The sequence below is a fragment of the Citrus sinensis genome, chromosome 6, assembly GCF_022201045.2.
Source record: "Citrus sinensis cultivar Valencia sweet orange chromosome 6, DVS_A1.0, whole genome shotgun sequence".
In the NCBI taxonomy this organism is placed as follows: Eukaryota; Viridiplantae; Streptophyta; class Magnoliopsida; order Sapindales; family Rutaceae; genus Citrus; species Citrus sinensis.
Genome location: NC_068561.1, coordinates 1,319,836 through 1,391,924, shown reverse-complemented (window position 1 = coordinate 1,391,924; position 72,089 = coordinate 1,319,836). Strand labels below are relative to the sequence as shown.

At 36.2% G+C, this 72,089-nt stretch overlaps 2 protein-coding genes and 1 non-coding gene across 3 annotated transcripts; 2 read left to right on the top strand and 1 right to left on the bottom strand.

Moving 5' to 3' along the window:
- Positions 1 to 28,235: 28,235 nt before the first annotated feature.
- LOC107175052 (uncharacterized) lies at positions 28,236 to 29,713 on the bottom strand. Its single transcript, XM_015526370.2, has 3 exons — positions 29,638 to 29,713; positions 29,085 to 29,194; positions 28,236 to 28,910 (listed from the first exon to the last, which is right to left on the bottom strand). Exons 1-3 carry the CDS (start codon positions 29,711 to 29,713, stop codon positions 28,236 to 28,238), a joined length of 861 nt encoding a protein of 286 aa, XP_015381856.2.
- Positions 29,714 to 36,198: 6,485 nt separating this feature from the next.
- Positions 36,199 to 41,290, top strand: LOC102629865 (probable LRR receptor-like serine/threonine-protein kinase At3g47570). The gene is made up of 2 exons (XM_052443282.1): positions 36,199 to 36,472; positions 38,664 to 41,290. The coding sequence occupies exons 1-2, from the start codon at positions 36,199 to 36,201 to the stop codon at positions 41,288 to 41,290; spliced, it is 2,901 nt and encodes a 966-aa protein (XP_052299242.1).
- Positions 41,291 to 51,319: 10,029 nt separating this feature from the next.
- On the top strand, positions 51,320 to 51,428 carry LOC127903591 (small nucleolar RNA R71). The gene has a single exon (XR_008056299.1). It is a non-coding gene; the product is annotated as a small nucleolar RNA R71 (small nucleolar RNA).
- Positions 51,429 to 72,089: the final 20,661 nt, after the last annotated feature.

Genomic DNA, 72,089 nt, shown 5'->3' with positions numbered 1-72,089 from the left:
TTGTGTGAAGCTCTGTTATCTAATATTTGTGTATGGATTTGAAAACCTAATGAAGATAAATTGAGTTTTATTCAGTATTTATAAGAATGCCAAGTAGAGATAGTTATAGAAGGAGGTTGAAATTTTGTCCCGACACTTAGACTTTGGTTGAGTTTTATGAGAATGCTATAGCAGAGCCAGGAAAACGAAAAAAAAAGAGTAGAAAATATCTCAAATTTGGGGGAAAAATTTTGTTGGATTGTGCCTATTATGAAATAAATTCTGCTCCAATGGTTTAAGTTACTGAGTAACCAAGGTTGAGTATGCACCCCATATGCAAACTTGAGTCCAAAGGCGACACGAGCTACGAGCAGTGCTGCAGCAATTATAAAAAAAAGAGAAAAAAAAAGAAGAAGAAAAAAAATGGTGATAAAGAGGTCCGCTGCCTAGGATATTGAGTAACCTGGTCTGTTCATGAGCCCCATGTTCAGCCTTGAGTCAAAGGCGTCCAAAGATATGACCTAGATATAACATCCTGGATGTATTGCTGTAGCAACTCTGACATGTACTTTGAGTGAGTAATTGGGTGTCGTCATTACAAGTGATAGGCATTCACATGAAAGCTCAATATTGCATTGAAGGGTTTAACAGAAAAAAAAAATTGTAGCACAGTTTGAATATAATTGTGAGTTCTGCTCCCCCATATGTGAATATATTTGTGTTCTACCTCTGAATTGTATACAAAGTTTGTGCAATGTTGTAGCACCTCTGGAATTATCAAAGTGGCACACACACACTCTAGACAAAATGAAGCCTAAGTCTAGAACTAAACTACTATGGCTATTTTGTGTGATTAAGAATGTGATCTGAGGGTTGAAGAATCCTTACAAATTTGATGACAGAGCTAAGTTATTTGTTGAATGATTGTGTGATTGAAGTGTTAGTGTTATTGTCATTACTTGAGGACAAGTAATAGTTTAAGTTTGGGGGTGTGATAACTCTATGAAATGAGAGTTATCATGGCACTTTTAGACTTAAATCAATACTACTTAGAGAGTAAATTATGTGTTTCTATTGCATTTTTGTTACATTTTGCATAAATAATCATTTTAGTCAATCTTAATAAGTTTTGGTCGATTTAAAGTAATTCGTGCTCAAATTGTGTGCATAATTGTAGGTTTCCAGAAGCTTATAATTCATGGAAGGAATGCTATGCAATAGGCTTGCAAAAATAAGGAAAGAACATGGCTACAAAAGAGTTGAAACAAATCTGGAACAGTGTAGTTGCTGTAGATATTGCTGTAGCAACCATTGATGTAGTCGTTGCTGTAGCAACCATTGTTGTAGTTGTTGCTGTAGCAATCCTGGAACAACGACAGAGAAAATTCCACGTGGGATACTTGCAGAATTGCAATCTGCAGTTTCTTAATTAACTTATGCACGCCCTAGGCTTCCGTTTACCCTAATTTTCAACTATAAAAGAAGCATACATCATAAGGAAAAGGAGGGAGCCGTCACCCAAGGAGAAAAACACAAAGAAAGAAAAGAAAAACACGATTCAAGAGAGAGATTGAGGGCTGCACAAGAGGAGAATTTGCAGAAATAAATCAAGAACTCAGTCCTTCTTATTCTTCTCTTGTTTTCTTGTTTACTATTTATTCATGGGGATGGGTTTCATAGCCAGAACTTTGTTCTTTATTTTTCTTTTACAAACCATGAACTAAATTTATTTGTGGTTGAGTGATAAACAATCTTGATGGTTTATTGACTGAATATATGTGTTGCTGAATGTTTGCTGTAGCAGTTTATTTTGATAGTATTTATTTTTATTCATTATTTCGGTTGATCACCCATTTAATGATACAAGTTAGGAAGAGCCACAAAAGAGCCTATCTTAATGGAACATATCAGAACAATACTTGATCTTAAATCGAGTTTCCCAGATTGAGTTTTACTTGAGTCCCAAAGGGCCATGCTTGATTTAAGATTAGTGATGAACTAGACATAAGGATTCACCTTGTAGGGTAAATAGAACCTAAGCGTGTAATGCTATATCTTATGTTGGCATAGCAACTGATCACTGTTAGGTTGCATATAGATATAAGATATCCAACATGCGACGGCTGAGGATACATAAGGATTTTGCCCAATGCTGTAGCAAATACTGCAGCAACTGAGCCAACCATTAGAAAATAGTCAAGACCATTAAGAGAGTTTATTCACTCAACTACTATATACTCCCATTAGTTTTATCCTTAAGCTTGACGTGATAGTTTACTTTGTTGCATTTATTTATTGCGTTTTTATTTTAATTAGTACATTAGTTTCATTAATTGTTTATTTTATTTTAGCACAAAATCTACACTGTTAAGATTGTTGTAGCAAATCTGATAACATCAATCCCTGTGGAGACGATCTTGAATACTCATCACTTTATTACTTGTTGTGTACACTTGCACATTGACACCAATAGCATTAGTATTTATACACCAACACATATGCCCCCAAAAGGCAAAAGCACCCAAACACACGGCCCACAACCTCTACGTGTGTTCAGAGGGGCCCCAAAGGCCTCTCATCTCATATCATCGGTATCACTGTATCTGGAGGGAAAAGGTACTGTCTAATGATTTCAAAAACAATAAACTTGGTGTTTCTCTTCCAGTATCTCCATTGGTTCCTCTTCGTACGTCAAATCTTCCTTCAACTGAATTGGTTGCTTCGATAACACATGACTCGGGTCATATATGTACTTCCGGAGCATTGAGATGTGAAACACATCGTGGATTCTGGATAACTCAGGTGGTAGAGTTAATCGATAAGCTAACGGACCGATGCGCTCAATGATCTCATATGGCCCAATGTAACGTGGACTTAACTTCCCATGTTTCCCAAATCGAAGCACCCCTTTCCAAGGAGATATCCGTATGAAAACTCTATCACCAACTTCGAATTCAAGTTCCCGCATACGCTTGTCTGCATAGGTCTTCTGTCTATCTTGGGCCACCTTTAATCTATCCCGAATCAATTGTATCTTCTCGTTCGTATCCTGGACTAGTTCTGGACTAAATAACCTCCGCTCACCAACTTCATCCCAACATACTGGAGTCCTGCATTTTCTACCATACAAAGCCTCATATGGTGCCAACTCGATACTAGCTTGATAACTGTTGTTGTAAGCAAACTCCATCAGAGGTAAATAATTATCCCAATTACCTTTAAACTCCATAACACAAGCTCGCAACATATCCTCCAGAGTTTGAATAGTACGCTCTGATTGTCCATCAGTCTGTGGATGAAAAGCTGTACTGAAGTTCAACTTGGTGCCTAAGGCATGTTGCAAGCTAGTCCAGAACTTAGAAGTAAACCGAGAATCTCTATCTGAGACTATGGACACAGGTACTCTCGTGAAGTTGAACTATTTCAGCCACATAAATACTCCCCAACTTGTCCATCGAGTAGGTGGTCTTGAAAGGTAAGAAATGAGCAGATTTTGTAAGTCGGTCAACAACCACCCAAACACCATCATGTCCTTTCTGAGTACGTGGAAGTCCCGCTACAAAATCCATGGTATTGTGCTCCCACTTCCACTTAGGAATAGGAAGCGGCTGAGAACACCCTGCAGGCCTCTGGTGTTCAGCCTTAATCTGCTGATAGACTAAACATTGAGAAACAAATTCTGCTATCTCTCTCTTCATGCCCTGCCACCAGTAATGATCCCTTAGGGTACGATACATCTTAGTACTACCAGGATGCATCGCATATGCTGAACAATGAGCTTCTTCCATAATCTCTTCTTTCATATCTTTAATACCGGGTACACAGAGTCTATTACCTATGACTAAGACACCATCATCTCTCACTAGAAAATCGGTTCGTAAACTTTTCTGTACATCATCTTTCAACTTTATTAATTGTGGGTCCTGAGCTTGCATCTGGTGAACTTTGTCAATCAAAGTTGGCCTAACTCGAAAATTAGCAATCAAAGCTCCACGATTGTCAGCGTTTAACTCGACTCCCAAAGATCTCAACTCGATCAACAAAGGCACATATTTCACTCGCAAGTGAGCTATAGAGCTGGAAGACTTTCTACTTAGTGCATCAACTACCACATTTGCTTTGCCCGGATGATAATCGATAGTGCAATCGTAGTCCTTAATCAGCTCGATCCATCTCATTTGTCTTAAATCTATCATCCTCTGAGCACTTCATCACATCAAAAATACGCTCTAACTTAACAAACCATGACTCAGCCTCAGGTGGTTCTCCGGAACCATTAAAGCTCCTTGCCCCTAAACTCCTCACTCGCTCAATAGTGTTTCCGTTACCGACATGCGCTTGAGTCTGATTTTGCACAACTGTAGTCATGATCTGAGCCAGCCTATCAAATGACTGCTCAATATTTGGGGCATTCCCCGGTGCCTGTTGTGCAATTCATGGGTAGAGGATTCAATTATCCCCTCATTCGCGGGTTCACTTTCCCCCGCAGGTACACTACCAGAAGTCAACCCAGCTATTGGCCTAGTACGGCCACGGCCACGTCTACTGCTACAATGAAGCATGATGGTGCCTACAAGATATAAATTCTAACTTTCATAAAAATAAAACTTATTCTTATTAAGACAATAAAGTCTACAGAATCTAAAACCATGCTCTGATACCAACTGAAATTACCCGCCCCGAATCCCCCTCAGGCGAGTCTATTTAGTCTCATCAAAACGGACTTAATAAAAATTCTATTAGTAAAGATTCTGCCGAAAATTCGACAAAGTCTCCTTTATATATATAACACTCCCAATCTACAAATATGAATATAACACTCCCAATACAATTCAATATACAACAAACTCCAGTGATCAACATCCTCAACCAAAATGCTGAGTTTTATATCTCCAGAGTCTCAAAAGATAATATTATAACTAATATTAATATCTCAATTCTTAATCCCAAAAGAATAATATAACAAAAATTATACAATCCCAACAGGACGAGATAACCAAGATGTCCTAACAAAAACATTTATATCTTCTAACACCATCACGTGGCCAAGACTCAAAATATATTTACAGTCGCTGGGTCGGTCTGGTGTACCTGCAACCTCTTGGTGAGGGGGGAAAATATAATAAAAACGGGGTGAGTTTAAAACTCAGTGAGATCAGTGAGTGGATAGTAGTTTTTGAAAAATTAATTATTACTTTAAAAGAAATAATCATATCATTTCCAAACACGATTTCATCAAACCATATACAAGAAACTAGTAGTAAATCATTTAACATTTAAATCAGATTTCTAACCATGGAAATCATATCACAATTTCATATAGAATGCACAAATATGAAAATCATCACCAAACAAGTACCTAGGGGAATAATCTCGTCATATCCGGACCTTAACGGACGAGCAATGACGTACTATTTGGGTAACGTCACGCCCTGGAGCTACACGGATAGACAGGGAAATACCATCTCATATCTCATCATATCTGTGCATGCATAATCTAGTCCCCAAAGGACAAAAGCACCCAAGCACACGGCCTAAAGCCTCTGTGTGTACTCAGACGGGCCCCAAAGGCCTGTATCTCATCTGTATCATATGTATCTCAATATCTGTCTGTATCTCATATCTGTATCTCTGTCATCATCATACCGCATGCATATGCCCCCAAAAGGTAAAAGCACCCAAACACACAGCCCACAGCCTCTATGTGTGTTCAGACGGGCCCCAAAGGCCTCTCATCTCATATCATCGGTATCACTGTATCTGGAGGGGAAGGGTATTGTCTAATGATTTCGAAAACAATCATTATACTCATATTCACATACCTCTTAACCATATTTTAAATCATACCACATTTGAATCCACTTTTCTTATCTTTAAAATACTATCATGCTTATTCAAAGTCGATACGCAAAATTATTAACCAAACATTTTAATAAAATATCAATGCGTGAATAAAATCCATTTAAAGGAAATCATTAAATCAGAACATTTAAAATAATTATTTCGCAACATGCTTTACTATCATAATTAACTATGAAAATAAGTTTTGTATATTCCACTCACAGTGACGGTGTTCACGGTCGGCTATTGTCCACGTCCGCGGACCGGTTCTCACTCGCGGATCCTCTTAAATCAAGGAAACGACATAATTATTTTCCGTAAATCGAAATTATGACTAAATTTATGCAATAAACTCGAAACGAACATCTATTCCTAATTTACAACTCCCGTGTCCATAAAATTACCAAAATGCCCTTGTCGGTCAACGGTCACCGGAATTTGGTCAACACTGGCTAGGAAGCTCAAATCTTAAAGTTCCAATCACGCTGAGTTCAATGGTACTGGCGGTGAGCTCCAACGCGCGGCAACGACGCTGGAATCTAGCTCAGCAGCCGTGAATTCCAATAATCGACCGGCGGCAAAACAGTGACTCTTGGTGCCTATGGATGGTCGAAAATGGAAGAGGGAGTCATGAGGAACAAAATCCAACCGGTGGTGTCACCCAAAACCGGCGAAAATCCTGGCGAAGCAAAGTGAAACAGTCGCGGGTTCAAGCTTCGATCGCCGGCGTTCCGGTTGGTTTTCGGCGGCGAGGATGGCAGGGGAACGACGGTCGGCTTCTAAGCTTCAGATTGGTACCAAGCTCGGCCGCAACGGTGGCCGGAAATGGGAGTTATGGCCGGGTCAAGGTCGCGGTTTTCGGGTCGAGTTGACGGCTTCTTTCTCTCACTCTCTTACACACGTGTGGCTTCTGTTTTTGCTCTGTTTTTTCCAACTTCTTCTTTTGTTTAATAAAATCCTGAACCGCCAAAATCCTTAACCACCTCATTTTACTTTAAATTCACATATGTTACAGTTTGACTCCTCTTTTCCCAGGGAGAATGGAATCATACAACATCCTGATAAACAATAGACAAACAATGTTAAAGTCCATTAATTGGAACTCCCATAAAAAGTAGACATAAAACTAGAATGATTATAAATCACTTAGGCAATATAGACTTCGATTACGTTTACTACTATAGCATTCATTGACAAAACCGCACTATAGTCACGCTGCCCAATATGAGCTCTAATCCCTTCCATTTGGAAAACACCATCATCTATTAGATATGGAATCCATTCTTGATCTGACATCTTAGCTTCACACATTGTGCCAAACAAGTGCAGCAACGAAATCCTGTTTCACTGTATCCCTCCTGCATGCCTTGTGTTCCTCCTTACTGGCAGAGGCTTCACTGCAACTTTTTTGCCCTCGTCCTTAGTCTGTTTTACAACTGCTATATGTCCTATCTCTATTATATCATTATGTTGTTCTGCTAATTCAAAGTTCAAATGTTTTTTTGTGCCTTGATGTTTAGTGTTGCCATTTTTTTCCTTGTAACAAATCATCAAGCATCTCTACTGGGATTTCATTTGGGTTCAAATTGCTCGGGCGAAGAAATCTCAAGGACATTTTTTCCCTTATCCATGATGAATATCACAACTGTAGAACAAAATCAAATAATGAGAATATATTAACATATAAAAACTGCCAAAAAATTAAAAATAAAATAATAACAGATAGCATAAAATACTTTTTATATTAACCTTTACATATATCATTTTCTCCTACTCAACAAACTCTACTTGCAAACAAACACAGAAACAATATTCAAGGTCAAATCAATTTCCCTCATTGCTGTCACATGCGTACATTGCAGCATCATCGTCAATAGAGTTTATGTTATCAGCACTTGGAAATTCAGTGATCAACGAAGGGTATTCCATTGCATCTTCACTTCTTTCTGTGGGTTTACCTCTTCTAGGCATTTGGCATACAACTGACCACTTCTTATCAAGTTGATTAGGCACATAAAACACTTGGTTGGCTTGAGAAGCTAAAATAAATGAATCAGATTTATAACCCAATCCATGCAAGTCTACCAAAGTAAATCTGAAAAATAATTTAGATCCCAAATCTCTCTAATCACTCCATAATATGTGATGTTAGAAGTGACAAGATTTTTATCTTTTGAACTTGTGACTAAAATTGTTTGTGCAACCAATGACACTCCACTCTTTTGAGTAACTCTATTTAAGTCTCGATCTCTTGTAACAAAGTGAAAACCATTTATGTCATAACCAGGATGTTGGAAAACATAACGACGAGGCCCTTGGAATAACCAACGGATTGTTTGTGAAACATCCTAACCGTTCTCTATTAACACATTTACCTATTATTAATCGACAGAAATATAATGTTAAACAAGAACAAACAGAAACGGAAAGGACAAACTAAATTAATTATACTTTAGTTCCTTCAAAACCTTATATGTTAGCCAATCCGCAAATGTTCGGTTGTGTTTGTCTTGCAACCACTTCTCCTTTTTTCATGGATGGCAAAGTTGTAACCAATCCATATGCTCTCTAAAAATCAGTTAAAAAGAAAAAAATTTCAGGTTCCTAAACTACCAAAACTTGATATTAATAAAGTTAAAATAACACAAGTTAGATAACTTCACTTTATATAAGGCTGAACTTCTTCAATGTTATGCGAAATATACAAGTGTGCCTAATCTAATGAAGTTCGATCAACTTCCACCATTTGTCCACCACTCATGGGCTTGTCAATTTCTAAATTCTGCACATGTCCAAGTGGAACCCAATTGTGGGCATGTTTTCCACGTATTCTGCACAAAATTCTAATGCTTCCTCGACAATATAACTCTCCGCTATGTAACCCTCAGGACAGTTACGATTTCGAACATAACCTTTTAGAGTTTTCATGTATCGCTCAAAAGGATACATCCACCAAAGATACACAGGACTACATTGTCTAACTTCACTCACTAAGTGAATAGTAAGATGGACCATTATGTCAAAAAAAGAAGGGGGAAAACATTTTTCAAGCAAGCACAGAGTCTCTACAAGGCTTTTCTCCAATTCATCTAGTGTTGTCACAATAATCACAGTCGTACATGATGAATTAAAGAAGAAACAGAACCTGATGATAGCTTCTTTGACATATATGGGCAGCACATACTTTACGAAAATTGGCAAAAGTTGTTGCATAAGAGCATGACAATCATGGGACTTAAGACCCTGGAGTTTAAAATCCTTTTTTGACACAAGATTCCTAATATTTGAAGAGTATCCAGTAGGAACTTTGATACTTTTTAAAGCTGCAAAGAATCTTGCTTTTTCCTCCTTCATTAAGGTGTGACAAGCAGGAGGAAGCCATGTAGGATTATTGTTTCCTTTAACATGTGGTGCTAATTTGGGCCTAATTTTCATTTCTAAGTGATTCATCCTAGACTTCAATCCATCTTTGGACTTTCCAGGAATATGCAGCAGTGTACCATAGATGTTCTCACACACATTCTTTTCAATGTGCATAACATCTAATTGATGTTGCACAAGCAAGTGCTTCCAATACTCTAAATTATAAAATATGGATTTCTTCTTCCACCACACGGGATCATCATTGTTCTCACTTTTGCGCTTTTTATTATTGCTTTTGCCCCATCTATTATCAATGTAGTCAACCAGCTCGAAACTTTTCTCCCCGTTTAACAGTTTCAGAGGGGTTTCACACACACCATTGTCAAAGGCTTTTGCTTGGAACCGAAATTCATGACCATGAGGAAGCCAAAGTCGATGCCCAATATATGCATTTTTTCCACTGTGTTTAAGTCTACATTTTGGTATTTCTACACCACAATATAGACAGACATAATATCCTTTAACGGTACATCCCGCTAAATTTTTGTATGTCGGGAAGTCATTTATTATCTATAGTAATACAGCCCGCAAATTAAAGTATTCATTTTTCTAAGCATCATATGCCTCAACCCCAACATCCTATAAAGTTTGCAAATCCTCAATAAGAGGTTGCGAATACACTTCAATGTCATTACCCGGTTGTTGAGGACCAGAAATCAAGAGGGACAACATCATGAATTTTCATTTTGTGCACAACTATGGTGGAAGATTATAAGTTATAAGAATTTTTATTGGCCAGCAGTTATATGTACTACTAAGAGAGCTATGTGGATTAGCCAGCAGCTATATGTACTACTAAGAGACCTGATAGAGCTAGGCGAAGGTTTCTAGGATCGGATGCAAAGGTCGCTTACTTCTCATTTACTAACTTTCAAGATGGTGAGTCAGCCGGATATCGGAGTTTACCATCAACCATCTTCTCATTTGCATGCCAAGTCAAGTCCCTAGTAGTTTCTGATAATTCAAACATGCGCTTAAACCTAGGTATAGGAGGAAAATACCATAAAACTTTTGCAGGAACCCCTTTCTTATATTGGTCTACAGTACCATCTTTTTTCTTCCATCTACATAACCCACAAGTAGGACATTCAAAAAGACCTTCATGCTCTTTTATTTAAAGTATGCAATCATTTGGGCAAGTATGAATTTAACATATTCTAAGCCCAAAACTGACATTGTCTTTTTGGCATCATACATAGAGGTTGTAATTTCATTATTTTCAGGGAAAGCATCTGCTAAAACACTCAACAATGCATAAAAGCTACTGTCAGACCACCCAAACCTACCCTACACATTGAACAATTTCACTAAAAAACCTAACTTAGTAAATTTTGTGCATCTTAGGTATAAGGGTTTCTCAGCTTGTTCTACCAACTCTTAAATGCCTTAGGGTCCCCACAACAACCTTTATAAGCATCATTAACCATTTTTAACTCATTACCATTGTCAAACTCTATATTTTCTCGCTGAAAATGGTTTTCCCTTTGAGTAGAAGGACTTTTACAAATCTCTTCCTCGTGCCAAAACCAATTGTCGTATTTCACATCAAAACCATGCATATATAAATGATCTTTTACAATTGTAGGTGTTTCAAATGATAAATTCCCACAATCAAGGCATGGACACGTAATGACACTACTGCCTCCAACATTTTTTATAGCAAAATTTATAAATTTCTCGACACCATCTTCATATTCTGTCGACAGTCGATTACATTGAATCCAAGATTTATCCATTTCTGGCTTAACAATTAATGTTCCTGAAATATATATAAAACAAAGAAAGAACATACATACTTAGAATATTTGTCTAATGTTACAGCACCATGTGAAATAAACAAAGTTAAACCTACATGAAGCCATTCAAATTAAACACAATTTGGCCCATATAGTTTTCTCTTTTATATTAAAGAAACAACATACTTTATAGAAAAATATGGTCATGGTCTAGAAACAAATTTAAAAATTACAAATATAGCAACCAAGAAAACTGATAAATCGAAATTCATACTTTTCAAAACTTTACTCTCCTATTATAATAGAAATATAATAAATAAGACAGGCCCCACAACAAACACATTACATAGTATCATAATTATAATTTAAAGATATGTAAAATTTAAGCAAGTGTATAACTTTAAAAAGTTAAATAATAGAGGATAGGAAATGGAACTTACCAAATTAAACACAACAATCTGCTACTATATCCAATTCCAAGAACAATTCCAGCAACAATATTTATTACTGAATTCCAAAACTTGGATTCAAGAGGGCTAAAAAGGTACCAAGAAATTACATTAATCATATAAGTAAGCCTAGGAAGAAATAATAAACTACAACTTCAAATAATATACATTAGTAGAGCAAAAATGAAAGCAAACACAAAGAAAAGCTTCAAGTACCTTAATATAATGCCTTCAACAAATCAAGAACACTGAACTGTCACATTTATGCAGCAATCACAACTATTTATAGTTGACAAGCAAATGTTATGACTGAAGACAACAACAGTAACAACAACAGTACCAGCAGATGCAAAATAGCTACAACACGACATGCATAGGTAGGAGAGGTGAGAATCCCTCAATTTTACATAACATAATCATTTACTAAAAATCCCACCTCAGGCTTTGTTATAGACAATTCAGGCCAATATTTAAAAAATCAGCTATCAGATCATAAAGATATATAAGTTGCAGATTATCTCTAAAATTCATACACTAACACTCATTTAACTTAACAAAGCTTCAATATCAAAATTAGCTAGAATAAAAAAAAAATCACACACAGACGCATGAATATAAATCAAAATTACCTAGAATAAACAAAATTAAAAACATTATGCAATGCACGAATACAACTCAAAACAGAACTCAATATTTTTAAAGACTATCTTTCTGGGAAATTATTTAATAAATTGATTACCGAAATAAAAGCAATACATGCAAATACATTTCAATTTTTTAAGAAATTATTTACTACTTTACATAAAAGTAGAATGAATAGTCAAAATTAAATACATACAAATGCAGTAATGACTCACCAGTCACCAGTGGGTGTGAAGCTTCAATTCACCGTCAAGGCTAGGGTTTCAACTTCGACAACAATGATTTGGGTCTTCTTTCATAGTAAGCGATTGGGTTTCAATTAGCACTGACTTCGTCGCAGCAAAGAGAGACGGTTCAGTGACAACCGTAGCAAAGAGACGGTTCAGTGACAACCGCAGCAAAGATAGACGATTGAGTGAAACAATCAAAACGGCGCCCAACGATGGGTGTTTGGGTGTCGTTAGTTTGCTATGGCCGGCCTTTGAGGGTTTGCTGCAAATGTGCTAATCGATTTTGAGATTCCACAATGAGGCTTAAAAGTTTTCTTAACACTTAGAAAAATTTTTGCCTCTTTTCTCACAAAAATATTTTCCCCCATTACAAAACGCAACATTTTATTATTATTATTTTGTTATTTACGTTTCTGGTTTTTCTCAAACACTTGCAAAACACAATGTCTTTTAATTTAAATTTGTTACTTTAACAGAAACGACATCGTTTCACTTCTTTTTTAGTAATAAATATTTTTAAAAATTAAGTCAAACCCGCACAATTAAAGTCAATATAAAAAATCAGTCTTTCATTCTTGATAGGCAAATAATCTATCACTAGTCTATCATAATTTCTTAATATATGATATTTATATCACCAATATATCATAATATATTGATAAATGATATTTCTATCACAATTTTGTCATAAGTGTATGACAAAAAATAAATCTATCACGAATCTATTGTTGTAGGCCTCCAGACCAAAAGTCGTCACACATAGGACTGTCATAGTAGGCTCTTTTTCTTGTAGTGAGCTAACATATATATTCTATATGTAGATCCTAAATGGAAACAAAATCCTAATACCAGCCACGTAAAAGTAGAATCCAGATTAGCAAACATTTTATATTCCTGCTACATACAGTCTTGAATCAATAACATTACTTTATCTCTTTCCAACAATCATTCAACAAAAACTTGGCATTCACCCACCAATGCTAACCCCATAACACATTTATACAATCACTAAGTGTTATATAAAAGGCAAAGCAATAGAAATCCAAGTATCAATTACAAACATCCACTACAATAATTATCTAGCACTAAAAAAAAAGGGCAAGAATAAATAGGAACTATAAAATTTAATTAAATATATGAAGATAAACTCTGAACAAGGAAGCCAGAACTTACTTGACAAGCTAACTTCACAATACATAGCATATAATGTAAAATCTATATCAAACTCTTAAACCAAAAAAATAAAAAAATTATTCTTTACTAATTAATAATTTTTCTCAAATCAATCCAGAGCATTGAACTCAAACTAGAAATTATAGATATTTTAAAACAATTACCCCATAAACGCTGAAAATATTGTGCACAATAATCAAGAGCTACACCTAGATCAAATGAGCTGGAAAGTTTTGATAGAAGTAGGTGACTTCCCAATTCAATGAGTAGTATGTCACGGGTTGCTTGATATATGCCGAAATCATAAGCTAATTTTGCGCGCACAGTTGCGCTTAGCAAAAGTCTGCCTCGATGTGGAGTGCACTTGGAAGCAGGATACGCTTAGCACAAAAGGTGGGATGTACTTAGAAATTGGCCGCCAGGACAAATGACCGACAATGGTGCACTTAGCAAATTATCCAAGTGCAGTTCAAATTCTAGACTTTTCCATAATTGTACATAAGTTAGAAGTTTCTAGGCTTCTTTACTTAGTTCCTTAGAGATATTTATGGAAGTTACTTGGAAGTTTCCTCCCCTAGTACTCCCACACCTATAAATAGTGGTGAACCCCCTCATTTACACACCACACCACACCACGCACACCCACCCACCAGTACACACATATTCTCGCACACACTCTTAAGCGCTATTGTAAAAACTCTCTTGTACAATTATTTTTAGTGTGTGCTAAAATACATTTTGGCCATATTGCTCTCTTCTTGCTAGCATTGTCGTAAGTATTTTCTGCTTAGCTACCTTGAGAAGAATCAAAAGGCTTACTTAGCGACTTGTGTGCCAGAAGTCATCTAAGTGTTGTACGGGTTTGCTACGCAAAACTCCCATTACATGACAAGTGGTATCAGAACTAAGGTTTGCACTTATGAAATCTTGCTTAATGAACAATGGTCAACCCTCCTAGCACAACACAAGAGGGCGTAGTCGGTGTGGAGGTACCGGAGCAAGTCCGTGGCCTCTAGGAGGGACGCACATAAGCTAAGTCTTGCGGCAAGTCCAAGGCTGCTTCCATAGACGCCTTGGATCCTCACATAGCCACGCTTGAGACTTCGATGTCCGCTGTTCAGGATACCCTCGATATATTGGAAGTGAGGGTCGTTGGTCTCGAGGGCGAGTACGGTAAGTTCACAGTAGCCACCAAGGCCCTCATGCAAGACTAAGCCGACTCTCTTCGAGGGCAGTTTCGAGCACTACATGATGAGTTACTTAACTTGCGTACCTTTGTGCAAAGTGAGCTACGAGCGATCCGTGCGGAGTTATAGGAAGCCATTCGAAGTGCAAACGGATGCCTCCAACTTCACCATTAGCGGAGTCATTATATGAGAAGGCCACCCACTAGCGTTTGAAAGTTGGAAGCTCAACGACACGGAATGCCGCTACACGGTCCAAGAGAAGGAAATGATCGCCATCATTCATTGCCTACACGTGTGGCAACACTACTTGCTTGGCTCACACTTCGTGATCCTAACGGACAATGTAGCTAGGAGCTACTTCCAAACGTAAAAGAAATTGAGCCCCAAGCAAGTAAGGTGGCAAGACTTCCTCGCAGAATTCGACTATCGGCTCGAGTATAAGCCCGAAAAAGCCGACGGCATCTTAAGTCTCAAAACAGAATTGGCAACACTTTACATGAGCCAACCGAACTTCGACCTTGTCTCACAGTTCAAGAAGGTCTCCACAAGACCCGCTAGCAAAGGAGTTTTTGAAGAAAATTCTTGAGGGCAAGACAAGGCGATTTTGGCAAGACGAAGACACTCTCCTCACCAAAGGAGATCGACTCTTCGTGCTTAAGTGGGGAAATCTACGCAAAGAAGTGATCAAGGAGTGCCACAACTCGAAGTGGGCTGGCCACCTGAAGTAGAGTGCACAACTCCACTCGTCCAAGCCTCGTACTTTTGGCTGCACATGAAAGATGACATTGAGGCATATGTGCGGACTTGCTTTATGTGCCAACAAGACAAGACGGATCACCAACTTCCGGCATGATTGTTGGAGCCCTACCAATAGCATCAAGGCCATGGGAGAGTGTCACCGTGGACTTTATCTTGGCCTTACCCAAGTCTGAAGGGTGCAGAAGCATTATGGTCGTGGTCGACTATTATAGTAAGTATGTGACTTTCATTGACGCACTAACTGATTGCAAAGCGGATGAAGCTGCCTACCTATTCATCAAGCACATCGTAAAGTTGTGGGTAGTTCCGAAGAGTATTGTGAGCAATCGAGACCCATGATTCACCAGACGCTTTTAGATGGAGCTCTTCAAGTTGTTAGGAACCAATCTCAAGTTCTCAATAAGCTTCCATCTGCAAACTGATGGACAAACCGAGTGCATTAACAGCCTCCTCAAGATGTATTTGAGGCACTATGTGATCGATCACCAGCGAGATTGGGCTAAGTTGCTGGATGTTGCCTAATTCTCCTACATTCTTCAACGAAGTGAGGCTACAAGCAAAAGTCCTTTCGAGATCATCATGGGGTTTCAACCTATGACGCTCAAGCCATAGCCTCTACTTATGGTGGAAAAAGCCCAAGGGCTCACAAGCTCGCCCGCAAATGGCACAAGGAAACAGACATCACACGGGCTTGTCTCAACAAAGCCACATGAAGAATGAATAAATGAACTGATTCGAGGAGATGCCACGTCGAGTACAAGGAAGGCGACCAAGTTATGGTGAAACTCCTACACCAACAGTTCAAGACTTTGCGAAAAATCCACCAGGGGTTAGTAAGGTGATACGAGGGGCCTTTCGAAGTTGTACGACATGTCGGCAATGTCTCGTACCAACTCAAATTTCCGCCAAGACGCAAGATTCATCTGATCTTCCACGTGAGCTTGCTCAAGCCATACCATGCAGATGAGGAAGACCCAAGCTGAGGTGTGTCAAGATGTGCCCCAACCGCTGTTGTCACTGCGTATGACAAGGATGTGGAATACAACCTCGCCGATTGAGTCATTCGTAGAAAGGGCATACCAGTGTAAAACGAGTACTTGGTGAAGTGTAGAAACCTCCCCGAGAGCAAAGTAACGTGGGAATATGAAGAAGACCTATGGCAATTTGCAGAGTATGTCCAAAGTTATAAGCACGAGGACATGACAAGGATGCCACGAGCATAGGTGGGGGAGGATTGTCACGAACCGCTTGAATATGCCAAAATCATAAGCTAATTTTATGTGCACGGTTGTGCTTAGCAAAAGTCCGCCTCGATACGGAGTGCGCTTAGAAGTGGGTTACGCTTAGCACAAAAGGCGGGATGCGCTTAAAATTGGGATGTGCTTAGAAATGGGCCAACACAAATGACCAGCCGTGGTGCGCTTAGCAAATTATCCAAGCTTGGCCCAAATTATAGACTTTTGCACAATTGTACATAAGCTAGAAGTTTTTAGGCTTCATCACTTAGGTCCCTAGAGATATTTATGGAAGTTGCTAGGAAGTTTCCTCCTCTAGTACTCCCACACCTATAAATAGGGGTGAGCCCCCTTATTTGCACACCACATCACACCACACACGTACATCGACCAACACACACATTCTCGCACACGCTCTCAAGCACTATTATAAAAGCTCCCTTGTAAATTATTTTTAGTGAGTAATAAAATTCATTTTGGCCATATTGCTCTCTTCTCGCTAGCATTGTTGGAAGCATTTTCCACTTAGGTAGCTTGAGAAGAATCGAAAGGCTTACTTTGCGACTTGTGTGCTAGAAGTCATCTAAGTGCTGCACGGGTTTGTTGTGCAAAACTCTCATCCCGTGACAAGTAGCTCTGCTGAAGAAAAATAGCCTTGTGTTTCCAGAAAATTCAATTAAATTGCACCAAAAATGTTTGTCAAATATCTTTCACTCTATTTAGCTCAAAAGCAATTGAATTTCATAAGAAAAAAACTATGCAATTAATGACATGAGAAACATCTAATCAACAGCCCAACAATAAACGAAAATGAAAAGACAAATGTGGACTTACAAAAGTCTGCCCACTATAAATGTCAATTATGTATCAAATTGTATCAAGCATAAGTAAGGAAATAAGTTATCCTATTAAATCAGAAATAAACTGAATCCATATATAATCGATAGTATTACAATGGAAAATCATCTACATGCATTGAAGGATTTAGGGTTTGGAGAATTACTAAACAATGAAACAATTAAATCTTTTAGAAAGGAAGGACTTTAGTCCCGTGGAGAATTGAAATTTCTTCTTAAATTAGAAAAAGTTTATTAAAACTAAAACTAAATTAATTTTTTTAAATCTACTAATAATTGCTTACTAAAAGAGTTGGATATTATTTTGCGCAGTCTAGTATATATAATTTTCCATTTAAAGCGCTGGAATATGAACTTACTTAATTACGACTTAAACATTATATAAACCTAGAAAGGAAGAAAATTTTCATAAATCTTGAGATTAAATAGAAATAAAACTGAGAATGGGAAAATATCATTCTCAAAATCTAGAAGGTACAAAATCTTTCTTTTAGGAATCCAAAATATTTGTTAAAAAAATTTCACATGTATCATTTTGCATTACTTGGAATATATTAGGAAATTGGAAATCAAAATTAGGCAGTTGGCTTTACCTGTTTACTATATCAAAAAAAATTTCCATATATTTTTGGTAGAAAACAAAAAATTGGGCGCATAGCAGAGGACAACAGCTTCAATGCATTGCAGATAAGAGAGATTGTAGTGCGCAGTAGAGAAGAAAGTCTGCAATGAATGGTGCAGACAGAGCCTGCAGTGAGTGGAATTTTGTGTTCTTCAACAAATTTGACTTAGGGTTTGCTGAAAGTGAGGGTTTGGATTGAGGGTTTGTTAGGAGTGTGGGCTTCGATTTGCTTCCAATTTATTGAATCAATATTTCCTTGGCCCTTGTTTTGTTTGTTGATTTTAGATTTAGGGTTTCAGTAGAAAGAGAGGGGGAATTGATTTTGGAAGGAGAGGGAAGCGAGAAGCTAAAAAGTTCCAACTGTTTAATTTATATTTTATAGTGATAACATTTTAGCAATAAGAATGACGCTGTTTAGATTTAGGGAAATTAAAAAAATTAAAATAAAATTAAAATAACTCTCTAATTAGTATCAATACTTGGTTACAATACTATATAAGAAGCGTTAGAAATTGCTTAGGTTATCAAATGTTGATACTTTTTTATTTAGTATTAGAAACTTAGTATCAGTGTTTCTCATTTTTCTAATAGTGGAATTCATACTTTAGATGATATTATCTCAATATTACCACATAATGGTTACCTTTATATTTTACTCTTGATCTTGAGGGTTTGAATCCCTCTCGTATGTATAGTGAAGATTGATTTTCTTTCACATTACAACATTTGATTTGAATGCAAAATAACTGTAAACAACGGAGTATAAATTTTATGGTGTGTTTTCTTATAAGGAATGAGAATAAAAATTAAGGATGAGAATGTGCTTATTTGTTTAAATAAAAGATGAAATAGGAATCAAAGTGGTGGGTCCCATTTAAAATTGAAAATGATTATTAAAGCTCTTATTCCCATGGGGAGGTGGAAATAGAAATTCCATTTCTTAAAGTGTTCATATTACCTCCTTTAAAATTTTAAAATTCTCATTTTATTCTTCCTTATTATTATTATTATTATTATTATAGTAATTTTATTATTAATATTAATTATAATGATTAATAATTATAATAGTGCTACTATTATAATAATAGTTACTATTATCAAAATAATTATTACTATTTATTATTATTAGGAATAATAATAATAACATTGTTAATATAAAATTATTATTATTATTATTATAAATGATGAAAATAATCAACTAAAGTCAGTCTACTAACTTGTAATTCTAAGATAAAGTAAATACATTAATAGAAATACATTTCATTTCGATTTTGATCCCACAGTTAAAGTAAATTATAAGATGATTTTTGAATATTTTATTCACTATTAAATGTAAGATATTTACGATGATGACTAAAAATATAAAAGCCTCAAATTGATAGACACAAAGAACAAGCTGCAATCTAGTGTTGAAAAATTCATAATTACATATAGTTAATTAGCACGTCAAGTTAGAATTTTGTTTTTGGTTTTTAAATAGTATTATTGCAACCAAATTTTTTTTCCCACATGTGACCGGGTTTGAATATCAAACCCTTATATCATCTAAAAGATTTTTTTTTATTTTTTTTCCAGTGAATCAATTAACTGTAGGTATGAACATTTAAACTAATTTATCTTTGTTTATATTTGTCATTTTGCAAGTCATTTACGCGTGGCAATTTTTTCTTGTAGCACTTTGCAAAGCTGCTGGGTTTCAAGTCACAGCAAGTCAAGATAAGCAGCATTGATGATGCTAGTGGTGTAATAAAACCTGGAGGGTAGAGCATGTAAACTCTATTTAAGTAGAATTTAATTTGCTTATTACACTAAATAAAAATTTTTAAAAAAAAACTAGGGGTGGTCTCTTTAAATCATAATTAAATAAAAATACATAGCCTATTGCCATATGTCCGTTTGGTTTTTGTGGGCCTTTATTTAGAAGCGATTTTTTTTTTCAATTTTCAGTTTTAGGTTCAATAGAATTAAAGCAAAAATCGAACTGAAAAATTTAGTTTTATTAAAAATTGGACTGATCAATTTTTTTTCTATTTTAAAAATGAGACAAAACCGAGCAGAACCAGTAGTTCCATTCGATTTTTTAATTCCCGGAATTTTCGGCCTCCCCTACCCAAAGTAAGACAAAAAATACACTTTAATTTGCTTTTTAGACTTGAACGTATATAATAAATCTTTTTAACAGTTTTGGCCTGAATACTGATGTCAGGTTTTCCAGTAAAATGTTAATTATCGATTATTTTATTTTTTACACCAATAAAATGTTATTTGTCAGAATTTAGAATTGATTGTACACTAGCATTTATATATATTTCTTAATTAAATTTCTTGTAATATGTCTCAATTGTTCTACGACATTCACAAGCTTTCTCTTAGATGCATGCTCAAATCTTTAAGGATACAGAATTGAAATCTATAACCTGATTTTAGAACATTTTTCTATTGCAAATAAATTTTATTGATACTGTATTTGGGGTTAATGCATTATATACAAGAAAATAAAAAGAAAAATTTTGTTGAGCAACTTACAAGATCAATTCAATAACACAAATAGGTTAACAGAGACTTTCAAAACGAGCCAAGAATAAACTAAGAACAGCATGCAAATCAAATCATTGTAAACACACAGAGATACGTGGCTCAGTCTTTTGCAAGACTTACAACTACGGGTGAATCCATCAGGCAAGATTTATTTGCAGAGAAATATGTTAGGCTTGACTGTTAGCAGCAGCAAGTTCTGGGAATTAACTTTCCACTTTAGAGGGTGGAGTCCTCCAGAAATAGAAGGGTAAAGAGTAGAGACTAGAGAAATTAGAGAAATAGAAGATTTTTATTTTGGATTCAGGGAACTCCCTTTTTCTTGTTCATTCATTTCCTTAAATACTCCTCCAAGAGAGCTACAGACAAAACATATTCACAGCACAAACTTTACAGCACAATATTCTCTCTAACAAACTTGACAGCACAATATTCTCTCTAACAAACTTGACAGCACAGCAAAACATAATTGCAATAATAGTAAATAACAAATTCAGCATAATATCTTGAAGAGTATCTAAGTGCTGTAATCGGTTGCACCATCATTCCCGCACAAAATCTTGAAGCTTGAAGGGAACTTTGGGCTGTCTCTTAGGCCTAGCTTGAGCAATCGGCTGTGCTGTGGTTGTATCATTACCACCCTCATGGAAATGAGCCTTGTCCTCAAGGCTAATCTGAGGAAAAGTGGCGTGGAAAGGTTCCCAATTCTCCCATGTAGCTTCATCAGGTGTCGTATTAGACCACTGTACTAAGACTTGCTTGACCTTTTGCTTATTTGTCTTGATAGTTCGCTGGTCCAAAATGCATAGAGGTATGGAATAAGGTTCTACAGTTGGTGGTGGGTGGGCGGGAATAACTTCAGAAGGGTTTGGACATAACTTGAGGATTGAAATGTGGAACACGGGATGGATATGAGATTCGGGTGGTAACAATAAGCGATATGCAACCTTTCCAACTCTTGCCGCTATTTGGTAAGGACCATAATACTTCTTGGCAAGCTTGTTACTTAGACGGTGAGCAAGAGAAGACTGTCGATAACGTTGAAGCTTAACATAAACCCAGTTACCAACCTCAAACTCCTTATCGCGACGATGACGGTTTGCTTGGGTGCGCATTCTTTCCTGTGCTCTCTGAAGGTTCAGCTTGACAGTAGCCAATAGAGCTTCTCTATCCAATAATGCAGAGTTTAAAGAATCAATAGAGGTGTCTTCGCTGGAGTATCCTACAAGAGGTGGTGGGGGCCTGCCATAGACCACTTGGAATGGTGAAAATCCTGTAGAGCTGTGTGTACTGGTATTGTACCAATATTCGGCCCATGGTAAAGCTGCAGACCATCTATTTGGATAGTCTCCAGTAAATGCTCGCAAGTATGTCTCGAGACAACGGTTGACCACTTCCGTTTGCCCGTCAGTTTGCGGGTGATAAGCAGTGCTAGGCCGTAACTCCGTTCCCTGCAATTTAAATAGTTCTCGCCAAAATTCACTAATGAACAGAGGATCATGATCATTAACAATGGATCTAGGGAATCCATGAAGTCGAACGTACTCGCGAACAAAATATTCAGCCAATTTCGGTGCAGTAACTCCCTCCGGCAAGGCACAAAAATGACCATACTTGGACAGTCTATCAACAATTACCCAAATAATTGTCTTACCATTTGATTGTGGTAAAGAAGTAATGAAATCCATTGAAATGTCTTCCCAGACTCTGGATGGTATGGGTAGCGGTTGTAAAAGCCCCTTGGAACAGAAGTTTTCTGGTTTGGTTTGCTGACAAATTGAACATTCTCGGACATGTTGTTGTACCTCTCAGCGCATTTGCGGCCAATAAAAATTAACTGATAATCGAGCATAAGTCTTTTGTTCCCCAGAATGCCCGCCAATCACCGAGCCATGGAATAGGTTTAGAAGGCGTTTTCTGAGCTTCATACTGTTAGGAACAAAAATTCTACCCAGATGGTAAAGTAAGTCTTGTTGAATAGAAAAATTATTATCTGTGCAAACCCCTTTCTCAATTGACTACAGAATTTGTTGGGCCGTGTCATCCAAAGCAAGGGCATCTCGAATTTCAGTTAGGAAAGTGCTAGTAGTGACTGAAATTGACATCATATTACCTTGTGCTTCGCTTGTCCATCGTGAAAGAGAATCGGGTCCACTATTTTCCACTCCAGCCTTATGCTCAATTGTAAATTCAAACCCTAACAGCTTTGTCAACCAAGTTTGTTGCTCTGGTGTCTGTATCGTTTGTAAGGAGTTGCTTAAGGCTTTTATGATCAGTGAATATGGTGAAAGGTCGGCCCAAGAGATATGGTCGCCATCGTCGAACTACTGCTGTGATTGCATACATCTCACGACTATACGCAGATGCAGATTGAAGTCTTGGTGGCAACTTCTTACTGAAATAAGCAATTGGATGTCGATTTTGGGAGAGAATCGCACCCACAGCGAGACCAGAGGCATCCGTTTCCACTGCAAAGACTTTGGAAAAATCTGGTAAGGCTAAGATAGGAACTTCAGTCAGAGCACGTTTGAGACGCTCAAAAGCTAAGTCAGCTGCTTCACCCCAGTCAAATCTGTCCTTCTTAAGCAAATCAGTTAATGGGCTTGTAATTTGGGCATACCCCTTTACAAAACGTCGATAATATCCTGTGAGTCCCAGGAAACCCCTCACAGCAGCAATTGTTTTTGGTTTAGGCCAATTTAAGACAGCTTGAATTTTGGTGGGATCAACACTCACTCCTTGGGTTGAAACAAAATGGCCGAGATACTCTAATTTAGCTTGGCCGAAACTGCACTTGGACAACTTAGCGTACAATTGGTTTTGATGGAGCAGCTGGAGAACAATTTTGAGATGGTAAAGGTGTTCCTCATGGGATTGGCTGTAAACAAGAATGTCGTAAAAAAAAACTAGAATGAACTTACGAAGATAAGGTTTGAAAATAGAGTTCATTGTGGCTTGAAATGTGGAGGGGGCATTGGACAGCCCAAAGGGCATTACAAGAAACTCGTAATGACCTTCATGTGTTCGAAATGCGGTTTTTGGAATGTCGGGTGGGTGGATCCGAATTTGGAAATACCCACTCCGTAAATCAATCTTTGAAAAGATAATGGCCCCATGTAATTCATCTAGTAATTCATCCACTGTAGGTATTGGAAATCGATCCTTGATAGTGATGGCATTTAGAGCTCTATAATCGACACAAAATCGCCATGTCCCATCTTTTTTGCGAACCAAGAGGACGGGTGAGGAGAATGGGCTGGTGGAAGGTTGTATAATTTGATCTTGAAGCATTTCTTGAATTTGCCTCTCGATTTCATTTTTTTGGTAATGGGGGTAGCGGTATGGTTTAACATTCACAGGAGTAGATTGTGGGAGAAGAGTGATTTTGTGGTTGAGGGGTCTATTAGGTGGAAGGCCTTTTGGGATGCTAAAAACAGCTGGATATTGGTTTAGTAGTGTTATGAAATCTTGGTGAAGAGTGGAATCCATGGATTGGTGAATATTTTGGGTTGAAAGTGGATTGTCTGGTTCGAGTTCTAAACGGAAGTACTGAGCTATTGAGGTAGTCTGTTGTAGTCTTTTTAGTTGGTGGAAGGATATAGGAATGGGGTGGGGCCGAATGTTTTGAGCTCCTTCAAGTTTAATAGGCTGCCCTTTATATGTAAATTCCATAGTTAGGGCTTTGTGATCAGTGATAATTTTCCCCAACTTCTCCAGCCATTGTACCCCTAAAACAGCATTAGCTCCACAAAAATCTAGTATATGAAAGTCAGCTTCAAATTCAACACTCTGCATCTCGAATTTAACTTTCGAACAGTGACCTTCGCTACGAATCTGTTCCCCATTGCCGATAGCTACCAAAAACGTCATTGTCTTCTCAATAGCCAAATGAAGGAAGTGAGCCAACCGCGGGTGGAGGTAATTATGTGTACTCCCAGTGTCAATTAATACTGATAAAGGTTGATTGTTAATTTTAGCACTGAGTCTGAAGGTTTGGGGACCAGTTGTTCCAATCAAAGCATGAAAAGAAATTTCGGGGCTTGGATTCGCTATTTCTTCGTTAGGCACCGTATCCTCCACCAATATTTCTTCTTCTTGACAACTTTCTAATGGTTCCTCTGTCAACAATAACAGAAAAGGGCGAGTGCGACAACGATGACCGGGCTTGAATCGTTCATCACAATTGAAGCACAAGCCTTCGGCACGGCGGGTTTGCATTTCGGCGGTCGTGAGACGACGAATAGGAAGGGCTGTCTTTGGTGGGTTTGATGGATTTGGTGGTGGGAGGGGTAAAAGTGGGGGTCGTGGGTCTGGCCGTATATTTGTTTCATTGCGTGTAGGTATGGGTATTGGTGTATTGGTTGATTTCCATGTAATGGATTTTTGGTTATAGGACAGCAATTTATCTTCAATCAATTTGGCTAAAGCAATTGCATCGGGAAGGTTAGAAGGTTTGTGAATAGCTAACTCATTTTGAATGGTTGGTTTTAAACCTGAGATGAAGCAATCTAAAATGGCATCTGGGTGAAGGTTGGTGACTCTATTACAGATGTTTTCAAAGGCTGATTGGTAAGCCTCTACAGAGCTTGTTTGGGTAAGTTTGAATAAAGTGGCTCTGTGATTAATATAGGAGGAAGGGCCAAACCTGCTTTCAATAGCTCGGGTGAGAGCTGCCCAAGAAGATAATTGTTGATTCTTGTGCATCCATTGGAACCAAGAGAGTGCTTGGCCAGTCATATAGAAACTGGCGATGTCAATCCACTGCTCCTCTGGGGTTTCATAGAAAGAAAAGTACTTTTCAGCTTGAAATATCCAATCTAAGGGGTTAGATCCATCAAATGTTGATAGATCACATCGTATAGATCTTGTGCTTTGTGTGGGTTGTAGTTGAGCTTGTATAGGTGGTGTGTTTTGTGGCGTAGGTGGTGCAGAGGCTGGTGGGTTTGTGGAGGACCCAATCTGAGAGGGTGCCATCATGGTAACTCTGGCAGCAAGCTCTGCTATAGAGTTTTGTAGTGCTTGTTGTGCACCTTGTAGGTTTTGTTGTGAACTTTGGTTAATTTGCTGCTGTTGTATTATGATTTGGCGTAGGTCTTCAAGGGATTTTTGGGTCGATTCTTTGAGTTGTGTGACCTGTTCTTCAAGGGCTCGATATCGTGTTTGCATACCCTCGTTTGCCATCTCTCAATGAAAGCACCAAATGTTAGGCTTGACTGTTAGCAGCAGCAAGTTCTGGGAATTAACTTTCCACTTTAGAGGGTGGAGTCCTCCAGAAATAGAAGGGTAAAGAGTAGAGACTAGAGAAATTAGAGAAATAGAAGATTTGTATTTTGGATTCAGGGAACTCCCTTTTTCTTGTTCATTCATTTCCTTAAATACTCCTCCAAGAGAGCTACAAACAAAACATATTCACAGCACAATATTCTCTCTAACAAACTTGACAGCACAATATTCTCTCTAACAAACTTGACAGCACAGCAAAACATAATTGCAATAATAGTAAATAACAAATTCAGCATAATATCTTGAAGAGTATCTAAGTGCTGTAATCGGTTGCACCATCATTCCCGCACAAAATCTTGAAGCTTGAAGGGAACTTTGGGCTGTCTCTTAGGCCTAGCTTGAGCAATCGGCTGTGCAGTGGTTGTATCAAAATATTATTGACATTACAGGGAACAAGATTGTTCTTTCTCTCTCTTCAGTTTCTCTCTATATCTCTCTAGAATTTTTTCTTTCAAACACACTGAAAATTCAGCTTATAAAACAGCTTTAATAACCCGGAAAGCACAGATGCTTGACACGTATCCAATAGGCGGTTATAACGAACTCGGCCTCGCTCAAGTAATCGCGCGCTTGCTCACGTGACTGCTTCGACTCAGTTAAGACCGAAACACTCCCTCACGTGTTTTCGTTAATCCATTACGGAAGCTGAAACACTGGCGTTTCGACTACAAGGGCGTTTGATTCACCTTATAGGCATACAAACTAAATTTGGCTTGACTTTCCTTCGGAACGATACTCTTGCTTGGTCTTCATTTTGAAGGCTCTTCTGGAAAATTTAAACAATCTCTAAAGGTATAAAAAATGTTTTTGCATGAAGATTATGATTTTCACAAGATGAAGTTTTTTTTTTTTTTTTTTTTAGGCCTTTAGAATCAGTAAATGAAGTTGTAAAATCATAAAATAGATAAGTCTACAACATAGTTATAAATTTGTAATGCTATAATTCATCAATTTTTTTTCTTTTGCTACAATCTTAATTTATTTATAAGAAAATTAAAATAAATAAGTTTTTTTATTAAAAAAAAAAAAAACAGAGAAGTTCTAACCACTATTGCAGTTTTGGTCTATCTGGATATGTAAGCCAGGCCAATATGATCTGCACATTGGCCTGAGATGACTGCGAGAGAAACACTTGATTTTTCTGCTCGTTTTCAAGGTGTAGGAAACCGAGTAGGTACATTATTTCATAAACGCTCGGAATCATGATACTTAATTTGATGGTTGCTGATATTTCCTCAATCTTTTACGGTAACAACAAATGAACATTTGTTTTTACCTGTGAAGAAATCACGCCGGAATTGATTAAAAGGGAGAAAGAGACAGGAATTATCCCCGATGAAGCTATAAATACCTACATGATTATACAGTGTCCATTGCTTTTACTTGGCCGCTTCTAATTGATTATATTTCACAACAGTTATAGACTAACAGATTAACGACCACAGTGCCACAATAATCCCAAACAGATTACTAGTAATATGAAGAGCGTATGTTTGTTTTTACAGGAAATTTCTGTCAAAGGACTGAATGAAACTCTTCAAACATATTATATTTTAAAGTTACCTCTCATAATTAAATAGAGTTCATATTGTTTTTCTTTATCACATTCATCAAATTTTTTTTGTAATTTTTTATTAATAGGTCTATTTTTTTTTCTTTTAGTTCAGATGCTTGGACTTGATTTCTGTGCTGACACATTAGTCGGAGATGCCATGAGAAGAGACATTCCTAGAGGCCAGAAAAAAAGATTGATTACAGGTCACAAAAATAATAATGGAGAAATTGTTCTATATTGCAATTTTGTTTATTGCTCGATCAAGTACTGGGGTTGAAACTATTACAAAACTTTAAATTTTGCGGGGTAGATGATATTGTTAATGGCAGAAGGAAAAACTTTGTACCTCGGTCTGTGCCAACGTGTACCTGAATTATTTGAAAGTTATGGATTTAGATGTCCTGAAAGGAAAGCTGTAGCTGATTTTCTTCAGGACGCAAGTAGCTTTGCCTATTTTTTTTTATGTAAAATAGGACGGGAAATAGGGTATGATTTCTTGAAAAGGTCTTTAACGGGGTTTCATTTGATTTTCTTGTATGTCAAATTTTGATTCATTAATACTACTTAAAATAATTCCAAGTAACGTAGCATTTATGAATCGTAGAAATGAATTAATTATTTTTAATGTCAGGTCACTTGATATGATATTGGACTTTTCTTTTTTTCTTTTCTTTTTTGTATGAGGAGTATAACTTTTTTTTTTTGAAAAGAAAGTACACCTTTCATTACTCATAAAGAGAATAAATGTAAAACTTTAACTGGAAATTCATTCAGCCATACAAAAGAATCTAACTTCCTTAAGGCTAATTTCGCCAAAGAATGTGCTGAGACATTACAACTTCTAGATACATGTTGAGCTTTGAAATTTTGAAAACTCTTCTTAGTTTCCAAAATGTCGAAGATCACCCAAACAATTTCTGTCAAGGTACCCATTTTGTTGTTAATCAGCTCTATTACTCCCTTCGAGTCATACTCTACAATCACTTGAGTTGCTTCAGCCATGATAGCTACCTGCAGTCCCCACAAGACAGCCTTTGCTTCAGCCATCTCTACATTTCCAGAATTCTTCTCTGTTTTGACAGCAGCAGCAATGATTTCTCCTTTGAAATTTCTAATTACAACCCCCAGCCCAGCTAGCCTATTTTCCTCATCCATCGCAGCATCCACATTGATTTTAATCCATCCCTCTTCTGGCGGACACCATTGCTGGTGCTTTGTAGTGACTATTTCTGCACAAAATTCTTCTTCTGGTACTTTGATTCTTTTGATCGAATCAGCAACAGAACTTGCTCGAGCTACCAACCTTACTGGATCCTCATTTACCCCCTTAAACAGCCATTTGTTTCTTGCATTCCAGATAGTCCAGAGGAGGGAAGCAACTAGCTCACCATTTAGCTCCTTTTGCTATTGAGGTAACGATTGAATTATGCTGATAACATCTGAAAATTTTTTCCCTTGAACAGGATTTTCTGAGGAGGAGTTTTTCCACACTTTCTTTGCTATCTTGCAGTCTAAAAGAGCATGGGCCAAGGTCTCCATTTGGCTTCTGCATACTGGGCATGTTGCTTCCTACATCACCCTTTTCTTCCACAGATTTTCAGCAGTCGTAAGAAGGTCTTTTGCTGCTCTCCACAAGAAAATCTTCACCTTTTCAGGGACAACCAGCTTCCAAATAGAGTTCCTGTGGACTAAAATGATGAATCCAAAACTTGAGCATGTTAAACGACAGCGTTTAGAATATGTTTAATAGACTCAGGAGTCACGAGCATGACATGTGATTTACTTAAGTTCAAAACGGCAGGAGCTTAAGACGTTTTGGTCAAAGGCTTAAGTGAAACATGTGGAGTGCACGTGGGGTGGAGAATCAAATTAGTTAAGAAGCTGTTAGTCCAGGTGGCGGAAATCTGTGCTTTCTGGGTTCGTTATCAGCTGTTATATAAGCTGGTTAAAGGAGCAGTTTCAGCAATGATCTGAGAGCGTGATAGAGAGAGTTAAGATAGAGAGAAAGCTTAGTCTTGATCCTAGTAGTTAGCTCTAGTAGTACTCTGTAAATATTACTTGAATCATCAATAAAGCTTGCTCTGTGGGCTTCTCCCGTGGATGTAGATTGTGCTCCTTTGCACAATCGAACCACGTAAATCTCTTTCTTTCTTTTGCGTTTGATTAGCTTCTAATTCTTGTTCTGGGTGTGTTCTGATTACAGCCATTTTCGTTAAAGGTTCTGTTAACACTTAAAGCTTGATTGTTTAGGATCTTAGCATCTTATTGGTCTGATTTGTGATCTTGGGCAGTGCTTGGGTAGCTAATCGATTTCTATAGCACCCAAGTCACTACAGTTCCACTTGCTGGAATGGTGATTTGAGCTTGCGGGGACATCTTGATACTTTTGTTTTAGCGCCACTTGATAACCACTCTTGACCAGGTATTGACCTCTTCGATCATAATGCCATATCAATTTATCCTCATTCTGGTTTCTTGGTAACGGGATTTGCACAAGGACATCAGCATCCTCTTTCTCAAAAGAACCATAAATTGAACTCTCTTTCCAATAATTGTTTTCATCAATTAAATCCGCAACAAGAGTTTCACTTGGCAAGACATATTAGAGTTATATTTTCTTTGAGCTTGAGACATAAAACAAAACGAAATCTAGTATCATTTGTGTAATGCGTCAGGTTTTTTGTGGTTGTATATGCTTTTACCTTAACGTTTGAACCCTTTTTTTTCAGGTTATGCCTAGAAAAGATCAAGAACAATAATGGTTCAACACTGAAGTATCTCACAGTTATTTTTCAGTGGATTTGTTCTATAAAATATCCAAGGAATCAACTATTGGTAAGAAGCTTGATGAGTATCTCTCAGAACGGTATGATAAATCTGAAACCCAGGGCTCTTTCCTTTGGCTTGTATTCTCTTTCCAGATTTGAACTGCTTAAAGCTTGCATGTCCAGGGAATTTCTTCTTGCAGAGAGAAATATTTTCTCTACGTATTCAAAATAACTCAGGTTAGGTTTCCTGTATTTTGTGTTCCCCATTCCATAATCAATTTTATTTTTATTTTTTAATATAAATTTCACTTAGGTTAGTTTGAAACATTACATTTTGAAACAATTATATCTATCGAGCAAAGCTCAGAAACTAATCTGTTCTCACTACTAATGTATGAGAGAAATCTAGCCCCATTCCACAACTTAATAAGGATGATAATGGTATTTACTTAATTAAAAAAATGAATAAGTTTGATATGAATTCAGCAAAACAGCAGTTCATAGGAGAGAGTTTATGTATTTTAGAAAACAGAGTCTATTACTTATCTGTCTTTTATCAAACTCAAGGAACTTAGACAAATTGAAATTTACCCCATTTCTTGAATAATTGGTCTATGTTAGGTAAAGATTATTTTGTTTTCGGTTGCAGCTTACTGTTATCGCAATCATGACAATGACTGTTTTCCTGAGGAGAGGGATGGAGACAGATGTATTTGATGCAAATTACTACACGGGTTCTTTGTTCTATGAACTTGTGATACTTCTTGTTGATGGAGTTTCAGAGTTGCCCATGACTGCTGAAAGACTTTAAGTTTCCTGTAAACAGAAGGATTTGCGCTATTACCCAGCTTGGCCATATGCCATTCCAGCCACTATTCTCAAAGTTCCCCTGTCCTTTGTTGAATCTCTCATTTGGACTTGTCTTACTTACTATGTCATTGGATACAGCCCGCAATTCTGAAGGTCAGTTTAATTCACCTCATAAAACAATAATATATAAATTATAATGTTACATCTCACCAATTTTTGTAACATCTCTCAAAGTTTTTTTTGCGTTTGTAGGTTCTTGTACCAGTTCATTCTACTTCTGCTGCTCATTTCACATCATTATATATGTTCCAATTTCTGGCATCCTTCTTTCGGATTGCGGTTGCCTCTTGTTAAGGAAGCTCATAATGTGTACAAGCAGTCAGCTCAAGGTTAGCAACAAGCAGTCAACTCAAGGTTAGCACGTGGGAGAATTTGCTGAGCTGAAGTTAGTTAAGTAAGCAATGCCAGCTCAGCAAAGTTAGTTAAGGCTTGCTGAGATTTTATTCTGATTAGTTTTCCTTTCTGTTAACAAATGTATAAAAGGTGTGCTTTGTACTTATTCGATAATTAATAAAAGAAGAAATAAAAACCAGTATATGCTCTGAAGTTTTCTCAGTAAAACAGAGCAGATTTTCTTAGTAACCAAATAGTATAGATCAGTAGAGTTTACGTTTTCTTTTATGGTATCAGAGCCAAATAGTAACCAGCAAACAATGATGAGAAATTCAGCAATCAATAATACAAATCAACACACTCAAATCAATTTCTCTTTCACGAATCCAATTAAACTAGATCGATCAAACTACCTGCTCTGGTGTTCACAAGTTCTGGCTTCGATTAGAGGTAATCGACTGGAAGACTTCATAACTGGAATCAAATCAGCACCTGAAGAAAATATTTTGTTAACTGGAGTTGATGGATCTACACAACAAATTGAGAATCCTGAGTATCAGATCTGGAGATCACATGATCAAATTCTTCTTGGTTGGCTGCTGTCAACATTAAGTGAAGGTATCCTTAGTCTTGTTATTAACTGTGAAAGTTCATCTGGTGTATGGAAAACGTTAGAAAAGAAGTTTGGAGTTCAATCTGAAGCTCGAGTTCTTCAGCTTAGATATGAACTGAACACTCTTAAAAAGGAATCTCTTAGTATTGAAGATTATTGTGTTAAAATGAAAGCAATAGCTGATAAGCTTGCTAGTGCTGGTAGCTCGATAACAGAAAAGGATCTAATGCTAACCATACTCAATGGATTAGGATCAGGATACCGTGATATTGCTACCTTCATAACTGGTTCACGCATGGAATTTGATGATGCTTATGCGTTATTGCTTACTCATGAAACTAGGTTGGAACAAGATCAGGATGATAAGAGTATGTTCAATGCTAACTATGCATATACTAATGCCTATACTAATGCATTTCATCCTAAGGTTTATTATGCACAGCCTAGAGGAAATTTTAGGAGAGGAGGTTATTATGGTGGTAGGAATGTTTTCTCTGGTAGAGGAAATATGAACCTTTCTCCAAGAATGTTTAATGGAGGTTTTAGAGGTGGTTTTGGTAGAGGATATCCTGTTGGTAATCCTTTTAATGGTAATAATCCTTTAGCACCAAGGAGTTCACCATCTGTTATCAAGAATGGATCACAGGGAGCTTTCAATAACAATCCAGTAGACTCAATATGTCAGATCTATTTCAAATCTGGTCATACTGCTGATATCTGTTGGCATAGATTTGTTGAAGATTATGTGCCAATGCCAAGGGGTTTTGGAAAAGGAAAAGCACCCAGAGCAGCATATATGTCAAATTTTGATGGTCCTGTTCCAAATCCAAACTTTGAAGATTATGAGAACTTCAACTATATGTCTTCAGCTTATAATCTTATGTCTGGCAGTAGCTATTATTCTGGTTTTGATGCTTGTATTCCTGGAGCAGCATTTATGGCTAACTTTGAAGGAGTTGCTGATGATGGATGGTACTTGGATAGTGGGGCAACTCACCATCTGACCAACAACATGGAGAACTTGCAGATCAGTGAGGAGTTTAAAGGTACTGATCAGCTCATAATTGGTAATGGTGAAGGTTTGTCTATCACTCATGTTGGTTTTGCATTTCTATCACAAAGAGCATCAAATTCCTTATCTGCACATTCCAGAACAGCACTTAAGGATATATTACTTGTTCCATCAATTACCAAAAGTCTACTAAGCATTTCTAAACTGACATCTGATAACCCTATAACTGTTGAATTTTGTGGGAATGTTTGTTTTGTGAAGGACATGAAGGGACAAGTTCTGCTGCAGGGACTTGCTGAAAAAGGTCTATACAAGCTGCTGCTGAGTTCTAATCCTTCTTCTTCATTTTCTTCATCCCATCTTTGTCATACTCAACTAAATAAACATATCTCAATGTTGTCTAGTTTTCAAAGCTTTGATAGTCCTTCTAAAGCTTGTTATAATTCTGTTTCCAATAAATGCAAAACCAAATCTGATGTAATGACTTTGTTACATAGAAAATTTGGTCATCCAAGTTCAATGATTCTGATGCATTTAGCTAAGTCTTGTAAGCAATTTAAAATCTCTCATAAAGATATTGTGAATTGTACAAATTCTTTGTGTGAGGCATGTCAGTTAGGCAAAGTTCACAGGCAAAGTTTTCCAGCAACAGAAACAAAAACAAAAGGAGTGTTAGAACTGATTCATACTGATTTGTGGGGACCTTCACCCACTGTATCTAGAAATGGATACAAGTATTACATTAGTTTTGTGGATGATTACACTAAATACACCTGGATCTATCCACTTAAGCTTAAATCACAAGCATTTGAAGTCTTCAAATTGTTCAAGGCACAAGTTGAAAATCAGTTTAATACCAAGATTAAGGAATTGCAATCTGATCTGGGGGGAGAGTTTAGAGTATTCAGTAATTTTCTCAATCAAAATGGGATCAAGTTTAGACATTCATGCCCTTATACTCATCACCAGAATGGTCTTGTTGAGAGGAAACACAGACACATAATTGAATTAGCATTGACACTCTTAGCTCAAGCTAGTCTCCCTTTTCAGTTTTGGTGGGAAGCTGTTCACACAGCAGCATATCATATTAATAGGTTACCAACACCTGTTCTTAAGCTTTTATCTCCTTATGAAAAGCTTTATAAACACAAACCAGATTATTCATTTCTTAAGTGTTTTGGTTGCCTATGTTATCCATATATGAGAGATTTTAATAAACACAAGTTTGATTTTCACACCACCAAATGCATCTTCATTGGCTATAATCCTTCTTACAAGGGTTACAAGTGTTTAACAAGTTCAGGAAAAATTCATATCCTAAGGCATGTTGTCTTTGATGAAAATACATTTCCTTACTCAACCAACAAAGTCTTTCATTCATCTGAGAACAGTTCAAATTCTAAATTATCAGTGTCAAACTTTTCCCAGCAACAAATTTATAATCTCTCCATTTATTCATCCACATATATAAGCACAAGTATTATTGAGCCTTGAATCTCTTTGAAGAAAAGAGAAGTATCAGCTCTGGAATTTTGAAAACCCCAATTACTGATCAGACAATTTTTCAGCTTGTCATACCAAGCTCTAAGAGCTTGTTTTAAGCCATACAAAGCCTTTTTCAACTTGTATACAAAGCTGGATTTTTGATCATCAATGAAACCTGCTGGCTGATGCATATAAACATCTTCTGTCAACTCTCCATTTAAAAAGGCATTATTAACATCCACTTGCCTTATTTTCCACTTATTCATCACAGCCAAACTAAAAATAAGTCTTACTGTGCAGGCCTTTACCACAGGACTAAAAGTCTCAAAGTAGTCAATACCCTCAGTTTGCTGGAAACCCTTTGCAACTAACCTAGCTTTGTATTTAGCTACACTCCCATCTGTGTTTTGTTTGATTCTGAACACCCATTTACTGTCAACAACCTTGTATGCCTCTGAAAATGGTACCAGTGACCATGTTTCATTCCTAAGCAAAGCTTCATATTCATCTCTCATGGCTTGATGCCAATTCTAATCACTTAGAGCTTCTTGAACAGTACTAGGTTCTTTGTTGGTGAAGGTGGTTATGTAAACTTTTGGCTTGAAGATTCCAGATTTTGATCTGGTTACCATTGAATGTGATGGTTGCGAAGAAAGGTTTCTGGTTTGAGTTTGATTTATGTGCTGGGAAGTAGATATCTGTGGTTCATTTGGTGCTTGTGATTCAGTTTGTTGTTGTGTTGGTGACAATGGTATGGTTGATGAGGAATGTTCTGATATTGTAGTTTGAGAATGCTCTTGTTGATGCAGATTATTTGTGTGTGCAGAAACAGAAGGTACCTGTTCACTGCTCTCTGAACTTGCTGATGGAAGATCTTCCCAGCTGCTGTCAGTTAAGGATAATGTGGAGAGATTAGAGAAATTTATCTTAGAATTCAGTAAGACATTTGCTTTAAAGGATCTAGGAATACTATCATACTTTCTTGGGATAGAAGTCTCTTATGCTGATGGTTGTATGTACCTATCTCAGAGAAAGTATATTAATGATCTTTTGTCTAAGGCTGATATGTTGGACTGTAAAGGGTGTGATACTCCTATAGTGACTGGATTGAAACTTCAAAAAGAGGTTAAAGGTTATTTAGGTCAGTATGTTGAGGATGCAACCAGTTATAGAAGTTTGGTTGGAGACTTGCAATATTTGGTGTTAACTAGACCAGAGATAGCCTTTGCTGTGCACAAACTCAGTCAATATGTGACAGCTCCAACTTTGCAGCACATAATGGCCTGTAAACGAGTTCTAAGGTACTTAAAGGAAACCATGGATTATGGTTTAAAGTTTTCAGCTGGTGGGAAAATGGAAATCACAGGTTTTACAGATGCAGATTGGGCATGCGATATTGATGACAGAAAATCTATAGGTGCCTACTGAATCTATTTTGGAAATAATCTGGTGTCATGGTCATCCAAGAAGAAGTCTGTAGTGACAAGGTCTAGTGCCGAAAGCGAATACAGAGCTTTGGCTTCTGCAAGTGCAGAGATAGCATGGATTCAATCTTTGTTCAGTGAGTTGAATATAAGATGCATCTCAGTACCTATCATCTGGTGTGACAACATGAGTGCAACAAAGTTAGCTAAAAATCCAGTCTACCATTCACGTACCAAACACATTGAACTGGATATGCATTTTGTCAGAGATAAGGTTTTAGCAGAGGAGCTGGAAATTCACTTCATTCCAAGTGAAGAACAAATAGCTGATGTCTTAACAAATCCTCTCACATTCATTCATTTTAATTACTTTCGAAACAAACTCAATGTGCAGCCATGCCCTTTGAGTTTGAGGGGGGCTGTTAAGGAAGCTCATAATGTGTACAAGCAGTCAGCTCAAGGTTAGCAACAAGCAGTCAACTCAAGGTTAGCACGTGGGAGAATTTGCTGAGCTGAAGTTAGTTAAGTAAGCAATGCCAGCTCAGCAAAGTTAGTTAAGGCTTGCTGAGATTTTATTCTGATTAGTTTTCCTTTCTGTTAACAAATGTATAAAAGGTGTGCTTTGTACTTATTCGATAATTAATAAAAGAAGAAATAAAAACCAGTATATGCTCTGAAGTTTTCTCAGTAAAACAGAGCAGATTTTCTTAGTAACCAAACAGTATAAATCAGTAGAGTTTACGTTTTCTTTCACCTCTATCACGACCCGTAGTTTCGCAGTATTACTACTCTTATTGTTTTCAAACTGTGTCCCTTGCATTATTTTATATTTTATTTCAGATTAATAAGGTAATAGAAAAGGCTTATGTGGTATTATTATTATTAATTTCTCCTGCTGCAGCCTCCTTGCTAGTGTGGTTGAAATAGGGTTTCTGGGCTTGCCCTGTGGCATATGAGAAATAGGCATTTCTAGTAATGAATTTCTTGCTTCTCGGCGCAAACGGTGAGTATTTATAGAAAAATGTTGTTTGATATTCTTTGATATCTAGGTGGTTTAGAATAAAGACCCTTTTGTATGTATGAAGTCCCCTTATGTGGATTATGGGTGGGCAATATTTCTCGAACAAAACCACGTAGCTTAGTTCGGTTTGGTTCATTGAACTGATCGGTTTTATTTGGATCACTTTGATTTGGCTCTTCAAAAATAAATCAAACCTCTAAAACTAAGTTTTCGGTTTACCATATATGCTAGTGGTCAAGAGTGGTTCAGAAAACCGATCAAGCTAAAATCCTGAACCAAACTTGATTTTGTCCATCCATAGCAGAGTTAATATAGACTACATTGTGTCACGGGACAAGTTTTGTTGTGTAGCAACCCGTGCGACACTTAGACGATTTCTAGTACAAAAGTCGCTAAATAAGTCTAGAATACTTTTCAAACTAGCCAAGCGAAGATGCTTGCGACAATACTAGAGAAAAGCAAGAGATAACTGCAGATGGTTGAACGTTAAAAAATTGTACTAGTTAGACCCTCTCTTCTCAATGTCAAACAAACAACAATCTTTCTTCCAATCTCAGGAAAACTCTCATTGCTTCCTTTGGAGAGGCAAAACCTGTCTTTCTTACGATACGTTCAGCTAAGATACATGGACTCCTATATCAGTGCTGAATTTGGCACCGAATTTGACACAATTACTATAAAGACATACACATTTTCCAGCGAAATGGCGTGCAGAATTGCAGTAGCGGGCATACTAACATCAACTAGAGAAAAATCCACACAGCTTACACATACTCAAGCATATATGTGGGCATGCATGAATTTATGTCTCCATGCCATGAGATACATATCAAACGCAAACTAATCAATTAAACAACTTATTCTTAGAGCATCATTTGAAAAAAACATAAACAACCAACCAAGCCGAAATTATTACTTTTAAATTTTTACAAAGAAAGAGAAAATATATGTAGCATTCCCAAGCTGACTTGGTCGTATATTCATATTGATTATTTTCTAATGTGCTTTGGAATATTAAATTTTGAAAACCAATTAATGAAAGAGTTATGATATGATATTAAATTTTAGAATCATGAAATGAGTCCATATGGAAATGTTAGGTGTTTTTACTTTTTGTTTGGCAGTTAAATATGTTGCATAGGACAAACGGCTCAGGGAAAGGAACCTTCTGTGGAATAGAATATGTTGCATAAGACAAACAGATCAGGCCAAGGAACCTTCTGTGGAATAGACTTGCATTTGTCCACAAAGAAGGAAAACTGGAGAAGGAACAACCTTGAAATTAGTTCATAAAGGTCCAAAATTTGAATAAAATCACGCCTGTCAATATCAAAGCTCAAACAAGAAAATATGGACAACATCAAAAGTATAATATGCTCACATTTCTCTTGTCATTTGATTAAACATTTATATTTGGCAATGACCGAGGCCGGTCAAGTTTCAAATTAAGAAGAAAAAGAAGAAAGAAAAAGATGTCGTTGAATTTACAACTCTCAAAGCTAGGTGAAGCTCACATACAAAGGCAAGCCAAGGAAAATAGGAAATTGCCTTCTCACTTGTACAAATGAGTACCCGTTCTCTTTATTTTCCATCCATGTTTCTTTTTTTCATCACATTGTTGCAAGTTGCAGCCTTTGAAGAGGGAGATCTTGCTGCCCTGCAGGCCTTTAAGTCAATGATTTCTCATGACCCTCAAGGGATCCTGAACTCATGGAATGATTCTCGCCATTTCTGCGAATGGGAGGGCATTACATGTGGTCGCAGGCACAGAAGAGTCACAGCCCTAGACCTGAGGTCAAAAGCCTTAAGTGGCTTACTGTCACCTCGAATTGGCAACCTCAGCTTCCTAAAAGAGATCAATCTTATGAATAACACTATCCAAGGTGAAATCCCTCTTGAATTTGGGCGTCTGCACAGGTTAGAAACTCTGCTTCTCTCATATAACTCCCTCGTCGGGAAAATTCCAGCCAACTTGTCTTATTGTTCCAGGCTCACAGTACTATTCTTAGGAAACAACAAGCTAGTAGGAAGTATTCCATTTGAGTTTGTCTCTCTATACAGACTCAAACAACTAGCTTTACCCATGAATAATTTGACCGGAGGCATCCCACCTTTTCTCGGGAATCTAACATCCCTGGAAGTTGTGTCTCTAGATGGGAATCCTTTTGGAGGAAATATTCCAGATTCATTAGGTCAATTGAAAGAGTTGAAAACTCTTGGAATTGGCGGAAACAACCTCCCCGGTACAATCCCTCCTTCCATTTACAATCTTTCCTTCCTTGTCATTTTCTCGGTATCTGAAAATCAAATGCATGGAAGTCTTCCACCAAGTTTAGGTCTTTATTTTCCTAATCTCAAACTCTTTCAAATGAACGAAAACTTCTTCAGCGGATCCATTCCAATATCACTATCCAATGCTTCAAAACTCGAATATGTTGAAATTGCGAGTAACAGTTTTTTCGGAAAACTTTCGGTCAATTTTGGAGGCATGAAGAATCTTTCAGACCTAATTTTAGAACATAATAATTTAGGAAGCGGGGAAAGTGATGAGATGGGGTTTATGAATTCTTTGGCCAACTGTAGCAAATTGCAAGTTCTCAGTTTAGGCGGAAATCAATTTAGAGGAGCATTACCACATTCAATCGCTAATCTATCAAGTCAACTTCAAATTTTGGTCCTTGGGACTAATCAGTTATATGGAAGCATCCCTTCAGGAATAGGTAACCTTGTTAACTTATATTCATTGCAGATTGAGGAAAACCAATTTACAGGCTCAATTCCTAAAGAAATGGGTAAGCTTCTGAACTTACAGGGCTTGGATTTTGGTGGCAACCATTTTTTAGGGGAAATTCCTTTCACTCTAGGAAATCTGTCATCATTATATGAAATTTTCTTAAGCGATAACAATTTATCAGGAGTCATCCCTTCTAGTCTAGGAAATTTGGAACGATTGGCATTTTTAGAAATGTTCGCAAATGAACTCAGTGGAACTATCCCAGAAGACATTTTCAATATATCCTCTCTTTCAGTTTCACTGAATTTAGCCGAAAACCACTTCGTTGGATCTATACCTCCAAGGATCGGTAATCTGAAAGCTTTGAGGAGTTTTGATGTGTCTAATAATGACTTATCAGGTGAAATTCCAGGTGAACTTGGTCTTTGCTCTAGTCTTGAAGAGATTTATTTGGCAGGAAACTTCTTCTGCGGATTCATTCCTTCCTTTTTTAGAGCTTCAAGAGGTATTCGAAAGGTTGATCTTTCGCGAAATAATTTTTTTGGTCAAATTCCAATATTCCTCGAGGCTCTATCTTTGGAATATCTTAACTTATCCTTCAATGATTTTGAGGGGAAGCTACCAACAAGGGAAATTTTTGCAAATGCAAGTGCAATATCAGTTGTAGGTTGTAATAGACTTTGTGGGGGCATACATGAATTGAAATTACCCAAATGCACCGAGCACGAATCAAGCAGTCAGAAGATTTCCCAAAGACTAAAGATAATAATCTCAACTGCAAGTGCCTTTTTAGGATTAGTCATAGTGTCATTTTTCATTTTCTATTGGCACAAAAGGAGGAGGGGACCTTCCAGGCAGCCTTCAAGACTATTGACAAGAAAAACACTACTAAGGATCTCTTACAAAAGCCTCCTCAAAGCAACTGATGGGTTTTCTTCAACACAATTAATTGGAGTGGGTAGCTTTGGCTCTGTGTATAAGGGAGTATTTGATGAAGATAGAACTGTTGTTGCAATCAAAGTGATTAACCTTCAACGCCAAGGAGCTTCTCAGAGTTTCAAGGCTGAATGCAAAGCCTTGAAAAATATTCGTCATAGAAATCTTGTCAAGGTCATAACTTCATGCTCAAGTATTGATTTTCAAGGTCATGACTTTAAAGCTATTGTTTATGAGTACATGCCAAATGGGAGTCTTGAAAAATGGTTGCATCCAGAAGCAGTTGCACAAAGAGATGAAGAAATTGGAATTCAGAAACTCACCCTTCTTCAGAGAATAAGCATCGCAATTGATGTGGCATCTGCACTAGACTATCTTCATCACCACTGCCAAGAACCAATTCTCCATTGTGATCTAAAGCCAAGTAATATCCTTCTCGATAATGACTTGACTGCTCAAATTGGTGATTTTGGACTAGCTAGAATTTTTCGTCAAGCAGTCTCAAATCCAGCTTTAACCAGCTCCGTCGGTGTAAGGGGAACAATTGGCTATGCAGCACCAGGTTATAACTTATATTCTATTTCATAATTTATATATTTTGTCTTTTAATTTCTTTTTGCAACTCCTAACTTCTTAATAAATCTTATATTAAATGGCAGAGTATGTGACACAACTTAAAAGTAATTTTTAACTTCCAAGTATAAGAGTGTCTTGTTGTATTATAACTCGGTGAGTCCGATGTCGATCCACAGAGAAAAGATTTAATTTGTTTATTTATTTTAACTAAAAATTGAAATTAAAACTTAAATATAAACAACTAAATTTAAATGAAACTATGGAATTGAACTAGTTAGGGTTATGGATCCACTCTTAGAAATAAATAAAACTTAATAAATTCTTTTTGCCAATTTTTTTAGATTTATTACCCAAAAGATTAATAATACAAATTATTATTATTTTCCCTTTAATTTTATGATGGATTAAGTATTTATTGTGTCAAAATTTAATTTGTCTACAATAAGTCAAAATACCATTTCACCATGCCTTATATTAAGATCTTAAGAATTTATTGTGCCAAATTCATTTGTTTGTCTACAATAAATCAAAATTTCAAAATATAAAACATGTATAAAATTAGATAGAAAATAATTTAATTTATAAAATTAAAAAATAGAATTTGATTAAATCATATTTATTTCCTAAGAGTTTCACCTTCCCCTAACTAATATTATTTAGTTAAGCATAATTAAAATAAAAAGAAGTAGTAAAATTGAATTACTTATAATTAAAAGAAATAAAAACAACTAAAATTGGAAATAAAACTAATTTTATTAATAAAAATAATTATACAAAATATTAAAAACACACCTGGAAATCAAGATTACAAGGAGATGGAGAGAATTTGAGAAGAAGAGAGTTGTAGAGAGATCATTAAAACATAAAAATGAGGCTCTATTTATAGAAAAATAAATTCATAATCCAGTGCTTTGCGGTCCATCATAGGCTTCATGCATGTGCTCCCCACAACCTTTAGATCAAGATCCAATAGCTGGTCAAACTTCAAAAGTCAACCTCACACGTGGCATCGTTTGACTCGTCCGATTTGCCCAAAGAACGGTTGAGATTTGGCGGGTTAATGGGTGGATCGGGTCGACCCGAATACAAAGATTCGGATCCTCCAACTTGCTTCACCAACCATTGCCACGTGGCACAATCATGGCCATTGAATCATGAACGGTTGAGATTTAGTCAAAATTGCCAGCTATCCCATGCACTCATATCTATTGTAAGCTCATTTCATCATCCAATCAGTGCTCGGTCAACAGGAAAAGTCAACTTTTTTTACACAAGCCCAATTTTAAGCCGATCTTGACTGATCTTAAGGTTTTCGGACCTCCGGAATCCAAATTTGACCTCCGTTTATCTGTTTGGAGCCTCGAAGTACGTGAAATTAATATTTTTCCTAATAAACACATAAAAATACACAAAATTAAATATATTGAAAACATAATTAATAATTCATAATATATTACATAAACACAAATATAAATTATAACATAAGCATAAAATAACATATTATCGCTTGATAATTAAACAATTTTTAATACTAATCACACCCCCCAACCAACCAGCTTATTGCTAGCCCTCTAGCAATTAAAGCGTTATATTAAATTAAGATTTATAAAATTCACATGCAAGTTAATAGTTGTTCATCTATCCTCTAAATTACCAAATAAATGAACTCTCCCAAAATTCTTTACCACATTGATGTTCACTCATTATCTAGAATATCATCAAACCTTCTTTTGTGCTCCAGTAATTAACACAATACTTATGGGGCTTCATTAAAAGAAAAATAACATTTTCGTTCCAAAATTCATTAGAAATTATATCTTTAGGCAATAGATTATTCACACACACACACACACACACACACACATACATACATACATATATATATATATATATATATATATATATATATATATATATATATATATATATATATTGTTTTTTAAATATTACATTTCTAACCCGTGTAGCGAGCTTTAGGTCAGTGACTCCCAGACCAGTTGACCTTAGGGCACTAGGTGTTGAAACACCCCTACGGACTTAATTACTCGGGTTTCTAATAAACAAACAATATATCTATTACCCATGTAGCGAGCTTTAGGTCAGTGACTCCCAGACCAGTTGACCTTAGGGTACTAGGTGTTGAAACACCCCTACGGACTTAATTACTCGGGTTTCTAGATATAACAAAATTAAAAACATTTTTTTCTTTTTTTTTCTTTTTTTTTTATTTTTTATTTTTTTGGCAATATACACTTTCTACTACCTTAGATACTATTCCTAATAAATCAAAAGAACTAAATGCCGTAAAATTTTAACTTACAACCCACTAGTATGTGTCATAATGTGTGTGTGAAGAATGATTCAATAATACCTGTTAAATGAGTAAACAATTAAATAACTTAATAACCAAGTGGAGAGTTCACAAATTCGGGTAATTCAAAGAAAAGGGAACAAAAACAATTTACTATGAATCTCAAAATCAAAATATAATACAACAAGACTATTAGGATGCGTCTCAAAAGTCGTGACTCTTTACACGGCCATCCTAGACAAAAATTTTTTTTTTTTTTTGACAAAGAAAAGAAAAGAGAAAAGAGAAAAACAACACACATATTTAAAAACATACGTCAATTATCCCCACCCCACAACCTAATCTAAACATTATCTTAACATTTTATAATTTTACAAATAGGCAAAAAATTATAAACAAAATAATTATAATAATAATAAAAGAGAATAATAAAAGAAAAAGAAGAGGAGATCTCACCTGAACTTGATGCAGAAGCTTAAAAGCGGATAACAAAGATGAAGAAAAAGTCAATTTTTTTTTTAACAACACCCTTAAGATTAAGAAGATGCGTTTCTAGAGGTACGACATTCTCTATATCCTGCCATCTTCGACTCAAATTTGTCCTAAGTTAGTCTTTACAGAATTTTTTTTTTTTTTTTTGTAAACACATCACCAGGACTAAGACATTCCACAATTATCAACTATTCCCTCCCCCCAACCTGAAAAAGACATTGTCCTCAATGTTTTAAAAGGAAAGAGAAAGAGTTTAGAAGACAGCACATGAACACTACAACAGAAAATATTTACAGACGGAGAGTTAAATCTAAATCGCACTTCTTATTACTGCTACTATTACCGCTACCATCATCAGTCGACCAATTCAGTGCAAAAGTCTTTGGATCTGGCTTTGGTGTATAAGCTTGTAAAAGATCAAGTAACTCATTAGCAGTAGAAGCAGAGATAAAGAGTTTTTTTACAGAATATGGAACAAAATGATTCTTTATTGCATGGTTAATAAAAGTTAGCAAGCCGTCATAAAAATTATTAACATTTAACAAACCGATGGGTTTTTTATGAATGTCCAAGTGGGCCCAAGATGCAAATGTAATTAGTGCCTCAAAAGTTGCAAGATCTCCTGGCAAGAAAATAAAAGCATCAGCATGATTCATCATTTCAGATATTCTCTCTTGCTTACTTGATACCACTAATTCTTCTCCAATTGGTGGGCCAGACATGCACACTAGCGGTTTCATGGCTTTTGGAATAATGCCTAGTACTTGGCTTCCTCTAGTAAAAACAGCTTCTGAGACAAGTCTTGATAACCCTCGTTCACCTCCTCCATATACAAGATGCAGTTTCCTCTCTGCTATGACACGACCAAGATCTACAGCTGCCTGAACGAACTCTTTGTACTTTCCATAGTGAAACCCAGAAAGCACACAAATGTTTTTGAATTGTTTACTCGAAGATGCTGCCATTGGACTAATTTTTAAAAATAAGTTGTGAGTGTTTGAAAAACGAGCTCATATTTAAAGATCTTGGTGACATAAATAATGAGAAACAGCTGTAAATGGGTTGGCATATTTGTCAAATGACGAGTAAAGCTCGTGGCTCAATAATTCAAAAACAAACAGTAAAAAGAAAATAATGATTACAAAAAGCAAACAGTAAAAGAAAACAAATATTTATTAAATACAAAATCACATCACTAAATGCAATAATGCAAATGATAAAATAACAGTAAAGTAAAATAACAGTGAAGTGAAAGGATATTTACTGGTAGTTGTGATTGTGGCTCACATCTTCCTCTGATTTTACGTCCAGTAACGGCTTGAACGCCCTCTATGGGTCAAGGATCGACTTCCCATCCAGTTTTCTTATAAACTGGCAAACAAGGTCTTTTTGAGTCAGATTCCCAAGACTAAACTTGTACTTTGTTTTTGGAATAGTATCCACAAATTATAAATCTCACGTTGCACAAATCCGCTTCGATGCGTCTCAAGAGATCGTAAGATATCATCCAACGATTCTTTACTCATGCCATCTTTAACGAATTTAATTTTATCTTTACGAGTATCAGAAACCATTCCTAAAGATTTACAATCTGGTCGTTTGCAACCAAGTCTTACACAATTATGACATTTTGAGCCAAGTCGTTTAGCTCTCCTTTTCTTAGCAAACGTACTTTTACCAAAACCAGGCATGTAAGAAACAAATGGATCAGAAAACTCACCTGCTAATCGGACCTTTGCTTCAATTAACCAACGAATGTCAGAAGGAATGCCATTGATCATTAACAAACGGAGTCGTTCACAACGAGCTTTGTAAATTTTCTTGAGGGCATTCTGAGGGAGAGAGGGAAAATGCTTATGGAGTTTATGTTAGATTTCTTCCATGTTTGATTTTGGGGTTTCAGTTATTGTGGGAAACTGAAGATACCGACTTAAGAAGTCACGGAGTACCGTTATCCGCCATTTATACGGGAAAATAAATCAAAACACACCAAAATCAAATCTGCAAAATCAAATCAAGCGTGAAAGCGAGCAAAAAGAAGCACACAATATAAAAGGAAAATGAACTTACATTCGTCCTCTCATTGAGTTAACCTCAAGCTCCATTTGAAATTCATATATGCCACTCTCTACTGTTCTGAGTTGTCCCTCTAGATCCTCAACATAGGACACGAATTCTGGTGGTTGCAGATCCCAAAGTGGATGTGATTTACAGCTTTGTATCAGGCCTCTTAAGTGAAATTTTACACGCAGAAATCTTTTAAGATGTGCGAACATGAATTTTCTCATTGAGGTGCTCATGATGTAAAATGAAAATTGATGAGAGAATGTACAACTGTCAAACAAACACGCTTACACAAGAAAAACAATGTTAAAAAAAAACTATGTATAGTGCATCAATCTAGAGAAAAAGAAAAAACTCAAACAATGAAATGGTAAAATAATAGTAAAACAAATAAAATAAATCATTAAAGACTTAATCAAGAACCGGTGGTTCACCCAAATTAATTTCGGTGTCCTCGTCACGTGGGTGATGTTCCAGATATGGTTTTAATATTTGACCATTAACTTTAAATGTGATACCGTTCTTTGGATTCTCAATTTCTATGGCCCCATGTGAATATACATTTTTTACAACCAATGGGCCACTCCATTTTGACTTTAACTTCCCTGGAAATAAATGAAGACGAGAATTATAAAGCAACACTTTTTGACCAATCTCAAATGTTTTTTGAAAAATTCTTTTATCATGAAATGCTTTTGTTCTTGCCTTAATAATTCTTGAATTTTCACATGCATCATTCCTTAATTCCTCAAGTTCATTCAATTGCAATTTTCGCACATTACCAGCATCATCCAAATTTAAATTAAAAGCTTTAATAGCCCAAAGTGATTTATATTCAAGTTCAACAGGTAAATGACAAGGTTTACCATAAACTAACCGATAGGGTGACATTCCTAATGATGTTTTAAATGCAGTACAGTAAGCCCAAAGTGCATCATTAAGTCTAAGAGACCAATCTTTTCGGTTTGGGTTAACCGTTTTTTCCAAAATTTGTTTTATCTCCCTATTTGCTAATTCAACTTGACCATTTGTTTGAGGATGATAAGGGGTAACAATTTTATGTGTAATTCTATATTTCTTCATTAAAGACTCAAATGACTTATTACAAAAATGCTTACCTCCATCACTGATAATGGCTCGAGGGATTCCAAATCGACTTAAAATGTTTTCTCTTAAAAATTTAACCACAGTTTTACTATCATTATTTCGACAAGAAATTGCTTCAATCCATTTTGAGACATAATCAACTGCAACTAATATATACACAAATCCAAAAGATGATGGAAATGGACCCATGAAATCAATTCCCCAACAGTCAAATATTTCAATTTCAAGTATGGGATTTAAGGGCATCATGTTTCTTTTTGTAATTGATCCCAATTTTTGATATTTTTCACAACTTTTGCAGAATTCATATGTGTCTTTAAACATGGTAGGCCAATAAAATCCACACTGTAAAATTTTAGCAGTAGTTTTTCTTGAAGAAAAGTGACCACCACATGCTTCAGATTGACAAAAATTAATGACACTACTTACCTCATTATTAGGAATACATCGGCGAAAAATTTGATCTGGGCAATATTTGAACAAATAAGGGTCATCCCAATAAAATTTCTTTACTTCAACAAAAAATTTCTTCTTCTCTTGAGCATTTCATTGCAAAGGCATTTTACATGTAACAAGAAAATTAACAATATTAGCATACCATGGCATTGAAGTAACAGAAAATAAAAATTCATCAGGGAAAGAATCATTTATGGGTGTTATATCATTGTAGAATTCGGATGTGAGTCTTGATAGATGATCAGCAACAACATTTTCAGCACCCTTTTTATCTTTGATGGTAAGGTCAAATTCTTGAAGTAACAAAATCCAACGAATTAGTCTCGGTTTGGCATCCTGTTTATTCATCAAATATCTCACAGCAGCATGGTCAGTAAACACAACAGATTTAGAGCCAAGCAAATATGAACGGAATTTGTTTAATGCAAATACCACAGCAAGTAATTCTTTTTCAGTTGTAGAATAATTCATTTGAGCACTATCCAAAGTCTTACTCGCATAATAAATCACAAAAGGCTTACCATCCCTTCTTTGTCCTAAAACAGTACCAATAGCAAAATCACTTGCATCACACATTAATTCAAACGGTAAAGACCAATCAGGAGATTGCATAATAGGTGCAGATGTTAAAAGACAAATTATTTTCTCAAAAGATTTTTGGCAATCGTCATTCCATTCAAACGGTGCATCTTTTAATAAGAGGTTACAAAGTGGTTTAGATATGGCACTAAAGTTTTTTATAAACCTCCTATAAAATCCTGCATGTCCTAAAAAGGATCGCACATCTCTAACTGTTTTTGGTTGTGGCAATTTAGATATGACTTCGATTTTTGCTTTGTCAACTTCAATTCCTTTAACAGAAACAACATGACCGAAAACAATTCCAGAAGTAACCATGTAGTGACATTTTTCCCAATTCAACATGAGTTCTTTTTCAACACATCTTTTTAAAACTTTCTCCAAATTATCAAGGCAATCATCAAAAGAATTCCCAAACACAGTCAAATCATCCATAAAGACCTCTAAACAATGTTCAACCATATCACAAAAAATGCTTAACATACATCTTTGAAATGTTGCAGGAGCATTACAAAGCCCGAATGGCATTCTTTTAAATGCAAATGTTCCAAATGGACATGTAAATGTGGTCTTTTCTTGGTCCTCAAGTGCTATAGGAATTTGATAATAACCCGAATATCCATCTAAAAAATAGTAGTAGGGATGTCCTGCTACTCTTTCTAAGATTTGGTCAAGGAATGGTAATGGAAAATGATCTTTTCTAGTAGCTTCATTTAATTTTCTATAATCAATGCACATGCGCCAACTAGATGTAATTCGTGTTGGAATTAATTCACCTTTTTCATTTTTAACAACAGTGATTCCAGATTTTTTAGGCACTACTTGTGTAGGACTTACCCACTTACTATCAGAAATAGGGTAGATAATTCCCACATCAAGCAATTTAAGGACTTCTGTTTTGACTACCTCTTTCATGTGTGGGTTTAATCTTCTTTGAGGTTGTTGACATGTTTTAGCATTTTTTTCCAAATTAATTCTATGTGTGCAGATTAAGGGATTAATGCCTTTACTATCATTTAAAGTCCATCCAATTGCATTTTTATACTTTTTAAGAACAGTTAGTAACTTACCTTCTTGGTCGCTTGTTAAAGTAGACGAAATCACAACAGGATAAGTTTGTTCTTCTCCAAGAAAAGCATATTTCAATCCTTCAGGCAAAGGTTTCAATTCCATTTTAGGTGCTTCTTGTTGTTCTGTCTTTTCAATACTTCCAAGCTCCTCAAATTTTGGCTCGTCATCATAATTTTGTGAAGTCTGCACAGAATCAAGCAACAAATTTATATTAGAAATATCAAGTTCAAGTTGCTTATTTGACTCAATTGAATTAACTAAACAAACATTAGAAAGTTCAGAAAAATCCCCTTTTTGAATATTTTCCTTGATACAAGATTCAAACAATTCCTTTTGTTCATCAGTATCATCTTCATTCTCATTTTCTTCATTAGGTTGCCTGCACATGTTGAAAATATTCAATTCCAAAGTCATATTCCCAAAGGATAAATTCATTAAACCATTCCTACAATTAATCAAAGCATTAGCAGTTGCTAAAAATGGTCGACCTAAAATTACAGGAATTGGTTTGTAATTATTCACAACAGGTTCAGTTTCCAAGACAATAAAATCCACAGGATAAATAAATTTATCAACTTGTACTAAAATATCTTCCACTATTCCTTTTGGTACTTTAACTGATCTATCGGCAAGCAAAAGTGTAGTTGAAGTTGATTTTAACTCACCAAGATTAAGTTGAAGATAAACTGAATATGGAAGCAAATTAACACTAGCACCAAGATCTAGTAAAGCATGCTCAATTCTATGGTTACCAATAATACAAGAAATGGTAGGACAACCAGGATCTTTATATTTCAACTTATTATTAGTAGACAGAATTGTACTTACCTGTTCGGCCATGAAAGCACTCTTTCTTACCTTCAATTTCCTCTTAACAGTGCACAAGTCCTTTAAAAATTTGGCATATGAAGGAACCTGCTTGATTGCATCTAATAGAGGAATGTTAACTTTCACTTGCTTAAAGATTTCATAAATTTCAGAAGAGTGGTTTGATTTCTTTGGTTTATTCAATGCATGCGGAAATGGTGGTTCAGGTGGAACACTAGTTATTTCTTCACTAGGTGTAAGTTCATTTAGTCCTTCCTTACCCTTTGAATTTTCATCATTTTCATAAGGTTCAGGCATAGGTCTATCAACAACCTTACCACTACGAAGAGTTATAACTGACTTGACTTGGTCTGTGGGTGGATTTTGTTGAATTTTAGGATTTGGTTGTGGTTGGGCTGGAAATTTTCCTTTTTCTTGAATGGTGAGTGCAAAAGCAATTTTAGCAAGAGTATCTTTCAAATCAGAAAAAGTTTGTGCATTTTGATTGTTAATAACATCTTGCTTTTCTGATGAATGAATGCATTGTGTCTTCCAGATTTTTCCAGGGTGGTGGAACATATGGTGCATAAGGCTGAGGATTTTGAAAATTTTGTGGAGGTGGTGCTTGTGAAGATTGTGCATTATTATTATTCCTCCAACTGAAATTCGGATGATTTCTCCAACCAGGATTATAAGTCTGTGAATATGGGTTTGGTTTATTGAAAGTGTTAATGACATTAGCTTGATCACTTAGACATTCTTTAAGTGCAGGCAAAGTGGGACACTCTTGAGTGAAATGATCATTCGAATTACATATGTTACATGCAATTTCTTGAGCAAATTTTACTTGATCACTCTTTTTATGCTCCAAAGCTTCAACTTTCCTAACTAGGGATGCAAATTTTGCTTGTAAATCGTGATCTTCCCTAAGGTTATGGATTCCTCCACTAGATGGAGATGATTGTTGCTTATTTGTCAATTTAAAAGTTCCAATAGTATCCCAATGTTGTGCATTTTCAGCTAATTGGTCAAGGTAATCTAGTGCATCTTCAGGATTTTTATCCCTAAATTCACCATTACACATCATTTCAACAACCTGTCTACTTTGGGGTATTAAGCCCTCGTAGAAGTAAGTGACCAATCGCCAAGTTTCAAAACCATGATGTGGGCATATGTTAAGCAACTCTTTAAACCTATCCCAACATTGGTATAATGTTTCTCCATTTTATTGAGTGAAAGAAGTGATTTGCCTTTTAAAAGAATTTGTTCTATGAGGTGGAAAGAATTTTTTCAAAAACTGTTCTTGCATGTTATTCCAAGTTCTTACTGATCCAGATCTAAGGTTTTGTAGCCAAGTTTTAGCTTTATCTTTTAATGAAAAAGGAAAAGCTTTAATCTAATTATGTTCATGCTACAATTTTGGTCCGTGTATGTATTACAAACTTCCTCAAAATCTCTTAGATGCAAGTACGGATTCTCATATTCTAAACCATGAAATGTTGGTAAAAGTTGGATAATACCTGGTTTAAAGTTGAATCGAGATGCTTCTGGAGGAAATACTATACACGATGGTGCTTCGGTTCTGGTTGGATTCATGTAGTCTCTCAGAGTCCTTGGTTGATTCTGATCATGCCCATGTTGAGATTGGTTGTCTCCCTGATCAATTTGAGGATTAAGTTCGCCCAAAACGTTTTCGCCTTGATTCTTATCCATGATTGGTGGTGGAGATTGAGATCTACGAATTAACCTGCCACTTGAAGATCGAGACCAACGTCTCATGCAATGGTTATGTTATAAAGATAATATTCACACAAATTAATAACAAAATAAATAAAAAAAATTAAATAACCAAATAATATAAGTGTACAAAAGAAAATTAAATAACAATTTTGGTGGTTGAACCCACCAATTAACAATAAAATTAACTATAAGATAAATGCGAAAGAAAGAAAAAGAAAAAAAATGGTAGTTAAACCCACCAATAAAGCAAAAATAAAATAAAATAAAATAAACGCAAAATAATAAAATAAAAAAAATGGTGGTTGAACCCACCAATAAAGCAAAAATAAATAAATACGAAATTAAATAAATGCAGAAAATTAAATAACTGAAAAAAAAATTAGGAGTTAGCAGTTAGTAAGTTAATAAGTTAGTAATTAGAGTTAGTAATTAAAGTTAGTTTGGTCCAAATTAAGTCCAAAATAAGTCCAAATATGTCCAAAGTATGTCCAAAGTATGTTCAAAGTATGTCCAAGTCTTGATTATTTTGAGGAATTTCGTCTAGGGATTCTATTGCAAATTATTTCTAATTTTATAGTCCAACTGTAATTTTTAGAAGTTTAGAATTGAGCAATTTGGGATGAAAGTGAAAGATATTGGGGTCCGAATGTAATTACTAGAAGATTGGGCTAGAAACGGGAATTGTTGGGTTGAAACGAGAATTATGAAAGATATGGGGACAAAAGAGAATTTAAGAAAAGGAAAAGGGGGCAAACGAAATTTTACATATAAGAGAAAAATAAAAAACGGAAAAAAAAATCAAATAAAAAAACTTTTCCCCGGCAACGGCGCCAAAAACTTGACACAACTTAAAAGTAATTTTTAACTCCCAAGTATAAGAGTGTCTTGTTGTATTATAACTCGGTGAGTCCGAGGTCGATCCACAGAGAAAAGATTTAATTTGTTTATTTATTTTAACTAAAAATTGAAATTAAAACTTAAATATAAACAACTAAATTTAAATGAACCTATGGAATTGAACTAGTTAGGGTTATGGATACACTCTTAGAAATAAATAAAACTTAATAAATTCTTTTTGCCAATTTTTTTAGATTTATTACCCAAAAGATTAATAATACAAATTATTATTATTTTCCCTTTAATTTTATGATGGATTAAGTATTTATTGTGCCAAAATTTAATTTGTCTATAATAAGTCAAAATACCATTTCACCATGCCTTATATTAAGATCTTAAGAATTTATTGTGCCAAATTCATTTGTTTGTCTACAATAAATCAAAATTTCAAAATATAAAACATGTATAAAATTAGATAGAAAATAATTTAATTTATAAAATTAAAAAATAGAATTTGATTAAATCATATTTATTTCCTAAGAGTTTCACCTTCCCCTAACTAATATTATTTAGTTAAGCATAATTAAAATAAAAAGAAGTAGTAAAATTGAATTACTTATAATTAAAAGAAATAAAAACAACTAAAATTGGAAATAAAACTAATTTTATTAATAAAAATAATTATACAAAATATTAAAAACACACCTGGAAATCAAGATTACAAGGAGATGGAGAGAATTTGAGAAGAAGAGAGTTGTAGAGAGATCATTAAAACATAAAAATGAGGCTCTATTTATAGGCTTCATGCATGTGCTCCTCACAACCTTTAGATCAAGATCCAATGGCTGGTCAAACTTCAAAAGTCAACCTCACACGTGGCATCGTTTGACTCGTCCGATTTGCCCAAAGAACGGTTGAGATTTGGCGGGTTAATGGGTGGATCGGGTCGACCCGAATACAAAGATTCGGATCCTCCAACTTGCTTCACCAACCATTGCCACGTGGCACAATCATGGCCATTGAATCATGAACGGTTGAGATTTAGTCAAAATTGCCAGCTATCCCATGCACTCATATCTATTGTAAGCTCATTTCATCATCCAATCAGTGCTCGGTCAACAGGAAAAGTCAATTTTTTTACACAAGCCCAATTTTAAGCCGATCTTGACTGATCTTAAGGTTTTCGAACCTCCGAAATCCAAATTTGACCTCTGTTTATCTGTTTGGAGCCTCGAAGTACGTGAAATTAATATTTTTCTTAATAAACACATAAAAATACACAAAATTAAATATATTGAAAACATAATTAATAATTCATAATATATTACATAAACACAAATATAAATTATAACATAAGCATAAAATAACATATTATCGCTTGATAATTAAACAATTTTTAATACTAATCAGTATGGCCTTGGAAGTGAGGTGTCAACAAATGGAGATGTTTATAGTTATGGAATATTGCTATTAGAAATGGTGATAACAAAAAAACCCACAGTTGTTATGTTTGAGGGGGACTTGAATCTTCATAACTTTGCAAGAATGGCCTTGGCTAATCGTGTGATGGATATTGTGGATCCAATACTTCTAAATGATGGTGAAATTTTGATTAGCACTGATAACCATAAGCAAAGGCAAGCAAGAATCAGTAGCAGATTAGAATGTCTCATTTCTCTAATTAGAATTGGAGTTGCTTGTTCAATGGAGTCAACGCAAGATCGAATGAACATGACAAATGTTGTCCATGAGTTACAATCGGTCAAGAAAATTCTCCTTGAATGTGAAACTATTCAACAAGCAAACAAATATAACTAGATGATACAATATTCTCTTGTAGCTTTTGCAGAAGTGAAATAAATTTACATTGTATCTTGTGAGAGTTAAAAAAAAGGCTCATTACTTTGTTTTATGTCTTTTTCAGTCATAGTCTTATGAATCAAAAGGCAACAAAGTTAAAAGCTTCATCAAACCGAAGAAAGTGAAATTTGATCTTAGACAAAATAAGGTTGGAGGAGGGAATAGTAATTTTATCACACGTGTATAATTGTATATGTTTATAACAAACATTTTGGCAGCATGTAGAGGCAGAAGCAATTAGATTTCAAGTCCAAGTTGCTATTGCCTTTGATGATGATAGAGTCAGATACTATGAAAATATTGTAAATTTGATAAAAGGCAATGAAAGCAGCTCTAAAGAGATCTTTGTATAGTTTTAGAAATTCAATGAAGAGATGATAACAATGTAATTGTTTAGCTTATAGAAGAGCTAAACTGTGTTCAGTTTATATATATAGCCAACTATCTAGTGCAATACTGATCAAGAGTATCAATTCCAGTTCTAGGCTCTATATGTTGCATTATTGCATCCTCTTCAAAACAAATATTTCACCTTCTAAGAAAGTTCAACTTTCCTTTATAATATGCAAAATGAAATGCAAGAACAGGAGGAGAGATAACAAGAACGACAGCTGTAATTGGCAAGTGATCATGGTGAAACCCAAAATAATCTTCTAGGAAGGAAGATTGTGTTCTTGTTTCACAAATACAATAATTTCCTTGTAGTGATTTGATCTGCTTTGCTTCCTTACGAGATCAACCATTGCCCAGGACCTTGAACAAGATTAATCAAGTTGTTAATTTGCAAGACTCAACCCAGAAACCTTAAAGTAATAATTCTCAGAATTGCCAACCAAGATTATAGACAAAGATTGAAGAAAAAACAACTCACAAAGCAACAAGAAACAAAGATTTACATGGTTCAGTTGTTCCAATAATGGCACAACTTACATCCACGATAGAGGCGTTTTGATTAGTCTTTTATTGATTATCAAGGAAGAATCTGTTACAAAGAGATACAAGTGAATACAAAGAATCCTTTAGAACCAGTCCTCCTCTTTCTCTCCTTCATATCACTCTAGAAATCATCGTCTCAAAGTGGCTGTATTACTTAGCTTTATAACTACATCACTAACAAGAATCATGAACCCAGATTGCACAACTTCCTGACACGTGGATAATAGAAATAACGATCTTGAGCTGAAGCTGCTCACATGCCTCTCACATGTATCACTTAAAGATGCTCCAAACGACATGTCTGGGCTGTCGTTTTGAAGTTTATTGGTTATAAGTGAAACATGTGCTTTCTCCGTGACCTCAGCTTATAACTTCCATATTAAATGTTGTCGTTTTAACCTCCTGAGTTTGATTCACTAACACACTGCAATTCTCCACCTTGAATCAATACTCCCAATCATACTCCTTCTCCATCAACAGCAGGTTTAAAAGCTACTTAACCCAGTTATGTTCAAGCATAGCTTGAGCTTGGCTGTTGGAACAACTTTAGTAAGCATATCTGCAAATTTTGGCCTGTATGTATTTTGACTAGTTTGATAGCCCTTTTTGAGACTTCATATCTAATAAAATGAATCTTTATATCTATATGCTTAGTTTTCTCATGATGTGTTGGATTATTACTCAAGTGAATTGCACTTGAGCTATCACAAAAGACTGGCACTGACCTCTGCATTTTTCCTAATTCTGACACCAACCCCTTAAGCCATGATGCTTTTTTTACAACTTCAGTTGCAGTTGTATATTCAACTTTTGTAGTTGAAAGAGCAACTACATAATGCAGTGTAGTTTTCCAATTAATCAAACATCCATTGAGCATAAACACATAACCAGTCAGGGACCTTATTCTATCCAAATCTCTAGCATAGTCTGAGTCTACATAACCCCAAAATCCATCTCCTTTGCTTGTGTTTCTCTAATACATCCATCCACAATTTAAAGTACCATTTAGATACCTCATAATCCACTTTACAGCCATCCAGTGTTCCTTTCCAGGTGAGGCCATATACCTGCTTACAACACTAATAACATGTGCAATATTAGGCCTAGTTAAGACCATTGCATACATTAAACACCCCACTGCATTTTTATAAGGGATTTTAACCATTTCATGCTTCTTTTCTTCTGTTGTTGGACACTGTGAACAGCTGAGTTTGAAGTGTGAGGCCAAAGGTGTTTGTACTGGTTTGGAGTTATTCATCTGATAGGTGGCAAATACTTTCTTTATATATCTCTCTTGTGACAGAAACAACATACCATCCTTCTTGTTCTTTTTTATCTCCATCCCTAATATCTTTTTAGCCCTGCCCAGGTCCTTCATATCAAATTCAGAATTAAGCAATAAACTTTATATCATCAATGACTTCCATGTCCGTACTTGCTAATAACATGTCATCGACATATAATAACAAATACACATATGCACTGCCCTTCATTACTTTATAGTAAACACATCAGTCATAATTGCACTTGTTGAATCCATTTGTCACCATGAATTCATCAAATCTTAGGTACCATTGTCTTGGGGACTGTTTTAACTCATATAATGATTTCTTCAACAAGCAAACATGATCTTTCTTCAAAGGGTCTTCAAATCCTTTAGGTTGAGCCATAAGTATTTCTTCTTGGGGTCTACCATGCAAGAAGGTAGTCTTGACATCAAGTTGACCAAGTTCCATGTCTTCAACTGCAGTTAAGGCAATAATCACCCTTATGGATGCATGTCTGACAGCAGGAGAAAAAACTTCTTTAATCCACCCATTCCTTTTGTGTGTACCCCTTTGCAACCAGCCTTGCCTTGAATCTTTTAGGTTCTAAACTAGTCAAGCCTTTTTTAACTTTGAAGATCCATTTGCACCCAACCACTCTTCTATTTGCTGGCCTCTTAACCAATTCCCAAGTTTCATTCTTGTATAAAGAAGACATTTCTTCATCCATAGCCTTCTGCCAATTTTCCTTGTGAGGACCCTATATAGTCTTTTTAAAGGTATTTGGTTCATCAACTTCAATGTCTTGTGCAGCTGCTAAAGGAAAAGAAATTATGTTTGCATAACCAAACTGCTTAAGTGACCTTATGGTTCTTGGAAAGTTGATAACTTTTTTCCTGAGTACATGATTATTACTGTGTTTGTTGATGAGTTTCCAATGTGTTATCTACATCACTATCAGCATCTTGAGAATCTGCAGCTTCATTGATGCCTCAATGACTAGATACATCCACCTTAAACTCCACTACCTCAGAATTCTTTGTGCTAGAGTTTGTTCCCTCAATAGTCTGCCTTTTCACTATTAATTCATATTCATTAAAGATGACATCTCTGCTTATTATGCATTTAAGGGGATTTAAATCAATACAATAGATTTTGTACCCTTTCACCTCTTCTGGGTACCCTATGAATACCCCTTTCGATGCTCTAGGTGCAAGTTTTCCTTGTCTAACATGAACATAAGCAAAACAACCAAAAGTTTTCAGGTTACCATAACTAGCTGGTTTACCCCCCTCCCCACACTTCAAAAGGTATTTTAAATCCTATAGCAGATGAAGGGCTTAAATTCACTAGATATGTTGTTGTCATTAATATTTCTACCTACATTGACTTAGGTAGCTTAGATTGAATGAGCATACATCTTACTCTTTCCATAAATGTCATATTCAATCTCTCTGCCAACCTATTTTGTTGAGGATTCAACTTCACAGTTCTGTGCCTAACTATGCCCTCTTTTGCACAATAGCTCTCAAACTGCTGGTTATAAAATTCTAACCTATTATCTATCATCAGCTTTTTAACCTTCTTAACCCTCTTGCCAGTTTGACTTTCAACTAAACTTTTCCACTCTTTAAATTTTTCAAATACTTTATCCTTATTCTTTAAAGCATAAGACCAAACCTTCCTTGAAAAATCATCAATGATGGTAACAAAATATCTTTTTCCACCTAAAGATAGTTCTTGAGCTGGTCTCCAAAGATCATAATGTACATAGTCTAAGATAGCATTTGACTTATGAATTGATTTGTTAAAGCTCGATCTTGTTGACTTACCCAACACACAATCTTCAGAGAACTGTATAGTACCTATCTTATCTCCACCTAGTACACCCTGCTTTTCAAGCTCCTTGAGTCCCCTTTCACTCATATATCCCAACCTAAGATGCCATAGCTTAGTTTTATCTATGTTGCTATCTATAGAAACACCAGATTCCCTAGCTATGACTTCACCATTCAATTCATAAACACCATTTCTGAAACGACCCGCCCCGAATCCCCCCCAGGCGAGTCTATCTAGTCTCATCAAAACGGATTTGATAAAAATTCTATTAGTAAAGATTCTGCCGAAACTTCGACAGAGTCTCCTTTATATATATGACACTCCCAATCTACAATATGAATATAACACTCCCAATATAATTCAATATACAACAAACTCCAGTGATCAACATCCTCAACCAAAATGCTGAGTTTCATATCTCCGGAGTCTCTAAAGATAATATTATAATTAATATTATTATCTCAGTTTATTCTTAATCCCAAAAGAATAATATAACAAAATTATACAATCCCAACAGGACGAGATAACCAAGATGTCCTAACAAAAACATTTATATCTTCTAACACCATCACGTGGCCAAGACTCAAAATATATTTACAGTCACTGGGTCAGTCTGGTGTACCTGCAACCTCCTGGTGAGGGGGGGAAAATATAATAAAAACGGGGTGAGTTTAAAACTCAGTGAGATCAGTGAGTGGATAGTACTTTAAAAAGAAATAATCATATCATTTCCAAACACGATTTCATTAAACCATAAGCGAGAAATTAGTAATAAATCATTAAACATTTAAATCAGATTACTAACCATGGAAATCATATCACAATATCATATAGAATTCACAAATCTGAAAATCATCACCAAACAAGTACCCAGGGAAATAATCTCGTCATATCCGGACCTCAACGAACGGGCAATGACGTACTATCTAGGTAACGTCATGCCCCGGAGCTACACAGATAGACAGGGAAATACCATCTCATATCTCATCATATCTGTGCATGCATAATCTAGTCCCCAAGGGACAAAAGTGCCCAAGCACACGGCCCAAAGCCTCTGTGTGTACTCAAATGGGCCCTAAAGGCCTGTATCCCATCTGTATCATCTGTATCTCAATATCTTTTTGTATCTCATATCTGTATCTCTGTAATCATCATACCGCATGCATATGCCCCCAAAAGGCAAAAGCGCCCAAACACACGGCCCAAAGCCTCTATGTGTGTTCAGACGGGCCCCAAAAGCCTCTCATCTCATTTGTATCACATGTATCTGGAGGGAAGGTTACTGTCTAATGATTTCAAAAACAATCATTATACTCATATTCACATACCTCTTAACCATATTTTAAATCATACCACATTTGAATCCACTTTTCTTATCTTTAAAATATTATCATGCTTTATTCAAAGTCGATACGTAAAATCAATAACCAAACATTTTAATAAAATACCAATGCGTAAATAAAATCCATTTCGAGGAAATCATTAAATCAGAACATTTAAAATACGTATTTCACAAACATGCATTACCATCATAATTAACTATGAAAATAGGTTTTGTATATTCCACTCACAGTGACGGTGTTCACGGTCGGTTATCGTCCACGTCTGCGGACCGATTCTCGCTCGCGGATCCTCCTAAATCAAGGAAACGACATAATTATTTTTCGTAAATCGGAATTATGACTAAATTTTATGCAATAAACTCGAAACGAACATCTATCCCTAATTTACAACTCCCGTGTCCATAAAATTACTAAAATGCCCTTGAGTCTGTAGATCATTAACATGCTCTGAAATCTTAAATCACTGAATTACCCTCAGAATCGTAATTACCCCCAATCCTCAATTCTAGGAATTACTAAAATATCCACAGGCTCAGAAATTACAAAATTGCCCTCATAGTGTGAAATTACCAAAATGCCCTTGTCGGTCAACGGTCATCGGAATTTGGTTCAATGGTACTGGTGGTGTGCTCCAATGCGCAGCAACGACGCCGGAATCTATCTCGACAACCGTGAATTCCAACAATCGACCGGCTGCAAAACAATGACTCTCGGTGCCTATGGATGGTCGAAAATGGAAGAGGGAGTTGTGAGGAAAAAAATCCAACCGATGGTGTCACCTAAAACCGGTGAAAATCCCGGCGGAGCAAAGTGAAACAGTCGCGGGTTTCAAGCTTCGATTGCCGGTGTTCCGGTTGGTTTTCGGCGACGAGGATGGCAAGGGAATGGCGATCGACTTCTAAGCTTCAGATTAGTACCATGCTCGGCCGAAACGGTGGCCGGAAATGGGAGATATGGTCGGGTCAAGGTCGCGGGTTCCGGGTCGAGTTGTCATCGTTAGCAGGTTTCCCATAGATGTGGGTAGCATCATTGCAAAAGAAATCCGAGAGTGTGCAGTCAAGACTCACCGAACTGCTACCTTGCTATTTCCCTCACTTTTCACCAGTATTTGTGTAGTTTCAGGTGTTCGTCTTGACACCTGAGATGACCATGTCAAGAATGATGGTGTCTTTACGACACAAACTATTGAGAGAGTTGTTGGTGAGAGTGTTGGAACAGCCACTGAACCAGCTGCTGTGACAGGAGCAAGACGAGCTCTTGGCTTAGAACAGACCATCCATGCACTTAGCACAAGTATAACTTAATGTGCGGAAGCACAATAGCTGGAGAACGATCGGTTTTGGAATTATCTCCAGCACCTGGACAACCAACTACACCAATTTGCCCTGTACATGAAACGCACTCACCAGAACTTCCCTGATTCACTGATCCCGTAGTATAATTTTGACACCAACACCACAGATGCTCCAGCAGAAGCCAATAAAGAAGCCACTACTACAGATGAACCAACAGAAGAAGCTGCAGCTGATCCATAAGTAGAAGTCGAATCACAAGATGCTGAACCATCTAACCCACCTGAGGACGACGGTGACAAGTCTGAGACTGATAACTCACCCTCAAAGGCAGAGGACAATTCGGAGAAAGAACGTGATGGACCAACCATCCCAACCCAGTCCAAAACTAGGAAGCAGCACATTATTCAAGAAGAAGAGGAGAAAGACCCTGAAGAGGAACCATCTATTCCAGTCCTTGCGAGCAAGGGAAAGGACAAGGGTAAAGCGAAAATGGCAACACCTCCAGACTCTGCAGATGAAATGGAGCAAGTTGATGCCGAGCTAGATGCTGCAGCAACTAAAGTTACGCCTACACCTGAGCAAGCCAAGCAACTATTGGCGATCATTGCAGCCATCACAGCTGAGGGCCAAGCAGCTGATGGATCAGCTCCAATTCCCCTCCAGCAAACTCCTAGCCAGCCTGTTCGCACCAGCCCACGACAGTCCAACAAAAGAAAAGGCAGTACTTCTAGAGGCCCTGCTACAGCAACCCCATCCACAACTCCTCTCACTAGACCCGCGATGAAAAAGAAAAAGACATTGCCAGCTACTTCCCCACAAGCTTCACCAAAGGATAAGTTGCGCAGTGTATCCAAGAAGCGTTAATAGCATCCCGTCATGTGCTGCAATCCCCACCACAGGGGAGTATTCTTTCCTTACTAGTTTATTTCTGTTAAAAAAAAATTTCTTCCCTTCGGTTGTCAATTTGTGTGATATTTTCAAAGGTTTTCCCATATCTTTGTCAGTTCATGTGCCTTTGTTCTGTATGTGTGTAAGGACACAGCAACTCTCAAGTTTAAGGGGGTTATGTTTCCGAATGCATATGTTTTTGTTTATATACATGTGTTCATGTTTGTGTGGTGTGAAGCTCTGTTATCCAGTATTTGTGTATGGATTTGAAAACCTAATGAAGATAAATTGAGTGCTATTCAGTATTTATATGCCAAGTAGAGATAAGTTATAGATGAAAGTGAAATTATGTCCTCACACTTAGACTTTGGTTGAATTGTATGAGACTGCTAGAGCAAAGCCAAAAGAATAGAAAAGATCCTAAGTTTGGGGGGAAAAGCAAGTTTGATTAACCGTGATTTCTATGAAATACAATCTGTTCCAATGGCTTAAGTTGTTGAGTAACCAGATCTGAGTATGTACCCCAAATGACGAATTGTGTTCAAAGGTAGCAAGAGTTATGAGCAATGCTGTAGCACAATTATATAAAAAAAAATCCTATGTCTAAGGCATTGAGTATCCAGGTCTGTTCATGAGCCCCATGTTCAGCCTTGAGTAAAAGATACCTCTAGATAAGATTACATTATAGTTACTGCTGCAACAACTCTAATCTAGGCATGGTTTGAGTAATTGGATGTCATCATTACAATTGATTGACATTCACATGAAAGATAAATGTTACAGTGAGGAGGTTGAATATTCCCTAGTTTGTCAAATCCTAAAATTATCACTGTTGAGTATGTGAAAGTTTTGTTACCCCATTTATAAATGAAGTATTCTCACTGCTGAAATTCATGCAGTCCCTTGGTGATGTTATGGCATATCTAGAATTCAACCGAAAGAGCACACACACAATATGGACAGAAAGAAGCTTAAGTCTATAACTAATTTACTATGGTCATCTTGCATAATTGGGAATGTGATCTGAAGGTGGAAGAATCCTTGTAAAAATTGATAAAAGAGCTAAAGTTGTGTGCATGTTTGTTTGCGGGAAATGTTAGTATGTGTCATTACTTGAGGGCAAGCAATGGTTTAAGTTTTGGGGTGTGATAACTCTAGGAAATGAGAGTTATTACATCAATTCTAGACTTGAATCAAGATCATTTAGAGAACAAATAAGATGTTTTTATTACATTTTGATTACATTTTGTTTAAACATTCATTTTAGATTAGTATTAATAAGTTTTGCTTGAATCATAGTAGTTTGTGCTAAAAACAGATGCATAATTGTAGATTCTTGGAAAGTCTTAATTCATGAGGGGATGTTGAGACATTAGATGAGCAAGAGAAGGAAAGAAGACAACCATAAAAGAAGAAAAGCACAATCGGGAGCAATGCAATGCTGTTGCGGATGTTAAAGCAACCCATGCTGTAGCAATCTGGAAGTAAATGCGGGAGAAAACTTAGGCGCGGGTCAGCACATGTTTCCTAATTTATCGCATGCACGCTCATGGGCTTATGTTTACCCTAATTTGCAATATAAAAAGGAGGCAATACCACAAAGAAAGGCGGAAAAGGAATTATCATTAGAATAATTAGAAGGAACGAAGAAGAAGAAGAAGAAGATCATAATTGAAAAGCGTTGTTTCGGCAACATTGGACAATCGTGCAGAATTACTTGGCTTTGATTTTCACCATGCTTAACTTATATTTATCTTCTTCCTTTAATTGATTTGATGTATTCCGAGACCAATATGTTTATGTTTATTTTTCTCATCCAGATTATGAACTAAATTTACTTGTAGTTGAGTGACAAATAATCCAATGGGTTCTTGACTGTTCTTATATGTTGTTATGGTATTACTGTAGCATTTTGCTTTAATAGCTTTTATGAATATAATGTTATTTCGGTTAACCACCCATTTAATAGTTTTAGTTAAGATAGAGCAGCAAAAGGGCATGTCTTAGCAGACATTATTAGAGTATTACTTATTCCTAAGTCGAGTTTCCTGGATTAGGTTATCCTGAATCCCATAAGGGTAATACTTGAAGTTAAGATTTATGACACTCTAGACATAGGTGTTCACCTTGTAGGGTAGAAAGATTAAAGGTTATAATGTCGTACCATAAATATATGAGCAACTGGTCATTGTTAGTAGATTTAAAGGTATGAAACTTCCAACATGCGATAGCTAAGGATGCCGATTTATTCTACTCGGTGCTGCAGCACTTATTCTAATGACTGGTGCTAATTTGGTAAACAACAGTCACCCTATTAGGAGAGTTTGATCATTCAACTACTATATTCTCAATTGAATCTTAAACACAATTAATCTAGTTTATTTCATTACAGTATTGTCTTATTTAATTCTTATTTCAATTATCGATTATGATAGAAATTATTTGACAATTGTTTGTTTTGGTTTCAAGTTGAGTTGCGTTATTGTGAGTGCTATAACATTTTGAATAACATCAATCCCTATGTAGATGATCTTGAATACTTATCACTTTATTACTTATTGTGTATACTTACACATTGACATTGATAGTTATTGCTTATAAAATTTGCCAACAGCGGCCTACTACTAGAGTCACCCTCTGCCCAGCTCTGGCTACGCTTCTGCTTCAGTGCATGAAATCTACGTCCTTCTGAAATACTGTGCTCTACTCTCCTGGCTACCTCAGCCACCTCTCCAAACTCAGTATATCGTGATGCAGTCACGGTGGAGCGAATCTCAAATCGGAGGCCATCCTCGAACCGTCTGCATCTCTCTCTCTCATCACCGACTACAGATGTAGCAAATCTAGAGAGGTCTAAAAATTTCTTCTCGTACTCCTCAACTGTTAGAGATCCCTGAACCAACCGAAAGAATTCACTCCATTTAATATCCTGATATACAGCAAGAAAATAATGATCGTAGAATTTCTTGCGGAAAACGGCCCAAGTAATCACAACATGCCCCTGATATCATCTCTCCACAATTTGCCACCAATGGTAAGCTCTATCCTCGAGCAAGAAAGTGGCAAAGGATAATCTGTCATCCTCCGAACACTTCATCACGTCAAAAATACGCTCTAACTTAATAAACCATGACTCAGCCTCAGGTGGTTCTCCGAAACTATTAAAGCTCTTCGCCCCTAAACGTCTCACTCGCTCAATAGTGTTTGCATTATCGACATGCGCTTGAGTCTGATTTTGCACAACTGTAGTCATGATCTGAGCCAGCCTATCAAATGACTGCTCAATATTTGGGGCATTCCCCGGTGCTTGTTGTGTAATTTCATGCGTAGAGGATTCAATTATCCCCTCATTCACGGGTTCACTTTCCCCTGTAGGTACACTACCAGAAGTCAACCCAGCTATTGGCGTAGTACGGCCACGACCACGTCTACTACTACGACGAAGCATGATGGTGCCTACAAGATATAAATTCTAACTTTAATAATAAAACTTATTCTTATTAAGATAGTAAAGTCTACAGAATCTAAAATCATGCTTTGATACGAACTGAAACGACCCGCCCTGAATCCCCCCCAAGCGAGTCTATCTAGTCTCATCAAAACAGACTTGATAAAAATTCTATTAGTAAAGATTCTGCCTAAAATTCGGCAAAGTCTCCTTTATATATATAATACTCCCAATCTACAAATATGAATATAACACTCCCAATATAATTCAATATACAACAAACTCCAGTGATCAATATCCTCAACCAAAATGCTGAGTTTTATATCTCTAGAGTCTTAAAAGATAATATTATGAATAATATTAATATCTCAGTTTATTCTTAATCCCAAAAGAATAATATAACAAAATTATACAATCCCAACAGGACGAGATAACCAAGATGTCCTAACAAAAATATTTATATCTTCTAACACCATCACGTGGCCAAGACTCAAAATATATTTACAATCGCTGGGTCGGTCTGGTGTACCTGCAACCTCCTGGTGAGAGGGGAAAATATAATAAAAACGGGGTGAGTTTAAAACTTAGTGAGATCAGTGAGTGGATAGTAGTTTTGAAAATTAATTGTTACTTTAAAAAGAAATAATCATATCATTTCCAAACACGATTTGATTTAACCATAAGCGAGAAACTAGTAATAAATCATTAAACATTTAAATCAGATTACTAACCATGGAAATCATATCACAATATCATATAGAATTCACAAATCTGAAAATCATCACCAAACAAGTACCCAGGGAAATAATCTCGTCATATCCGAACCTCAACGGACGGGCAATGATGTACTATCTGGGTAACGTCATGCCCCGGAGCTACACGAATAGACAGGGAAATACCATCTCATATCTCATCATATATGTGCATGCATAATCTAGTCCCCAATGGACAAAAGCACCAAGCACACAGCCCAAATCCTCTGCGTGTACTCAGACGAGCCCCAAAGGCCTGTATCCCATCTGTATCATCTGTATCTCAATATCTTTCTGTATCTCATATCTGTATCTCTGTAATCATCATACTGCATGCATATGCCCCCAAAAGGTAAAAGCGCCCAAACACACGGCCCAAAGCCTCTATGTGTGTTCAGACGGCCCCCAAAGGCCTCTCATCTCATCTATATCACATGTATCTGGAGGGAAGGGTACTGTCTAATGATTTCAAAAACAATCATTATACTCATAGTCACATACCTCTTAACCATATTTTAAATCATACCACATTTGAATCCACTTTTCTTATCTTTAAAATATTATCATGCTTTATTCAAAGTCGATACGTAAAATCAATAACCAAACATTTTAATAAAATACCAATGCGTAAAAAAAATCCATTTCGAGGAAATCATTAAATCGGAACATTTAAAATACTTATTTCACAAACATGCATTACCATCATAATTAACTATGAAAATAGGTTTTGTATATTCCACTCACAATGACGGTGTTCACGGTCGGTTATCGTCCACGTCCGCGGACGGGTTCTCGCTCGCGAATCTTCCTAAATCAAGGAAACGACATAATTATTTCCGTAAATCGGAATAATGACTAAATTTTATGCAATAAACTCGAAACGAACATCTATCCCTAATTTACAACTCCTGTGTCCATAAAATTACTAAAATGCCCTTGAGCCCGTAGATCATTAACATGCTCTGAAATCTTAAATCACTGAATTACCCTCGGAATCATAATTACCCTTAATCCTCAATTCTAGGAATTACTAAAATATCAACAGGCTCAGAAATTACAAAATTGCCCTCATAGTGTGAAATTACCAAAATGCCCTTGCCGGTCAACGGTCACCGGTCACCGGAATTTGGTCAACGCTGGCTAGGAAACTCAAATCTGAAAGTTCCAATCACGTTGAGTTCAATGGTACCGGCGGTGAGCTCCAACGCGCGACAACGACCCCGGAATCTAGCTCGGCAGCCATGAATTCCAACAATCGGTCGGCGGCAAAACAGTGACTCTTGGTGCCTATGGATGGTCGGAAATGGAAGAGGGAGTCGTAAGGAATAAAATCCAACCGGTGGTGTCACCCAAAACCTTCAAAAATCCCGGCGGAGCAAAGTGAAACAGTCGCGGGTTTCAAACTTCGATTGCCGGTGTTCCGACTGGTTTTCAGCGACGAGGATGGCAAGAGAACGACGGCCGTTTTCTAAGCTTCATATTGGTACTAAGCTCGGTCAAAACGGTGGCCGAAAATGGGAGATATGGTCGGGTCAAGGTCGCGGGTTCCGGGTCGGGTTGACGGCTTCTCTCTCTCACTCTCTCACACACGTGTGGCTTCTGTTTTTGCTCTGTTTTTTCCAGCTTCTTCTTTTGTTTATTAATAAAATCCTTAACTGCCAAAATCCTTAACCGCCTCATTTTATTTTAAATTCACATATGTTACAATTTCTTCTAATACCTTTTAGAACAGTAGTAGAGCCATTCATCACCCTTAGATTACCTTATTCAAGCTGAACAATATACCCTATTTAATCAAACATCCCTAAAAAAATCAAGTTTCTTTTCAAATCAGGTACATGCCTGACTTGTTTGATTTCCAGTACCGTTCTATCATGTAATCTAAGTCTTACATTCCTTAAACCAATGTCTCTACATATGGTATTATTTCCCATCATTACTCTACCCCTATCAAACTTTTGATACTCAGTAAAGTAACAAATAAAAGGACTCATATGAAATGTGCATCCTGAATCTAAGATCCATTTACCTTTTTGGTTACTATCTGTTGCAACACAGACACCAGCAGACTCATGCCCTTCATCTTCCACAGTAGTTGCATCACCATTATGACCTTTTGGATCTTTAGGCTTATTCTTTCTCTCAGGGTAGTCCTTTTTGAAATGACCTTCCTTGTGACATTGAAAACACTTCCAAGTCTTTGTTTTATTCTTATATTTCCCCTGCTTCTTTTTCTTGTCTTCTCTCTTGTCAATTTTATCCTTTACTGTTAACCCCTCCCCAATGCCATTCTCCAACACATCTTGTTTTCCTTGTAATTCTAGTCCCGTTTCAAATGACCTTCCTTGTGACATTGAAAACACTTCTAGATTTTTGTTTTATTCTTCTGTTTCCCCTGCTTTTTCTTGTCTTCTTTCTTGTCAATTTTACCCTTTGTTGTTAACCACTCTCCAGTGCCATTCTTCAACACATCTTGTTTTCCTTGTAATTCTCTTGTATTAAGAGCAGCCTTAACTTCATCAAGTGTTAAGGTTTGCCTTTTATACATCAAAGCATCAACAAAATGCTCATAGGACTTTGGCAGGGAACTGATTAATAAGAAAGCCTTACCTTCATCATCTAAACCTTCATCAATAGTTTCCAAAGTGTCACACACCTTATTGAATTCATCTATATGCTGCTCCAGAGATGAGCTTTCAACCATCCTGAGTGTAAACATCCTATTTTTTCATGTAGAGTCTTTTTACTAGGGATTTGGTCATATAGAGACTTTCAAGTTTTGCCCATAAGCCTGCCACAATCTTCTCCTTGGCTACCTATCTAATGACTAAGTCCCCAAGACTCAAGATTATAGTGCTCCTAGCCTTCTTATCAATTTCAGCTAGTTTCTCTCGAGTCTTGGATGATGAGGCCTCTTTCCCTTCTACTCTTGACACTGGTTCAATTGCATCTCCCAATCCTTGAGTAATAAGCAAGGCCTCCATCTTGATTTTTCAGATAATTCTTTGGCGTAGCCATACTTGAATCTTGTCCAAGAACTCCACAGCTCTGATACTAGTTGTAGTGATTTGATCTGCTTTGCTTCTTCACAAGATCAACCACTGCCCAAGACCTTGAACAAGATTAATCAAGTTGCTAATTTGCAAGACTCAGGCAAAAAACCGTAATGTAATAATTCTCAGAATCGCCAAGCAAGATTATAGACAAAGATTGAAGAAAAAATAACTCATAAAGCAATAAAAAACATAGATTTATGTAGTTCAGTTTTTCCAATAATGACATAACTTACATCTACGGGAGAAGCCTTTTAATTAGTCCTTCATTGATTTTCAATGGAGAATCTGTTACAAAGAGATACAAGAGAATACAAAGAATCCTTTAGAACCAATCCTCCTCCATCTCTCTCTCATTCCTATCACTTTAGAAATCATCGTCTCAAAGTGGCTATGTTACTTAGCTTTATAACTGCATCAGTAACAAGAATCATGAACCCATATTGCACAGTTTCCTGACACGTGGATAACAGAATAACGATCTTGAGCGGAAGCTGCTCACATACCTCTCACATGTATCACTTAAAGGATGCTCCAAACGATATGTCTGAGCTATCGTTTTGAAGTGAATTGGTTATAAGTGAAACATGTGCTTTCTTAAGTGACCTTAGCTTATAACATCCACATTAAATGTTGTCGTTTTAACTTCCTGAGTTTGATTCACTAGCACACTTTACACTATATCTCTATATTATGAAGTAATCATACCATTCAGTGCCTAAGAGGTAGGCATCATTTAATACAACCAAATCCACCAATTGGGAACTTTTGTAGAAAATTAAATATCAAAGTCAATATTCAAAATATTTTGTTAACATAGTGTCTATGGAAGTGTTTAAAGGCTTACCAAGCTAGGAATCAAAAATCCAGAAAAGAGGTTCAATAGTGTCTAAAAAGCTGAGGATAGAATTGAAGCAATCATGAAATTTGGTGTCAATGACACTAGTACCATTACCAGATAATTGTAAAATATCATTGTACAAAACATCACATAGAAATTCTAAAAAGCTTTATATGCTAACCTATAATATCCGACCATTGGATAACTAATGATCACATACACAAGTGCTTGAATAAGTAAGTAAAGAATCTCAACTATCACCTACAAAATCAAAATGCATATCGAAATAAGAAAATTGTGAGTTCAACAAAAGACAACATAATGAATGAAGTAAAGTTGTGATTTCTTGAACATAAGGCCAATATAAACAATGAAGTAAAGTTCACAAGTACTTGTGCAAGTGCACAAGCCCATGAAGAGTACATCCCTGCAAATCTTTCGTGATGCACAATAGTTCTTTCCCTCACAATGTTTGATATAACTGATGAACAATTGTTTATCCTCAAGAATACCACCGCCAAGTATAATGAACACTACATTGAATAAATCTAGCCGGTTATCTCTGGTAGATTTAAGGGAAAATGAATATATGTTAGATGCTTGCAAATTACACCAATAATTTAATCTTACTAAAATGAATGAAACTAGAGCATGTGTGCTGATGATCATTAGTCAATCAAAAGTATTTTTGGGTTCATTTAAAAAAAGACTATATAAAGTTTTGCAAAAAAAAACTTTTGATTAATATATTGTCTTTTAATGTTGTTACTGCTGTTGATGTGTAGATAAACCATGTCATGTTATCACTAAATATATGAAGTTAAATGGCCTTCTGAGGTCAGACAGTGGAGCTATGGAATGTCAAAGCATAACATGGTCGTCGAAAATTCTCATTAAACCTTGACAAGAAGGTTTACTATAAAATATAAAAAAAAAGCAAAATGCAGAGAACCCCTTGCACTATTAAACAACAAATAGTTCTATTTTACTTGATAAATATGTTTTCTATAATTCACTTACATTTTCCGGCCTTGGTCCTAGAAAAGTACACTAAAAAGTAAACATCATGTCGTCATGTGCATGATCCATGTTAAATTATATGAAGGATTTCTCCAGTAAGACAAATACAGTTTGCATAAGCATGATTTAAATTGCCCCCAAGCATTGTGTGAAAAGCTAGTTGGAAAATGTAGATCTCTTGAACCAGGAGGTGGAGTATTCAAATGCTTAACAAGCTCTTTGTTGTTCCTACAAGTAGTGCAATATTGTGAAATGTAAAAGGAGATCATAAGTGATTGTTCATCCAAGTCTACTAACAATAACAGAAGCAATGAAATTATGCTATTATAGAAATATGATATTGAATATCCTTAGTACTTTGGAAATAAGATATTTTAAAAGGAACTCTTTTCATATCAATGAATTGGTTGAATTATTATTATTGATCAATAATAGGTTCTCTAACAAAAAGCAGCCTATTTGATGTTTGTATATATATAAGACTTTCGATGTGTATGAGCATAACAATTAATAAAATCTATAGCGAGCCTTTTTTGGAGTAATTATAAGACTTCTATTACTTGAACTTACTCATATAAAGCATATTCTTTATATACTTAAGAAAAATCTACACCAAATTCAGCTTTAGCATATGTAGAAGTGACTTCTAATATCCATGTTCATGCGTTATAATTTTTTTTCTAATCTTTGGCACTCTAAAGAAATCCTATCAATAAAAGTTGCCTAATGTTGTAATTATGTACTCTTTAAAGCATATTGATTTATAATAAATACATTTTTTGATTAATAAAATATTTGAGACATTTT

Excerpts from the sequence above, each read along its gene's own strand:
- LOC102629865 (XM_052443282.1), top strand. The coding sequence starts at position 36,199 with ATGAGTGCAACAAAGTTAGCTAAAAATCCAGTCTACCATTCACGTACC. Across the intron at positions 36,473-38,663 it reads GTACAAGCAGTCAGCTCAAG|CCTTTGAAGAGGGAGATCTT; the intron begins GTTAGCAACAAG and ends TGCAAGTTGCAG.
- LOC107175052 (XM_015526370.2), bottom strand. The coding sequence starts at position 29,713 with ATGGCTGTAATCAGAACACACCCAGAACAAGAATTAGAAGCTAATCAA. Across the intron at positions 29,195-29,637 it reads GAAAGAAAGAGATTTACGTG|TCCACAGGAACTCTATTTGG; the intron begins GTTCGATTGTGC and ends TCATCATTTTAG. Across the intron at positions 28,911-29,084 it reads AAAATCTGTGGAAGAAAAGG|CAAAAGGAGCTAAATGGTGA; the intron begins GTGATGTAGGAA and ends TTACCTCAATAG.